At 40.0% G+C, this 72,089-nt stretch overlaps 2 protein-coding genes across 5 annotated transcripts in view; both read right to left on the minus strand.

Moving 5' to 3' along the window:
• Positions 1-1,400: 1,400 nt before the first annotated feature.
• Positions 1,401-43,736, minus strand: LOC147235661 (uncharacterized). 2 transcript variants are annotated; one of them, XM_086143804.1, is made up of 30 exons: positions 43,630-43,736; positions 43,281-43,340; positions 38,279-38,434; positions 32,365-32,502; positions 31,913-32,026; positions 31,189-31,344; positions 30,874-31,053; positions 30,578-30,700; positions 30,217-30,330; positions 29,343-29,646; positions 29,043-29,158; positions 28,681-28,798; positions 28,451-28,542; positions 28,199-28,349; positions 23,763-23,869; positions 22,531-22,654; positions 20,757-20,890; positions 20,028-20,137; positions 19,279-19,447; positions 19,077-19,181; positions 11,821-18,510; positions 7,048-11,757; positions 6,730-6,800; positions 6,387-6,417; positions 6,119-6,265; positions 3,902-4,024; positions 3,483-3,583; positions 3,262-3,354; positions 3,067-3,181; positions 1,408-2,862 (listed from the first exon to the last, which is right to left on the minus strand). In XM_086143804.1, the coding sequence occupies exons 2-30, from the start codon at positions 43,323-43,325 to the stop codon at positions 2,704-2,706; spliced, it is 14,796 nt and encodes a 4,931-aa protein (XP_085999930.1). In that variant the 5' UTR covers positions 43,326-43,340; positions 43,630-43,736; the 3' UTR covers positions 1,408-2,703. The 2 variants fall into 2 exon arrangements, with proteins under 2 accessions (XP_085999929.1, XP_085999930.1); XM_086143803.1 differs by lacking the exon at positions 7,048-11,757 and having other exon boundaries at positions 1,401-2,862; positions 14,002-18,510; positions 22,564-22,654.
• A 7,524-nt stretch (positions 43,737-51,260) lies between these two features.
• The window catches only part of adamtsl3 (ADAMTS-like 3), a 141,255-nt gene continuing 120,426 nt past the window's right edge, over positions 51,261-72,089 (minus strand). Inside the window, exons 15-27 of one of the 3 annotated variants that reach the window (XM_086143806.1) lie at positions 71,887-72,089; positions 71,663-71,792; positions 69,730-69,940; positions 69,470-69,649; positions 68,835-68,988; positions 61,047-61,766; positions 60,406-60,646; positions 59,149-59,276; positions 58,377-58,514; positions 57,577-57,756; positions 56,610-56,793; positions 55,582-55,811; positions 51,261-54,791 (exon numbers count right to left, since the gene is read on the minus strand). The exon at positions 71,887-72,089 is cut by the window's right edge and continues 93 nt beyond it. In XM_086143806.1, the coding sequence (XP_085999932.1) occupies positions 54,682-54,791; positions 55,582-55,811; positions 56,610-56,793; positions 57,577-57,756; positions 58,377-58,514; positions 59,149-59,276; positions 60,406-60,646; positions 61,047-61,766; positions 68,835-68,988; positions 69,470-69,649; positions 69,730-69,940; positions 71,663-71,792; positions 71,887-72,089 (2,809 nt within the window). In that variant the 3' untranslated portion in view covers positions 51,261-54,681. Of the gene's footprint in view, positions 54,792-55,581; positions 55,812-56,609; positions 56,794-57,576; positions 57,757-58,376; positions 58,515-59,148; positions 59,280-60,405; positions 60,647-61,046; positions 61,767-68,834; positions 68,989-69,469; positions 69,650-69,729; positions 69,941-71,662; positions 71,793-71,886 lie in introns of all 3 variants that reach the window. The other 2 variants (XM_086143807.1, XM_086143805.1) reach the window with 2 other exon arrangements.

Raw genomic sequence — 72,089 nt, forward strand, 5'->3', positions numbered from 1 at the left:
TTTCCAGTGTTAAATGAGTCAATATTGTCATCTAGTGGTTTCATGTAAATACTACATATATGGCTTGGTCTGATGGTGGAAACACAAGCTTAAAAAAAAAAAAAAAAGAAACACAAGTTATTGGTTTGGATTGAAAAAAAAACAAAAAAAACAGTGCCGAGTCATTCCCTAAAACTGTAATCTTGCTTCTCTAGCTACTATTCTTTTATGTTCTGGTTTTGTTCTGGTGTGGGGGGGTCATATGCTACTTGTCATCTCAAACGTAGATTGCAGGGCTATTCCAGGATTTATATTGCTGGACTTTCTAAAGGCAATTACCCTACACTGCATGAGGAGGAAATGCAGCAGTAATTTTGTTACTTGAAATTATTTTTAGTGGCTGAAGACACCTTCTCTTCTTTTCTGAGTAAAAATCAGCAAGAAGAGGGGCATTTCTGCATGTTTCCCCATATAGCTCCACAGACAGCTTCAGACATCTTTTTTTCCGAGTCCATGATCAATACCTTGAAAGTGATATGATTCAATAAGTAAGACGTTATCTTTAGAAATTATATGAAACATGATGATTTCGGAGTTTTAATTTATATACTGCTCGAGTTGAACAACAAATACTGGATAATTATCAAGATCAAAGCAGTTGTCATTAGAAGAAAAAAATACTTCATTCAACCTCAAGATTAGAAGAAAAAAAAACATATATTTCAAAGGTAATCTTTCAAGACTTGGTGATGAACATATCCAAAATGCGTAAATGAGATTCATAAAAAGCAAAAAATTCACTTTCAGTGTAACTGATTGGATACAACTGCTTATGTAATTAAGCTCATAAATCAATTTTATTGTTATTTATGCTAAAACAAGATAAGATGGTTATTTATCACTATAAATAACCATCTTAGCTTTACTACAATTAAGTATATTTATTTCTATTAAGTTAACTATAAATCAACCATCTTAAAACTAGATAAGATGGTTATTTATAACTATGAATAGCCATCTTATCTAGTTTTAGTATGTTGAATATAAGTAAATTTCAAAATAATTATTTCTAATTTACAAATTTCTGGTTATCATTTCGTCTTTTTTTTTTTTTTTCAAATTCAATTACGATTGTATTTAGGACAAACCACAACTCATTCATCAATCCAGCGCAAAGGAAAAAAAAAAACCACAAAGCAATAGTACATTTAAAAAAGTAGAAATCTTGCCTTGTCATGGTTTTAAAGAAATTGGCACAAAATTGAATGATACCTTTTCGGTCCTCTGATGCCACTTTGCTCTTTTATTCAACCAAGAATCTCTACTTTTAGGGTCAACATTTTAACATCAGACTTTAGACTAAAAGTTTAGTGAAAGCGTAGTGCGACGTCAAATGGGCAGAATGACAAATACAAGCAACGATCGATATATCTGCACGCTTTATTAGACATCTGTGGAGATGGTCAAGGGGGATCCACAACAAGGTACTACACCAAAGCCTTGTGTCACCGAAGGGTCAACAGCACAGCTCAGGGGTAAAAATAGAGGCAGTAAAGAAAATATGCCTTATTTCTCTCAGTCCTTAACCGTTTCCATAAATAGAATCACCCCTTCTTTTTCCCCTAAGTCACACCTTTATGTGCAGGACATTTGCACAATGTACCGCACACTTATCAGCAGCCGGTGATTTCAACAAAACTGGATTGACTTTCAATAGAAAGTTTTTTTTTCCTCTCTCGTTTTTGACATTCAAAGAATTGCACATCAAATTTCTGACTCTTTCACCGACCCTATTTTGTTAAAAATGGAGCCGTCACTCACACGATCAAACTCCAGACAGTCAAATATACAATCAGTAAAGATAAAGCAGAGGAAATAGATTCCATATGTACATACATACAGATAATGTACAGTGTGATCTCTGCGGACACATAAACAGAAAACCCGCCATAAATACAATGTGTACTTCCACATGCTTAGCTTTTTGCAGTTTATCATTAATGCCACACACCGCAGTTTCAATGAATATTCAAAATATAGTAATTTTTATCTGGCATGAGAGCACTTTTTGAAACCGCCAAGGCAAAAGCAAAAGATAGACATCTTTGAAAGGGGGTGGGTGGTGATATCCAGTGCTTCAGAGATGATCTTACACATATAGAGTTTCAGTGCATAGGTTTAACTCGGGATCAGAATCAGCTATGAAACCGAGCAAGAAGGGAAAGCAGCAGCTAGTTCAAGCAGTTTCTGAAGGGTGGATGTTCTGAGGTTTTCAGTGTTCAGAGTTTTACTGTGGTGCTAAGTCAGAATGGATATGGCTTTCATTCACCTTCTTAGGCTTTTTGTGTGAAGTTTACATCAAGACTCTTATTTTTCTCTCCTTGGCTTTTACATAAATTTGACCACAACAATAATCTAACAATCCATGTGCAATCTTTTAAGAAAAACAAATGACAAAGAGATCGTAAGGTTTTAAGGCTAGATTTGAACAACTACATTTACAGGGAAAAAAATCATGAGTTGTGATTTAAGCCAAAGCAGCCCTCAAAAAATAAAAATAAAAATAAAAATAAAAAAATGAAATCAGAAACTGTCCACACTAGCTGAGCTGAGTATGGAGTTAATATGCCAGTGTTAGTGTTTTCACAAGTTTAATAACTAAATAAATTAAAAAAAATACAGACTTTACATGTGAACCTGCCTAGGTGATGTGTGTCACTTTTTCTAGAGTGCACCAAAGAGGCACATCAGAAAAAGCATGTGCAGTGTGAGCAGGTACGCCATGAAGAAGTAACGAGAACGAGCCCGGCCCGTCAGCAGCCTGGAGAAGTAGAGGCTCCGTCCCCTCAGCCACCGCCTGCAGGCCACCATCCCTCCTTTCACCTTGAGAACACGGAAAAATGATGTTATCGAGCTCAGAGTTTGACACATTCACTACATTTGACAGCCCTGATGTCTGTGGAAAGTTAAAGAGATTGGAGGAAAAGTAATCTTTAAGAAATATTAATGTCCAAAATAGAACTTTAATGGGCCGACAACCTTGAGAGAAATGTGAAAAGTCTGGAGAGTTTAGCTGGGTGCTGCTACCTTGCGGGTGATTAAAGGCTGATTTGGGTTGAGAGTGAGAGCCTCCCACTCTTCATCAGTTTCCATCTCAATACTGAAATCCCTCTGTTTGTCTCTGGACAGACTGGAACCAATGCTGTGCAGTCAGAAAAATCACCATTATAAGCTCTGGCTTGTTTGTTTATGCTTTAATGTCAGGGTGAGTGTGTGTCTCACCTCTTGACTCTATCTTCAGCAAGTCGCAGAGCCTCCTCAACGGTCTCCCTCCGAGCTCTTTCATCTGATAGACATAGTTCCATCTCCAGCAGCCTGAACACACACAGCCATATGCACACAAACACACGTCAACAACTACTATATATAAGTACTCGATTGAGATCTGTGAAGCAAAGCTTTGAGAGAAGGAAACGAAAAAGAAAACTGAGGTCTGGTCTCACCTTTCCCTGAGCTGACTGGCTTCGGCTGTTTCTGCAATAATTGACTGGTTGCTTCTCTCCTGAGGGGCTCCTGGTGCAACTTCAACATTTATGGACCCTTGCTGTTAGGAAAACCACATAAAAAGTCAACCTAGATGTCAGCTTTCAGTGTTACATCAAATACTAAAGCATGTCTAAAGTTTGTTCATGTAGAACAAATATACTTGACCACAGCTCAAGAATGTCAAATGATCGCTCTTATTCGGGATAAAAATGTTGGGCAACATACTTTACAATTGTTATCCTATGTTGACAGGTGCTGAACTGTTAGTGTGATTGTGTTTCTGAAGTGAAATTAAAAAAGCGCAGATTCTAATTAGCTTTGGAATCAGTTTATCGGGTGATGCAGGTACCGCATACACAAGTTGAGGATAACTCGCCTGTGTCTGAACATGAAACTGGCTTTCCAGCCAGTGGCAGCGGTCCTGCATGTCCCTCAGAGTTTGAGAAACGGCCTTAAACTGGGCTGCAACTGCCGCCTTCTCCTCTGTTGTCTGCTGAAGCTGTGGAGTGAAGCCGTAAAGTGAGAACAAGGACATATTGCATTTATTTTAGAGAACAATTAAAAATCTTTAAATGCTTTCATAAAACCATTATATATACAAATACATACATACATGCATATATACACACATATATACATATTTACATATATATACACACACATACATACATACATACATATATATACAGACACATACATCTAGACACAAACAGTGGGGCAAAAAAGTATTTAGGCAGCCACCAATTGGGCAAGTTCTCCCACTTAAAAAGATGATAGAGGCCTTTAATTTTCATCATAGGTAAACTTCAGCTATGTATGAGAGACAGAATCCAGAAAATTACATTATCTGATTTTTAAAGAATTTATTTGCAAATTATGGTGAAAAATAAGTATCTGGTCACCTGCTAACAATCAAGATGTCTGGCTCTCACAGACCTGTAACTTCTTTTGTAAAAGGCGCCTTAGTCCTCAACATGTTACCTGTATTAACGGCACCTGCTTGAACTAGTTATCAGAATAAAAGTCACTCGTCCACAACCTCAAACAGTCATTCTCCAAACTCCTCTATGGCCAAGACCAAAGAGCTGTCAAAGGACACCAGAAACAAAACTGTAGACCTGCACCAGGCTGGGAAGACTGAATCTGCAAAAGGTTAGCAGCTTGGTGTGAAGAAATCAACTTTGGAAGCAATTATTAGAAAATGGAAGACATACAAGATCACTGATAATCTCCCTCGATCTGGGGCTCCACGTAAGATCTCACCCCGTAAGGTCAAAATGATCACAAGAATGGTGAGCAAAAATCCCAGAAGCACACAGGGGGACCTAGTGAATGACCTGTAGAGAGCTGGGACCAAAGTAACCAGCAGTAACACACAACACTGCCAGGTACTCAAATGCTGCAGTGTCAAACGTGTCCCCCTGCTGAAGCCAGTGCATGTTCAGCCCCGTCTGAGGTTTGCTAGAGAGCATTTGGATGATCCAGAAGAGGATTGCGAGAATGTCCCATGGTCAGATCAAACCAAAATAGAGCTTTTTGGTAAAAACTCAACCTGTCGTGTTTGGAGAAAGAATGCTGAGTTGCATCTGAAAAACACCATACCTACTGTGAAGCATGGGGGCAGAAACATCATGCTTTGGGGTTGTTTTTCTGCAGAGGAACCAGGACGACTGAACCGTGTAAAGGGAAGAATGAACGGGGCCATGTATTGTGAGATTTTGAGTGAAAACCTTCTTCCCTCAGCAAGGGCAGTGAAGATGAATCATGGCTGGGTCGTTCAGCGTGACGATGATCCCAAACACACCGCCCGGACAACAAAGGAGTGGCTTCGTAAGAAGTATTTCAAGGTCCTGGAGTGGCCTAGCCAGTATCCAGATCACAAACCCGTAGAAAATCTTTGGAGGGAATTGAAAATCCGTGTTACCCAGCGACAGCCCCAAAAAATCACTGCTCTCGAGGAGATCTGCATGGAGGAATGGGCCTAAATACCACCAACAGTGTGTGAAAACTTTATGAAGACTTACAGAAAATGTCTTCTGGACCTCTGCCATTGGGTATATAACAAAGTGTTGAGATGAACTTTTGTTCTTGACCAAATACTAATTTTCCACCATAAGATGCAAATAATTTTTTTTAAAAATCAGACAATATGCTTTTCTGGATTTTTATTTTCACATTCTGTCTCTCATAGCTGAAGTGTACCTATGATGAAAATTACAGGCCTCGCTCATCTTTTTAAGTGGGAGAATTTGCACAATTGGTAGCTGACGAAATGCTTTCCCCCCCACTGTACATACATATATATAACACATAGATAGGTAGGTACATACACACACACACACACACACACACACACACACACACACACACACACACACACACACACATGAAGAAAGTAGGAGAGTGTGTTTGTGCACCAACAGCAGCTTATGATAAGTACAGCATATATTTTCATTTCATATATTTCATATCACAAGGAAAATGCTGAGCCATAGTATTTTCCCTTGGCAGCTGTGAAACTAGCTGTAAATCCAGCTGTTTTTGTTGTAATCTAACAGTTTGCAGGAGTGGTGTATAAGATGTATTTTCACACCTTGAGATTGAGTTGCTGGATGTACTGGTCTCTCTGCTGGATCTCGTACATGCAGCGCTGCAGTTCTTTGTGAAGCTGAATCCTCTCCGACTCCAACTGACTCACTGCCTCCTTCAATATACTCTGTCCAGCTGGAGCAGCGGTTTCCTGTTGCAGCACGAAGACCGACGGGGAGAATATTAGACGTTGGAAGCCAAGGCCTGCATTGAAGTCACTGAAAATGTCATTTATGTTATATATCAGAGATCTTTCTGTCTTTTAAACGTACTTTGACTAGTGGTGTTTCCTTCTTTTCAGACCTGCAGAAACATAACAGAGAACTGTCAGCACTGAAATCCACTGCAACCTTTTGTCATTGCAATGGATATATCCTGTAACAACATAATTTTCTTTATAAAAAAACAAAACAAAACATACTCTTATCAGTGGATATAAAATATGCCATGATTTACAGCTTCCTATAGATTTTAGTAGCAATCTGGTAAATAATATCCGCTGTGTATGTTTTTTAAAAAATATATTGCAGGTGCCATAACAGGTCAGTGATTGTAATTCCAAGGTTAGTGCAACTGACAAAATAATTTCTCATTTAATGTTCACTTTGGTTTTACCTTAGGTTCGATGTTTCTGCCCGGCTGCTGTTAGAATATATCTCATGTACTGTTTGCTGGAGTTCACTCGTCTACAAAAAGCAGAAAGAAGCTGTCAGAAACAAAGGTGAAAGAAATTCTCTACATAATTTGTCATCAAAAGGAAATAAAAATCTGACTGTATATACAATTCATAATCAAGCGTGCAAGTCAAAGCCACAGAAAAATGAATTACAGAAACTGACTTGACCCTACATGCTGTCTGTAAATCACAACACCGGAGAGAAAGCAAGTGCAAGCAACAGCCAAACCCAAATCAGAGCTGATAACTTGACTTACCAGCCAGTTTCTGTCACTCTGGAAAACACTGACGGCACTTCCTTTTGACTTTTCCGCACTAGTGGATGCCGACGGGCTTGACCATTGCCTAGCTTCGACCACAGGCGTAGCCCCAGCCAACTCATCAACCAACCTGTCGCGATCGTTTTGGAGACTGGCCATGGACTTGGAGAATGCGGACAACTGCCTGCTGTATGTGTCATTTTCCAAGACAGCCTGCTTTAATTGCTTTTCCTTTTCCGTCAAAGACTTTGACATGTCATCCAACAATTTATTTAACTCTATGTTTGAGTCCTTGCTCTCGAGAGCTTTTACTTTATGAATAAGGACGTCCCTCTCTTTGGCTAACATCGCCAAATCTGACACAGCTTCCTGAAGGCTGCGTTCCGCCTTATTATAGGATGCCTGAGTCTCTCGGAGCTCTTCATCATATCTGTTTCGTAGGATCTTGAAGTCTTCAATAAGCTGGTCACGGTCATTCTGCAAAGCAATCATTGCTTTGCGCAGGGACTCATTTTTAGACCCCATGTTGGCGTTTTGTGTTTTTGCTTCTGATAGCTGTTGCTCTGTTTCCACAAGGTCTTCTGCAAGCTGTGCCACCCTCTGATCAGCTGTCTCTTGCATTTTCCTCATCAGCTCCACCTCATGCTCGAAAGTGTTCACCTCACTGTTGTATTTAACTTCTGCATCAGCTAGCTTCTTATCAGTTTCCTTTTCCAACAGTTGCATTTTCTCCTTGAGTTCATCAGTTAAAGTTTTCTGAGAAACTAATTTTTGTTGTAGGTCATTACATTCAGCAGCCTTAGTTACCACAGCCTGCTGGAGGTCAGTGATCACTTTGCCCTCGTTTGTTGTTTTCTGAGTCAGTATTTCACCTTCTAATATTGAGACTTGAGTTTTGAATTTGGAGATTTCGACATTTAAAGCATTTCTGGTCTCTGCTTCTTTTTGTAATTCCAGTTGGGATTCCCTGTGCTGCTTTTCAGTGGTGGCTTTTTGGTTTTCTAGGTTCTTGATCACATCCTGTTGCTTCTTCAGGAGCACTTTCAGCTGGTTATCCTTCAGAGATAAAACTTGATTCAGATCCTCTCTGTAACGAACCAGTTGCGCCCTTAGCATAGCATTCTCTGAATTAAGGTCATCCATCTGATGTAACAATTTCCTTATTTCATGTTTTAGTCCTTTGGTTGCGCCAGCTTCGCCATCAGGTGAGCCCTCTTTACCCTTTAACCCTTTAAGTTGGCTCTTTGCTTCAAGAATTCGGTATTCTGACATCAATCGCTCCTTTTCACTCTGCAAAGAAACCACTGAATTCTTGAAAGACTCTGTCTTAGCTGCCATCTGCTCTTTCTCCTGGATTGACCTGTTCATATTAATTTGTAGATTTCTGATTTTGGCTTCAAGCCCCCTCAACTCTTTGTCAGTCTTTTCCTTATGGATGTGCAAGGACGCTAGCCTGTCCTCATAGACTGCTACTTGGGCGCGATGATTAGCCTGGAGTTGCTCAAGATATCCAGACATGTGCCCATCTCTTGATGAGAGCAGAGAGGAAATTTCACTGTCTTTGCTCTGGAGAAGTGTTTTCAGCTGGAGAGTAATTCCTTCCTGCTTTTCAAGGTCCACCTGGAGTTTGTCATTTCTTGACTGCAAGAAAAGCAGCTGAGCATCGGTGTCTGCATTTGTTTTCTGTATTTGTTGGAGATTAAGTCTGACTTGGGAAATCTCGTCTTCTTTGTCGGCGAGCCGTCTGTTGAGCATGCTTCTATCTTGTTCTGTGCTTTCAACCTGAGCGCTGAGTCCCTTTACCTGCGCCGTCATAAGATCAACAGTTTCAGCAAGTTCAGCATTGCTGGCGCTCATTACAAACAACTGTCTCTGCTGTGCCGCTGAAGCCACGGAATATTCATTTAACGTTCTTTCTAATCTTGACTTGGTGACTCGTAGTTCATTCACCTCCTTTTCCTTCACTCTCATGTCATCCAGGAACCTTTTAATCACAAAACCTTGTTCGAGGAGCTGGCTGTCCTTCTCGTGCAAGGTATTCTGGTATAAATCATTCCAAAGTTTAGTAGCCTCTGATCCTTGAGGAGTGGAGGATAAAGCAGAAAGCTTTGCTTCATTGGTCTCAAAAGCTCTCTTGAGCGTCATCATCTGGAGTTCTTGAGAATCTATGTGCTTTTTTAATTCATTAGCCCTTTGGGTTTCTCTATCCTTTACATCTTTCAGATCATCTATTTGTTGCTGCAGCCAGACTTGATTTTCCATAGAGGAGTTTATTTGTTTCTCCTCCTCATTTTGCTGGGATTTACTTTGATCCGAGAGCTGATCCTCGGATTTTTTACTCAGCTGTGACATTTCCAGAGCCAGGTGGTCTCTTTCAGACTGAACTCTATCAACCTTTTCTGTTGCTTCTTGGAGGAGAGTTTTGCAAGTGGCCAGTTCGGTTTCAACCTGTTTCACCTTGTCCTCTACAACAGATACTTGTAGAGAACTTTTCCTCTGTTCTTTTTCAAAGGATTCACATGCTGACTCGGATACCTTCAAAGAGCTCTCCAACTCTAGAATCACTTCCTGATATCTAATGCAGTTTTGCTGCAACTGATTTATCTCCTGGTGCTTTTCTTTAAGAAGCTCTTGCAGATCTTTGTTGATATTTTTGGACCCCTCCTTGCCTCTCTGGACTGCCTTCAGTTTTGCTTCAAACTCTCGAACCAGCTTCAGTTGCTCCCCTTCTTTTTCTTGGCGAACCTGGTCACTCATCTCTTTACTAGCTTCAAGCTGAGAAGAAAGCTTACTGTTTTGAGTTTGCAAGCCAGTGACAGACTCGGTCAGTTCGTCAATTCTTTCTGAATTTTTTAAGATCACCGTCTCCAGGTACTCATTTTCATTTTTCACTTTGTCTGAAATCTCCTGGACATTTTCAAGCTCCTCTTGAAGAAGAGACTTGTCATCCTCCAAGATTTTAACATTCTCTTTTAGGCTAATGGTTTCTTGGCTATGTTTGTTAATGATATCTTTCAGCTCCTTAATGGTATCATCTTTCACTTGTAACTGCAATTCGTGATCATTGCGTATTGTTTCAATCTTCTCCGAAAGATCTTGCTTCTCCATTTTTAGCAAACTGCTGGCCTCCATTTGAGCACCAAGTTCAGTTTTCTGGGCCTGGATCTGAGCTGTCAGTGAACTATTCAAACTCAAAGCTTCATCCAGCTTCAACTGCATGTTGGTGGTAAATGATTTTGACTCCAAATGTTTTTTTTCAGATGAACAAGTAGCTTCTTTGAGTTTTTCAGCCAGTTGGCTATTTTCAGCCAGCATTCCTTTCAGCTTCCCTTGAAGATGCTCTGATGACTCCTTAAGATGGCAAATCTCAGTCTCCAAGCCCTGATTTTTAGCCATCAGCTCACATATTGCCATTTTATGGCTCTCCTCAATGTCCTTAAGTTGTTTACTAATTTCCTGATTCTCTTCTTCAAGCTCCTCAATCTTCTGTTTCTTCTCTTTGGAAAATTTGTGCATCTTCTGTTTAATGCTTTGGTTTTCATCCTCCATCTCTCCAGCTTGCTTTTGTAGAATCTCCATCTCGGTTTTACTTTTGTGCAGTTTTTTGAGGGCTTCCTGTCGGTCTCTTTTGGCGCCCTCCAAAAGCTGTCTCATCTTATCCATTTCACTGCCAACATTTTCATACGCTTGTAAAAGGGACTCATAGTCCTGTTTAAGATCGGCGTGTTTTGACTTCCATTTAGTTAGATCTTCCGTATCAGAGTCTTTAAGAGATTCAAGCTGGCAGGAGAAGGCTTTCTTTTGCTGGGTGATGTTTTCTATGGTTTGTTTCAGACTTTCGCAGGCAGCAGACAGATTGCGATTGTCGTTAGTGATACGATGAACTTCAGCTCTGAGCTCGTCCTTATCCGTGTTGAGACAAATAACAGTACTTTCAAGGTCCTGATTCTGTTGTTTCAACTTCAAAACTGACGCTTTCACATCAGCGTATTCAGCCTCCTTAGTTTCATGTTTGGTTGACAGCTTTTCCATTTCTTCTTTAATATTTGCATTCTCCTTTAGGAGTTCTTTTCTGGAGACTAATGCTGCTTGAAGTTTTCTGGTTAGAAGACTAATTTTGCTTTGGTTATCCTGCTCATTTACTTTGATGGCGTCTTGTTGCTGATGCTCTTGAGCTTCCAATTTCATCAGAGCCTGGGCTCTTTCATGAATTTTAATTTGCTGCTCCAATTGCATTTGAAGGGCAGCAATTAATTCATTCTTTTGTAAAATCTCTGCCTGCAAAACAAACAAGGCATCATCATGGTGTAATTTTGCTTCACTGTCTTCACCATATTTGTATGTAGAAGGGACCTTGTCCTCATTTCCGTCTTCCGTCTTCCTGCTGTTCTTTTCGAGTGTGTCTTGACGAAGCTGCTCTTGCTTAAACAACTTCAATTGCTGACTCGTAGTGCTTATTTCAGCCCTTAGTTCGCTGATTATTCTTGAAGAGTTCTCCTTCTCGTGCTGCACAACTTCCAAATCCCTTTCTTTCTCTTTATATTGCAACTGTGCTTTTTCAAGCACCTCAATCAAATGAATTTCTTGCTCGCTGAGCCTCTGCTTTGTCTCTGTCAATTGTTTCTGGCTGGTGAACACTTGGTCTGAAAGAGTCTTATTTTCTTCCATCAAAGTCTGATACTTTTCTTCATTTGCACAAATGTACTCCTGAAGTGAAGATTCAGAGGTGTTAAGGCGGCCCTCCAAAGCCATTTTCTCATTAAATAAAGCTTCCTTTTCCTCTTGGAAAGTACGCTCCGCCGCCTCAGTTCTTTCCTTGTATGTCTTGACCTCTTGTGCCTTCGCTTTTATGACTGAATAAGCTTTTTCTAAGTCACTCTCCAGCATACACAACTTTGAGCTCAAGGTTTCTTCTCTTTCCTCCATGACTTTGAGAGCTTCATCTTTTCTTTCAATCTCAAGAGAGGTGCTCTCGATTTTGGATTTAACACTTTCCAGCTCTTTTTGCAAGTCTGGCAGAGAATGACACTGACTTTCTTTTTCTGCAAGAGACATTTTCAAATCTTGTACTGTTTTATCTCTCTCCTCAACAACTTGTTTTAACGTATCTAGGTCTTCTTGATATGACAAAGAGGTTTTACGGATGTCTTCTAACTCGCCAGCCTTCTCAGCAAAGTTCAGCTGTACATCATTCAGTTCATTAGTGAGCTGACAGTGTTGTTCCAACAGGGCCTTGTAGTCATCTTTCAGTTCAGTCAGTTCTTGAATTAATTTATTTTCATTTACTTGAGCTTTCTTCAAAGACTCTTTCCGTGCCAGCAGAGCAGCTTGGGCCTTTTTCTGAAGCATCACCTTTTCTTGCTTCACCTGAGTCAGTTCCTTTTCTAAATCAAGAACTGCAGAGGCTGACGGTGAGTTGTTCCTTGTCTCATCTTTTTGAAGATCAATTTGATGTGGAGTTTGACGTTCCTCTGCTTTCTGGGCCATACTGTTTCTGTATTGCTCAAATGCATCTTGTACCTCAGCCACACTCACTTGCAGTTGTTTGATTAGGATGTTTTTCTCAGTTAATGCAGATTGGAAATTTTGATTTTCTAACTTTAACTGCTCAAGAAGTCTTTCATTTTCTGCTTTGCAATCAAGAATCTCTCCCTCCTTCTTAAAACATTCACTTTTAAGAAGACACATTTTTTCATCATACAATTTTGCCGTGGCTTGAGCTTGATTCGTTGATTCCTGTAATCTCTCCTGTAAAAGTGAAATCTCAGTTTTGCATTTCAAACTCTCATTTTGGTTTTCATATTCTTCAACCTTTTTGAGCAGATCTTTTCGAAGAATTATAGCAGCTTGAAGCTTCTTCTTCATTGCATCTTTTTCTTTAGATACCCTAGAGAGCTCAACTTTTAGGCCATCATTTTCCTTTACCAGCTCAAGCCTCTCTGCATTCCTAGCTTCAAGTTCACGGCGCAAATGGGATTTTTCCTCTTCAACTTGCAGAGAAAGATCTTCTAGCTGCTTCATGGAGGATTGGTAAGCATGCTTCACATTTTCTAACTGTCCACTGAGAGATGATTTTTCCTGATCTAGTTTCACTCTTTCATTTGAGGCAGATTCTATGACTTTGGAGATAGATGCATCTTTGTCCTTCAACTGCTGACTAAGTCCAGAAAGAAATTCTTTTTGCTGACTTATTTGAATTTGCATACAGGCAATTTGATCATCCTTTGCATGGCATTCACTGTGCAAAGTAGTGTATTTGACAGTGGCCTCCTTAGCTGTCTGTGTTTCACAGTTAAGCTGAGTCTGTAAATGTTCTACTCGATCTTGTAGAACATCAATTTGTTGAAGTTTCTCCGACTGAATCCTCTCCTTCTGACCTAGTTTATCCTGGTACATTTGCAAGTCTGCTAAAGTCTTTTCCAGCTCAATCTTCAATGCATCTACTTCAGACTCATGACTTGCTTCTACTTGTTTAAACATGTGCATTAAATGGGCCTTTTCTTCATCTAAAGCACCTAATGTGTCAGATGTGAATGCCGATGAGACAGAGGAATCTTTTTCAGTTACATTTTGCTTTGCTGTAAGGTTTTGTAACTCTTGTTTCACTGCTAATAGGGCATTTTGTAAATGATTGTTTTCGTTCTCCTTTTCCTGGACAGACGCTAGTAACCTTTCAAGCTGAATACTGGACGCTGACGCCTCCAGTTGTTTTGCAGATGCCTCACCAAGTTTCCCCTGCAAACTATCCAATTCATGTTTCAAAGCATTGACTTTTAAATCTTTAGATTTCATTTCATTTTCAATTTTTTTCACTTGCGCCTCAAGTACGTTCTTATCCTGTTTCTCTTTGTCCAGAACTAACAGCCACTCTTTTTCTGCATCCTGCAGAATTTGCTCTAACTTTTGCACATTTTCTTTTAAGTGAGACATTTCTTCATCTTGAGCACTAACCTTTGCTTTGGAGCGCTCCTTCTCAGACACCAGTTCCTCCATGATTTGACTTATGTTGCTGGACTGCTGCTCCATCAGAACCTCCATCTCCCCCTGTGACTCCAAAACGTGATGGTGTCTTCTTTCCAGCTCTTCCTTCTCTGTAAGAAGTTTTCTAACACCCTCTTTTAATTGTGTATTTTCATGACTCACAGCAGTAAGAACCCTTTGGTGCTCTTCCTTTGCCCTACTAATCTCTTCCAACGACCTTTTATTTTGCACCTCTAGTTTCTGTATTTCTGAAACCAGTTGAGCTGTGTGTTTTGCTTGGGCCATGTACTGACTGTTAATGGCATGTAGAGCCATTTCTCTTTGCTCTAGGTTTTCTGTTAATGCGTTCATTTGGGTCACAACCTGATGATGCTGTGACTTCAGTCGTTCTATTTCAACAGTTAACAGTGATACACTTGCTTGATGAGAAGCGAAGGCTTCATCCTTCTCTTTTGAAAGACAGGAATTCAAGTCTTGCATTTCCACAAATTTCTGTTGGGTTGAAGACAACTCATTGCTTAGTGTTTCTATTTTAGCTCTTCCTGTCTGATGTTCATTGGTGGTGTCATCCAGCAATTTCTGAAGGCTTGACACTTTGTCAGTGCTTTGGGACAGTTGCTTTCTGACATCCTGCAGTTCTTCAAGGTTTGCCGCATATTTATCCTGCAGGTTGTTGAAGGCACTCTGTGTTTCTTCGGCCAACATTCTGTGGGTCTCAGTTTCAGTGGTCAGAACCTGGATTTGACCCTGTAGCTGTGACATCATCTCTGTGCTTTCCATGAACTGAGTTTTGAAGAGTAAGGCCTCATCTGCTCTCCTCTTAAAATCCTGGAGAGACTTTGAGAGTTCAGAAAGACCAGCCTCTTTTTCTTCCAGGACCTTTTTCAGGCTTTTTGCTTCAGATACATTTACTTGGAGGGTGCTACTTAACTTTGCAACAGATTCTTCAAGGTGTGAAATTCTCTCTTTCAAGCTCTGACACTCTTCCTCTTTCGCTTGTAGACTTGAAATCAGATTTGCAACAATCTCCGAAGAGCTGTTTTGATGCTCCAGATTTGGCAGCTCTGTTTTCTCCAAGATACTTTTGATGGTGGTTGTCTCTGAAGAAAAGCCTTCAACTTGAGCTCTCAGTTTACAGGCGGAATCTTCAAGCTCTGCTACTTGAGCAGTTAAACGGACATTGTCATCTGATTTCTCTTTCAGCAGCTCCACTTGCTCAGCCATGCTGCTCTTGAGTTGTTGGATCACATTCACCTGTTCCTTCAGGGAGTGATCTTTTTCTTCCATGGTCATATTAAGCTGCTCCCTCTCAAAACGCGCTGCTTTGAATTGACTTTCCCAATTATGGACTTCTGATTTTAGATGTGTGATTTCATTATGGGCTTCAGATAATTCACTCAAACTTTTCTGAAGTTCAGTCCCTAATTTTGCATTGCAATCATTGAGTACTTGCATGCCATCCTTCAAATCAACTACCTCTGCCTTCCGCAGGTCCTCTTCTTGTTTCAGCTGACACTTATCTGCGCTGAGTTTGTGCACAGCATCCTTTAGGTTGGTTGCTTCAGCTTCCATCTCTGCAAAATTTTTATTTACGGCACAAAGCTGACCAGTGAGAGAAACAACAGATTGGCTTTGTTTCTTTAGTTCATGTTTGCTGTTATCGAAGTCATTTGTAACTTCTTGCAAGATCTGTTCTTTTTGCTCGATCAACTGTTTCTTCTCTAAGCACTCCTTCTTAAGTGACTCAACTTCAACATGGATCTGGGATACCAGGTCTTTCTGCAGTGTGACCTCATTCTGCAAAATACTGCATTCTTCTGCTTTCATCTCAAACAACTTGTCCTTCTCCAAGAGTGCTGAATTGAGGACAGAACCCTGCTCCTGAAGCATAGAGATGGTGTCCTGGAACTGCAGCAGTTGGTTTTGTTGGGCTTCTAACTGTGAGGTCTTCTCAGACAACATTTGTTCTTTCTCATTCAAGACCATGTTGACTTGACAAACCTGCACTTTCAGGCAATCCATTTGCTCATATAAATTCTGAAGCTGTTCTGCTCTCTCTTTTAGTGTTCTTGACAAATTATCACATTCAGCTGTTTTTTCAAGCAAACGTGCAGAGTTAGTGATTTCAATTTCCTTAAGAACTTGCCTTAATTCGTTTACTTCAACAATAAGGAGCTCTTTTTCTTTTGACAAATCACCAGTTGTTTTCTGATTATCTGAAATTTGACCTTGGAGCCAAGAAATTTTTTCATTCAGTGACTTGGTTTCACTGTTCAGTTCAGAAACCGATATTAAGTTCTGTGATAACGCCGCTTCTAGTCTCTTATTATCTTCTGCCAAACTAGTAATTTTCAAAGATAAACTTGTGTTCTCTTCACAGGCCACTTTAAGTTGACGGTCAAGTTTAGATCCAATATCCAATTGGTGCGTCAGCTCAAGTTCTCTGGATTCACAAGCCGCATAAAGTTGTTGCTTTTCCTCTGTGAGTGTCTGAATTTGGCTCTTGAGGTTATTCAGCTCCGCTTCCTTCAGCTTAGCATCAGATTCAAGTTTTTTGGCGTTTTCCCCCATTACAGTGATTTGGTCGCTCGAGGACTTAACTTTCTTATTGGCATCATCCAATTCATCTTTGTAAAGTTGACCTTGTTTTGTAACATCTTTCAAGGTTTCTTCTTCAGCTACAAGTTGTTGCTTTAGATTTGTGTGGTCTAAATTAAGTGATTCAATGTCCATAAGGAGCTTGGATACAGCATCTTTCTGATTAGCAAATTCATTCTGAAGGCTCTTGTATTCTTCCTCTTTTTCATTCAGTAATGCATCTTTGTCCATTAGATGCGATTTAAGAGTACGTTCCTGTTCATGAGCCAGAGATAATGCCTCCTGAAGTTCCGCTTGATGACTTCTTTGGGCTTCTATTTGTGCTTCAAGATCAGAGACATTCCTTCTTTTTTCTTTCATATCATGCTGGAGTTTGTCAATCTTAGAAATAAAGCTTTGAACTTGCTCTTGCAGTTGTGTGACCACATGCTCCTTCTCCCTGACCAACTGGGTGAGATTATTACAGTCTTCTGTTTTTGTGAGTAGTATCTCAGAATTCGAGTGTGCGCTTTCCTCAAGGACTTTACTCAGCTCATTTGTTCGAGCATTTAAGTCGTTTTTATCTTTTTCTAAATTTTGCACCATTTTTTTACTTTCTGAATACTCTGTTTCCAGGATAGCTACTTTTGATTTCAAAGAGTCCCTCTCTGCAGTAACGTCTGACAGTATCCTGACTCTCTCGGTTGCTTCTTCAACAAGCCTCTCATTCTCCTTTCTGACAGAGTGCATTTCTTTCTCCAGAGTCCTATTTAGTTCATGAGCAGATGTAATATTTTCATTGAGCTCTGTCACACTTCCCTTCTGTACCTCAAGCTCCTTAGTCAGCCTACTAAGCTTTTCTTGCAGCTGTGCTTTCTCAGCTTTTGTGTTTTTAATGAGGTTCTTGAGTTTTAAAACATTTTCAGATTTACTCTGAATTTCTTTACTCAACTTCTGGTTTTCTGAGTCCCTGGCTTCCAACTCAGTATTGAATTTCTGCCTCTCATGTTCAGCCTGTTCATCAAAAGCCTTCAGTTGGCTTTCCAAAGATGACATGGTCTTCAGTTTTTTCTCCATCTCCTTTTTTATGCTCTCCTCAGCCTGTGTTTTTGCTTCTAATTGTTTAGACATCAACTCCACTTCGATATGATATTTTTCAACCTGCGCCAGAAGTTTGTTCTGTTCATCCTTGAGAAATTTCAGTTCACTTTCATATGCTTGCTCTTTATCTATGAGTTGTCTGTCATTGTTGTCATTTTTGTCCTTGTACTGCAAAATGACTGCTTCAGACTCCTGTACCTTTTGGGTTGACAGAGCCAGCTGGTCCTTAAGCGAGGCAATACATGTTTCACATTCAGCAAGGTGATTACTATAGCTCAAAATGTGTTTCTGAGTCTCTCCTCTTAGAGCTTGAATAGTTTTATTATCTTCCTCGCCCTGCTTTATTAGTTGTTCCACCTCAGCCCCCTTAGAAGTGCTTTCTTCTCTGGCTTTGACCAACTCCATCTCAATATCCTTGAGTTTTCCATCAAGCTCTGTTATCTTGCAGTTCAGGGTATGTTGATCTGAATTTTGTGACTCCTTAATAATCATAGCCTCTCTCTCAGCTTTACTCAGGGCATTTTCAACTTGAACAAGGCTCTCCTCTTTGAGTTTAAGCTCCCGCTTCAACATAGTGACTTGCTCTGCGTACTCTCTCATGGTACCAGAAAGGGCCAATATCTCTTTGTCCTTTTCAGACAAGATATCTTTCATACTATCAATTTCCCGCTCACAGCTTTGAAGGTCATGAATGAGTTGGGCTCGCTCTTCCAAATGGGCTGTGTTAAGTTTGTCCAGCTCCTCATTAGTCTGGTCTAGCTCTGTTTGTAATGTTTCCATTGTGACGTTCTGCTTTTGCATCTGGTGGTGAAAAAAAAATGACAAAGACGCACTGAGTTAGGTTGGAGAATTTTGATAGAATTAAAGATACATATTATTATGTTCTACCACATTGAGTTGTCAGACTATTGGCTATAATATAGAATGGATCTATGGCTGTGATTCATTGAAAATTAATTTTCGGTTTAGAATGCCTGTATGGAGGGACATATGTCTGAAGATAGCAAAATGTCTGTGGAGTTTCTCAGTCATCCAGGTCATGGTGAATTCTTGTCGAAATCTTTTTGTTGTGGCATTAGGGGTTTTGGGCTTGTCTTGATTATGGTGGCTTGTTGTGTAAATGGGTGTACTTATGGATAGCAAGGTCGGTGTAAAATGTAACTTACATTTTCACAAGCCACCATAACCTACACCCGCCCAAAACCCTGGTTCGTATATTTGGAAACTCCCAACATGTCATTAGAACAGAAGAAGTCTCTCAGATGAGGAGGTGAAACATGTTCAAGTGAAGAACTTCAAGTCCAGTTGCCACAACAAGAAGATTTCAACAGGATTGCAACATGTTTCCAAAATCCAATAAAACACACCTTATCCTTCAGCAGACTCAACTTCTGAGTAAGATCGATGACTTCGGTTTTCAACTCAGAGCATTTTTTCTCTGAGATGCTGCTTTTCTTGGAAATGGTCTCCAGCTGAGGCAAAGAAAAGCAGACAATATTGTCAGCCACTGTCGTGTTACTGAGGCGAGACAAATCCTTCCGCAGAAAGGAACACCCTGAAAATCCTTACAGTTTGTTCAGTTTGTAGGAGCTTCTCGGAGACCTCTTTGTACTGAATGTCTTTTTCAATGAGCGATTCTCGTAAGACACTGATGAGCTCAAGTTTCTCAGATGTCTGGGCCAAAGTGTTCTCCTTCTCAATAAGTGAGGTTTCCAAGCATTCTTGCGTGTCACTCAACCTGAAAATACAATTCAACTTGTTAAACAAAACAACTGACAGCCTGCATCAATACCAACATCATGTTGTACAAAGAATTTATCACACAAGTTTTTCCAAATACAGGTAGTATGATTGGATTGCTGAGGAAATACGGATTTCATGTCCTTGGCGAATGTTGTTCAAAGTAAGATGAATCAGTAAGATGACAGTTCATGACAGAATTGATATTATAATCCAAGTCAAAGTACCGGTAAATGCTAAGTCAACGACTGTTTCTATTATATACACTTTCATTTCAGAGTTCATGCTGTGCTCTTATTTGACTGACTAGGGGTGCTATCATATTAATGAATATTTATATATATAATACTCTACTTATCAAAATAATACCCCATCTGTTCTTTTACAACTTTGTAATTAGCTTGAATAAGTAGGATATACTTGAAAAGGAACTTAACAGACATTTACAGAAAGTAATGAAAGTCATGTTAAGTAATGCTATAATGTCTGAATTGGACATTTGGACATAAGTTGTAAAAACTCTGCTCATTGATCACAATAGGGTATGTTCTGATGATGGGTAAGGGAAATCCACTTACCCTTTCACCTGTTGATTGAGACTATTAACCAGTAGCTGATGCTTCTCTGCATCCCTGCTCTGCTGACTTCGGACACTGGCAAGTTGGGTCTGTAATTTCTCTGACTCATTCTGTAGAGGGAGAAAAAGAAAGATAAGCCGGCAAGTATTAAAATTTGGAAATCCCTGAAAAAAGAATCCTCACAGCACACAGATATAGAGGAAAAACAATGACCCAGTGGAGGTCTACCTAAAAAAAGACGTAAGCATTGCTATTGTGATGTTATTGGTCAGTATCAGAAGAATTGCTTTTTCTCTGTTTTACTTCGGCTGTCATTACTGATGATGAAGAATAATTCACCACACCCAGTGAGACTCCAGCACAATGTTGTAGTTGCTTCAAAAAAAAAAAAAAACACAATTTTTTTGGTGTTAAACAGGCACAACACGCATTAGCTGTCACCGCCAGAGGTGTTCTCTAGCGCACACCTATGAGGGATACCCAACACACCTGAGAGACCCAAATTGGCTGCTCATCTTCATCTACATCAAACGTCACCTGTGTTAGAAGGGTTTGTTACACACACCTTATCCTCAGAGGTGGGGACATGCAAATCACTGAGTGCTTATCAATCAGTAGGTAAATGATTACAATGTTAGTATAAGATAATGACAATTAATGGGAGGAAAACTGCTTTGAAGCTAACCCTGTTCGTATAGTGTGCAATGCAGCTAGATAGTATTCTGTTACCTGTAAGGCCTCAATGCGGGCCTGAAGTTGTAGCCGATCTTCCAAATCTTGACAACGCTCCTCTAGGTTCAGAATCTGCTCTTGCAGTTGGTTCCGTTCCAGCTCCAGTTCCTCCACAACAGACCGTAAACCATCTGTAATCAATAGTTAGAAGGATGAACATTCAGGAGTCATCCTACGTAATAAGCACGTGCTTGTGTGTTAGTACACAAACTAATGGAGCCAATGGCTGATTCATTTTAACTGGGGTTTTGAAGGCTGTTCTTCCTGATTACGTATGTTCTGAGAGTTGTTTAAGACTTTCTGTTACCTTTTTCTGGTTTAAGGGCAAGGGTTTTCTAAATGTTAGGCAGGAGGCAGTTTCCTCAGGCTGTCTGAACGGATTTAAAACTATATGAAATGAAGACAAGTTGTTTTTATATTATCTGAATCTCAGTTTTACTCTCTGTGTTTGATCTGAATTGTGAATGCTTTAGGGGAGACCTTATTTGTTGATTTTGTTATTATGTCTCCGCAATCAGATAACTTGTATCATCTGTGATAATATTTTTCACTTCCTGTGAGAGCTGTTTGCAAAATGCATGCTCGACTATTATTCATGAAGATTTCTGCTAAAATGATGCGCAGGAAATCAAGCTTTGTGTAGAACCATTTTAGATTCTTGTGGATAGAAACATTGTTGGGCATAAGTAACCAAACAAGGGCACACAATGAAATAATTTAGGCAATTTTACAAGTTATGTCAGACTGATAAAATTATTTTCAAACTAAGCTGTGCCTAAAACTCCAAAAAAAAATATTCCCCGGCATAGCATAGTAAGAAAAATTAGCAACATTTAAGGCTTATCTACAAACAAGGTGGGGTAGTGCGGTGCAGGAAGTAGAGCAATGGTCTTTGGAACTAAACATTCCTGGTTCAATTCCCGGCTCCTCCTAGTGTGTCAAAGTGTTGTTGAACAAGACACTAAACCCCTAACTGCTCCCCTGGAGCCTACTGCTCATGGTTAATCTATGATAGGTTAATTGCAGAGAACAAATGTTTCCACAAGGGATTAATGAAGGATAGATTAAGCAACCATAAAGGTTCAAAAAACATCAGATTTCCTACCTCAGCACTCCCAATCAAAATTTATGGATGGGCAAATTTTTGACTTGAAGTTTTTAAGAGATTGCAATTGTATCCTTGTAAAACAACACTTTACCAGAACACAAAAGAGGATGAAAGAATACAAAGAAAATTTTGAATAACAGGCAAAAAGGAAAACAAACAAACAAAAACTTACCACAGATGAGGGGTAACTTGCCACCTACATGTATATATGATCTCAAAAGAGTTCAAGAGTGAGCACAACAAATACTAGCCAGCTCAATCAGCATGCACATAACCAAAAAATATTGCAAAATGATAAAATGTCAACAAATGTATGATGATTAATTTTGGTGTTTGGATGAACAGTTGTGTTTACTTTTTTAGTTTTTTTTTTCTTGCTGATGACATGAGCAAATGCACCAGTAGAAATAATGGCAAGCCAAACCAAGCCCAACCCTTTGGCACACCAAACCTAGTATACCAATGAGGGACTTACATCATGATACTGGCAGGTTAGATGGTGAAAAAAATAGACAAAACCAACCAACAGCCAAAGTCCAACACTAAAAAACAAGTTTGAAGTGTTATGGTGGAACCAGAAATCAACCCAAAGGCAACTCAGGCTTCCCAAATATCCCGGTGACCATGTGCATGCCAGAGTCAACTGTCTAGCGGGTCTCACACCTGTGTCAGGAGTACTGTACTCAGGCCACCAACCTCCCATGTTCTCTCCCTCCATAGGAGTTGTGCTCTCAGAAGTGCTTCGGGGATCCTGGAATGGGGCCTGCCCATCAAATTCAAAGTCCTCCTACAAGACAAGCCATCTGAGTTCAAGCACAGTCCAAAAAAAAGCAAGAAAAATGCTATAATTCAAATGAACAGTTACATTTTGCAATAAAAAATAATAAAAAAATAAATAAAATTAAAACAGGCAATCACTTTCACATTTCTGTGTATTTGTATACAAGACAACTCCTGAGGTGTTGTTTGAGAAATGTATGGAAAGTCCCTCTAAGTTATTGGTTTTTTGTTTTTTTTTTCATTAATACTTTTACTCTTGTACGTTAACCAAATATGGTACATTTAACGTGAAAATTCCTATCAGTTTCATCTTGAATATAATTTCCAGAAGTGTAAGTTAAAATTGTAACTATCTGCACCCTTTCTCTCCTTTTATAATCTTATACTATTTCAAATTGCAATAATAGGCCATGTGGATGATGTGCTAATACGCCCACCCAGCAAATTTCACAAAACAGATTTGTGGATGCATCCACAGAACTGTAGAGCAAAAATGAAATGAACTGTTATGCAAAGTAGAGCAGCCGAGAAGAAAACTATGGTGGATGCAGTAAAATATAGCTTTTCAACTAAAATGCACTCAGAACAAATTAGACCAATTCACAAAACAAGTGGTTCACGAAAACTTAAAAATGCTTTTTTCTTCTGAGCAGTCAGAAATGAATAAGCTGAAATAAGAACCACTGCTCGACAGATGTGCTGAATGCAAGTATCTTATGTAGGTCTTACAAATCTAGATCAGTGCCAAAAAAGAAATAAAACAAAACAAGTAAAAAAGACTTTGTTATGTATATCTTTCCCCTAAATTAAGTATTATTTTAATTCCATATAGTGCTTTTAATGTGCTGATCATTTTGATTTTGGTCACCATTAACCTTTGCCCCAACTTGGCATGGAAAACACTGTGTTAATAAAATCAAGACTCACTTTATTTCTTCACAACTATTATTCTATTATAAATTCAATGGGCAAAAAGCACATATATTCAGCTTTTAGAGTAAAATGTAATTTAAGTTGCAAATCTGAAATACGTATAGATACTATATACGTATATAAATAGCACGTCCAGTAACCTATTTATGTAATCAAAACAAGCCACTATTGTGCTTGCCTACCTGTAAACTCCGTTCGGCTGGCATCGCCAGCTTCTTGGCTCTGTGCTGGCCAAGCCCCCGGGTTTGAGCCAGCTCCTCCTCCAACTCCTGCTGCCGGGTGGCCAGTGCTGGATCGGAGCAGCCAGGAAAGAACCAGTCATCCTCAATCAGTTTTGTGCCACAGGAAGAGGGGAAGTTTGGGTCGGATCATGGATGTACTTATGGATAGCAAGGTCAGTGTAAAATGGGATGACAGAGTGATAGAGTGAAAGAACGTCTGAAGACAGAATAACAGGAATAAAGAGTACAGAAGTAGTAAGATGGCACAGATGGCGTTTGGTGGCTTTGGTGATGGTGACGAAGAGACACGTTTAAACAGCACAAACAAAACGTCTTACAAAGCAAATGATTTTCAATTCCAAAGTGAATGCAGCAATAGGCAAAGTATGTAGACAGACTAGGTAGAATGAAAATAGATAAAGAAGAGTTACTCCTGATATGTATGCACTTTTAAATTCATCTGAAGTATGCAGACATTTACAAAAGCACATTCGGTTCAGAGCCATGCACATCTAATTTGCATTGCAAATGAAAAACAGACTGCATTCAAACGTGGGAGACAGAGAGTAAAAGTAGTTGTGGGAGGAAAGCGCAGGTTTTTATTCTCAGTCAAATTTTTTTGATCACTGTCCTTAACAGCGAGACCAGACAGCTATTTAGTAGAAGACCAGGTAGGTTCAGATGTGAATAGATTCTTTGGTGGCTTTCGGTTTGATCCAAATTATTAAGCAGGATAGGATGGAAACAGGAAAATGCCAAATTGATAAGGATGTATAAAATGTATTCCCATCTGTTTTGTGATAACAGGCTTATGTGTAGGGGAGGCAGGGATGGATAGCTGAAAGCAAGGGGTGGTGCAGAAAAAGAGGGAGAATGGAAAAACCAGTAAGTTAAGCAGTGGTGGTCAGTGTGGACTTAGTGTAAAAGCAAGGAAAAGCAGACACAGGCTCTATTTAGAAGACCTGTACATTGAATTTCTCATAAAAGCAGCAAAAGAAAGCATATGATGGTAGTTGGGAGTAAAAGTGCAGTCCAAATGTATTTAGATACTGTTTACAAGACCTTACAAGAATTAATCTGGACAACATTTGACTTAATAAGCAGGAAGCATGCAATCTGTACGTCACATTGGAGTACTCTCTGTATCACATAACCAGCTATCTTTTTTTTCTCTTATTTTAGAAGCACTTGAAATTGACATTAAAAAACATACTCAAGTAAGTGTATGTGACTACTGTACACCACATCAATTAAAACCCCCCAAAAGATGACAAGAGGAATTATACAGATGAAAGCTAAAGTGTAGGTCATTGGCAAAGCTTATAGATTTTGGAAACCACAGAGGGTAATAGATAGAGACACCTGGTCCAATAGACCTCTGGTGGCAAATTAACTTTAACAGATTTTTATAAAAAGTGACCATTTCCACAGTGGCTTTGAATTAGTGCTTTTGTTTTGTATTCAAATTGAGTTCAGTTGTAGCTGAATTTAATCAAAATCAACAGATATAACTAATGAAAAAGGCCATTAACCAAATGATTTGGAGAATAGTGTGGAAATTTTATATTGTATACATTAGAACATGTATTAAATAGGTAGATGATCAGAGGGGAGGATAGCAATTTGTTCAAGGATACAAGTAGCACATTATAGTAAGCTTTAATATAACTAAATAAGGAAGCTTTAATATAACATTTTATGATAAGATTATGTGTTGACTATTCATGTTTGTAATGACCAAGAGGCCCTGACTTGTTAACAGTAATATAGCATATTGGGTGGCCTAAAAAAAAAACAAAACAAAAAAAAAAAAAAAGCCTTTTGTGATTCACCATCACCCTCATCACCTCAGCCCACCATATAACAGGAACACCACTGTGAAGAGACCAATTTTCTAAGGTCAGTGGAGGATGACCCGCTTTTTCATTAAAGGAAAAATCAAGTGTCATAACCCCATGTATAAAAATAAGAAAGAAAACACTTTTCAAAGTGATGTCATGAATTGCATGGTATTAAAAATTTGACGACATATATTTTTCCCCCCTTTCTGATTCACAAAAAATCCTGTTATTGGTATTTGTATCTGAAGACAGCATTGTGTTTGTCTTCAGGTTTATTGCATAACACTCTCAGAATCTGAATGTTAAAGGAAAATATCAGCTTTATTGACTAACACTGTCAACACTGGCTCCCGGAAAATAAAGATCTTGGTCAATCCCCTTACCAATGCTTTGAAGACTTCAAATTGTGCAGTGAGTTAAGTGTGGTTTTCACCATTTCAATTACAGATCAATCATTCTGTAAAAAAATTGACTTATGTCCTTTTAGCACAGAATTAGACAGCAAATTGTGTATCCAAATTCCCTACACACACACACACACACACACACACACACACACACACACATATAAAAAGATATATATATATGTCTGACTAAATTCTGTATAAACAGCTACATTGCTTGGCATTTAATGACACCTGTCAAGCTGGGAGCTGGCACAAGCGTTAGTTCTCTCTCAAAGGTTAGTATACCATGATACAAGAAAATGGAAGTTTGAATAAATCTGGTGTTCTGTGATTTCAGTGTATTATTTCTAGATTCTTTTGTGGCCACAACAAAAATAGGAGGAGAAAAAAAGACTACGAGACAGGAAAACAGGAAGGTATGAAAAAAGGAAAGAAAGAAACAACACCAGAAAAGGGGTTGGGGAACAGCAGACTCAAATGTAGAGCCTGTCACTGTGCTGCCTGCAGCTCACCCAAATGAAAGGCAAGGCTCAGGGAAGCTACATGCAGTACAGTGAGCATGGGCTCCACTGGAAGGGTGGAGGAGCCTGCATGCACAAAACTGATGGGAAACTGTTCTGTTTGACTACTCCCATCCCTGGAGCAGGTGCTGGAAGGGGAGGCCCACGAGATGGGAGGCAGCACAGGTTGGAGCAAATGCTCCCCATGAAGAGGATTGGGGGGGGTAATGAAGAAGAAAAAATGTTCAGTCAGACAACAGAGGACACGTGGCAAACAGCAAAACAAAAAGGAAATCTCTTATACAAAACATGGTGGAGGTTGTTGCTGGGGGTGTTAGGGTGAAATTAAAGGTGATATTTACAGCTATTGGTGCATTGGGGTTTACTGAATTATATTTGGTTATACTCAGAGGTGTCAGAGGTGTATATCAAACTATAAAACAAGACAGACCAATTACAAACACCTCTCAATATACCATGGCATAATTCCCTAACAGCCCCCAAAATGATGAAATGAAAAGAGGTATAACATCATAGAATGGATGTGATTTCTGGCCAAGATGTTATTTGGAAATTAAATCATACATAAATTTGTCTGTAGTAACTTGAAGGGACCATTAGCATTGAAAATTGAACTGTGAATGCCTTGTTTACAATTGATTGCCTGCAGCATCTGTCTACTGCTGCAGTTTGGTCACATGAATCTTACTGGAATTAGCTCAAAATTGCAACGGCTAATTGTAAAGTGAGGGAAAAAATATAATCTAGCTACCATTGCCACTCCAATGGGATTGGTAAAGATAACTCAGCTGTTTTTCCAGAGCACTTATTTATCAATGTCAACCTGCAAAGTTCGATGTCACTTCAAAGCTGCCTGGCTTTATTTGCTCCTGGGGAAAAAAACATGTACCACATAGTATCTGGAATTGCCACCAGCAGAAGACTAACTGATGTACCTTGTCAGGAAAAAAAAGTTCATCCTGGAAAAAAAAAACAACAGAGATGGAATTTCATACCCCCTCCCTTGTCATGATATATCAGTATTAATGTGATGCTGTGACATCCTGCCTCACACTCAGACATGGGAGTCTGTTCTGGTCCCCCTTCATAATGGTCACAGGCCTGCTAACCCACCACAGAAATATCTATGGTACGATTATTTTAGGAGGAAAGAACCAAAGTATTAAAACCAAAAAACTAAAGAAAATAGGATTTATACCATTATAATTTGTTAAAATGCTGTACAGCTATTGTGATGATATGGTTTTTTAAGATGGTGTTTTATCTTTGGACTTCCCCTTATTTAGATCATAAGAAATACAGGTTAACTATCGCAGTTCTCAGCTTATTTGCTGAGAACTGATGTTGCCTCTTCCATTTTCTAAACATGGCAATGCCTTAACCAAACTATAGTGAGCTGGAAACAGACACCTCAGCTTGATATTTAGAAAGAAAGGAATTTCTACGTAATGTCATTGACCTATTCTTGGAGAGCTTGATGGATTTTCCAAGAAGATATGTGTACCAAAATGCAATGTTTTTTCCCACCATCTGAATAACTGAACCTTACGCTTAATGAGGTACAATCCAAGTGTTCAGTCAACAAGGCCTTCGAATGAAACTCTTTCATCCTCTTGCAAGGGCCTTACCCTCTCGTTCTTCCTCCATGTGGTTAATGCGTAAAGTCATGGCCGCCTTCTCTTCCCTGGCACGGTCCCTGGCACTGACTGCCTCAGCCACCATCTCCTGCCACTCCAAGACCTGGCTTTGAGTGTCATCTGCACTGCCCGACTCGCTTGCCTATCACCGGAGGGAAATGTAAGAATCAGGGAAAAATTAAGCGCCAAACATCTGGGGACAAAAGTCTGAGCCACTTTAGAAAGACATCCTGAATCTGTAACCTGAGAAGTAGCCCTTTTGGTAAACTGCTCCAGCTCAGCTTGTAATGTCCTCTGTTGTTCCTCGTACACCACCAGCTTAGCCTCCAGCATGTCTAGCGGGGATAGACGCAACTTTCAGAGGGAAACTTATTCATTTTATGACAAGAATTAATGTTTTTGTCTTATGTAATTCTAACATAAGAATGAATTAGAAAAAAATCCAACAAAAACCGAACAAAAAAAAAACTCACCGCTCTTTGCTTTGAGCTCATCGAAATGTTCAACCTTCCAAAGGTTTTCCTCTCTCTCCACCTCCAGAGCCGTGACACGACTCCTTAGGGTAGTCATGTCAGGTGGGGCAATTCCAGCCTTTAGTGGAAAAAGAAATCACTGTTCCAAGGAACTGTCTTTCATGTATAAGTTGTGTTTTAATAACTTAAACGTTGTATAAAACCTTGAGTGCAAGAGTTGCTTTTAACCCTAAATTTTTTAACGACTCTCATCAAAATCAGTTCATTTTTGTGTGAAGGTACAAATAACATCAGTTATGTTTCTTGCATTTTCAAAAACAAAGAACATAGGAATTGCTATAAATTATAGTAAGGCATCTCACTTGGCTTTTCTTTAATTCCTCCTCCAACTGTCTGATACGTGATTTTGACCAGGCTTTCATTTTCAGGAACTTGGCCTCTGATCTACTGGCCTCGTCTATCTTTTGTTTTGTCTGGGCTGCATACAAATAAAGATAGATAAATGGTTATGACATGTGGACAGAAAATTTTACAGACAAAAACCCAAAATACATAACTTGGGATGTAGATTAGAATCTGTTGAACTGGAAACAGCATGACATCAGAACTTATGTTTAGTTAGGTAATGAGCTCTTCTTCACTATGAAATTTCTTCCACTAACCTTCCAACTCAGTTATCCTTTGAATGGAGGCAGAATCAGCAGGCAGGTTTTCAGCACCTGAGGTTTCCTGACAGGCAGATGGAGCTGCTTCTGCAGCCCTTCTAAGTGCATCCAACTGCCCCTGGAGATTCTGCTGGGTGTCGGCCATCAGTGCTTGATGCTGCTCAGTTAATCGCTGCACCTCTGCCTGCTGCTTCTCCATCAGGTCACGAACCTGCGCTCGCATCACATGTTTCTCCGCCTCCATCTTCGATTCCAGGCTCTCTCGTTCAACTTGTTGCCTCCACAGTCGCTCCTTAAGCTCCTGTGGGTAGAGTGAAGACTGCAGCACTTAAAAAAGGTCACAGGGCTGATCTAGATAGAAAAAGGTGAAACACTAGGTATTAGATAATATGGGAAATTATTAAATAAACAGAAATGCATCTGGAAGACTGGAATATGTGGGGATGCAAGAAAACTTTGATTATCATATCAGATAAATAGACTGTGTAAGAGGCTGTCATCCTTTTAAAGAGGTACTCTTCACGGACTTGTCTAGTGTGTTCTCAGGATCCATCTAGCCCTCCAATACTGATATATTATTCTGTAAAAAAGCGCTGAGATGTGGCTCTTTTTTAGAGCGACAGCTACCCATTGTTTTTTTTGTGGCTGAACACACCTCTACTGTTGTAAACTTTTTTTCTTATATGACAGATTGATCGAACAAAGCAGGAAAAGACAAAAAATCTGATCAAACAACAAAAAAAATTTAAAAGGAAAGCTTTGAATACATTTATTTATCACCATGATAAATTCGCTAACACCCATAATTTAGCACCAGGAGCAATTAGAGAAGAAATTAGTATTTAAAAAAGTAGCAGAAATGTTTCCTGACCTTTATCTGCTGGTCCCTGCCATCCACCTCGCCTTGGAGAACATCAATGACCTGGGTTTTACCCAGCAGGACTTCCTCCTTTTCATGAAGCTTTTGTTTTAAAGCTTTTAAAAGCTTTGGGAGAAATCAGAGAAAAAAGACTAACTTCAGAAAGTCATGGTGATAAGATTATAAAAACCAGATCCCACTGCCACACGGTTGATTGAACTTCCAAAGCCAAATGCAAGAGCCAGAGTGAACTCTGCAGTAAAATTTCATCAGTTTCTGCTGAGCATAAATAACAAGTGACAAAATTTCACCATCAAAAAGAACAAACATGGGAAGTTGTACTAAATAACAGAGGTTTGGGGTTCTTCTTAACCTGCTCAAGGTCAGCACTGGCATCAGATTTTGCAGCTAGCTTGAAGAGCTCCTGTTCATGCATCTGGTTAATCTCTGTCAGCTGGTTATCCTTCTGGAGAATTATGTCTTTAAATGTCTGGATCTATAACAGAACACAAAGCATCATAGACACCAATGAAAAGGACCTGAACAACAATTTCAAAAAGTCCTTATAAGAGGTATGCCTGGCTAATATAATTACAATCCCTGTTTGTTTGGGTTTTTTTAAACAATGCGTTAGTGCTTTCCATGTCTATGGTATTAAAAAAAACTTACATTCTGCTTGTACATGCTCTCTTTCTGGATGTACTGCTCCTTCTCTGTAGCCAGGAGCTCTTTAAGGCTGTCTGTCTGCTCCTGGAGTAAACTGTAGCGCTCCTCTGACTCTCCTACCTTCTTGGTAAGGTTTTGCACAAGCAGCTGGAGCTCCTGCATTGCCCCGCCCTCTTCTGTCACCTGAGAAGGTAAAGAATGATTGAGTCCCAAAGATATACATGATCAGATCTCAGAAAACGGATATAATGGCTAAATACATTTTTATAAAAGCGGTGTGCAACAAAATTGACACAACATTATCTGAATGTCTTTGACCTTTTCATGTGATGCAGGGGGGAAGGGTTGAACTGCTGCCGTCGCTGTTTGCAAGTGGATGATGTAAGCCTCCTTATCTGCCAACTTCCTGCTCTTCTCAGTCAGCATCGCATCCATCTCCTCGCCTCGCTGTCGTTGAGACTCTACCTCTTTTTCCTGAAGAAAAAAAGGTGGACAAATGAGAAAAAAAAATACATAGAAACTAGCTTCAGAGGTGGTTTTAGTCTAATTACATTAATTACTGAAAATAGGACAACCAAATTACTCACAGGTACTTTTTTAGTTTTAAAATTGTAGAATAAGTTCTTTTTGTGATTAAAAAGACAGTCACATCATGGCTAGCAAATGTAGAAAAGACTGATTTGATTTTATTACTTGCCCGGGAAGACTTTGGAAACAAATCATACTAGAATAAAAAAAATTATGAAAATTTTAAACTACTTGCTTTAACACCCTTCAAGAGTCAAAAAATCATGTTTGCTTGAAAAAAGAATTATTTGTTGGATTTTACCCTTAAACTGCAATTTTGGTCATTGACAGTCATGACCTTTCAATGTACAGTACATATTGTTATGTTTAACTAGGAGTTGATGTGAAATCAATTTGTTATTACTTAAATTGATACTTGAATATATTTGATGATTTAAAACAATTTCCACCTATGTTTTGAGTGTAGTAAAATGGTTCCTGCTTCACTATCAATGTAATACTAGGACATTCTAACCTTCTTTTCCAGTTCCTTCTCTTTTTGAGCAAGATTTTGTTCCAGCTCTTCAACCTTCTTCTTAAGCAAGACAATCTTGCCCCGGTTGGCTTGGTCTCCTCCCTCAGATGCCCCCTGCAGGGACAGGACAGGGCAGAATGGTGATTTGTCCAATTAATACAAATGCTGGATGCATAAAACATTTCCTAACATAAAGAGGTTGACATTCACCACCCCTTAACTCAGTAAGCACATGGATTTCAAGAGTAGGCAATTTGCTTTGATGGCACAAAACAGAGCTTGGAAAAGGGTAAAATAAAGTTCTAAAATGTAAGTGAATGGATTTCCATTCAGTAAATATGCTTCCTGCATATTGACATCAAATAACAATGACTGATAAAATAAGATGAACCAAAAGCAATTTATCTACTGATGGTATTTAAATATTTATATTTAAAGATGGACTTGCTTACTCTCCTGCTGTGTTTTGGTGTATCTGGACTGCTGTGCTGCTTCTTTAACTCCTCCAGCTGTGTGGTAAGTGATGTCACCTTGGCCTTGTTCTGGAGACGCAGCTTTGACAGTTTTGCCTCACATGTCTCCTTCTCGACCTGAGTCACAGATAATATCTGCTAAGTCTTTACTCGACTCCTGGAGCCTTTTACCAAAACTCCATCTTGTGATTCAAACCATTTGGAGGTACACTCACTCCAATAACTGATAAAGCTGACCAGTCAGCCAATAGCAGAAAAAAGCTGGACCAAAAAGGTCAGGGCCACCAAGTTGAGATACTTAATGAAACATTCAAAATTTTTAAAACATAAACAGCCATACATTTAAGTCTGATGTTTGAGTTGTCTTCCCAAGGTGGGTGCTGTTCGAAGCACTTTTGCTCCCACAATAAAAATAAGTAATCTATCTAAATAGATAATGCAGCCTCAGGGCGGCACTGGCCGGTGTTTCCCCAAGCCAGCCTCGGAGGGGGGCACGGGCCAGTGTCTCCCTGAGCCAGTCCTAGAAGCTTAGGAGTAGGTTTCAAGTTGTACTATTATGGCACTGACAAGAAGAGAAATGGAGTGGGAGTAATCTTGAAGGAGTTTGTTAAAAATGTTCTGGAGGTAAAAAGAATGTCAGACAGACTTATGAATCTGAAACAAATTGAAGGTGTGATGCTCAATGTTGTTGGTGGCTATGCCTCATAGGAGGAATGTGAGTTAGAGGAGAAGTTGTTGAATGAGTAAAATGAAGTGATGCAGAATAATATACCCAGAGATGAGAGAGCGGTAATAGGTTCAGACTTTAATGGGCATATTGGTGCAGGCAATAGAGGTGATGAGGAAGTGATGGGCAGATTTAGTATACAGGATAGGAATGCAGAGGGCCAGATGTTGGTAGATTTCCCAAAAAAGATGGAAATGGTTGTAGTGAACACTTTTTTCCAGAAAAGATAGGAACATAGGGTAACTTATGAGCAGAGGTAGGAGCACGCTGGTAGACTACATGTTATGTAGACGAGGTAACCTGAAAGACATCAGTGACTGCAAAGTAGTTGTTGATGAGAGCATACCCAAACAGCACAGGATGGTGGCTTATAGGATGACTGGTGACAAGGAAGATCAAGAGGACAAAGGCAGAGCAGAGGACAAAGTGGTGGAAGCTGAAAAGAGAGGAGTGTTGTATGGTTGTTAGGGAGGAGTTGAGAAAGGCTCTGGGTGGTCACGCTCTCCCTGACCATCCAGAGTCTGTGATCACTCTGTGATCAGGAAGACAGATAGGAGAGTACTTGGTGTGTCATCTGGAAGGAAAGTAGATAAGGAGACTTGGTGGTGGAATGAGAAAGTGCAGGAGTATAAACAGAGAAAGCAGTTAGCAAAGAAGAAGTGAGATACTGAGAGGACTGAAGAGAACAGACAGGAGTACAGGGAGATATAATGTAAAGTAAAGATAGAGGTAGCGAAGGCAAAACAAAGAGCCTACGATGACTTGTATGCTCGGTTGGACAGTAGGGGGGAGAGAATGATCAATACAGGGTGGCGAAACAGAGAAATAACAATGGAAAAGATGTATAACAGATCCGGGTGATTAAGGATAGAGAGGGAAATGTATTGACAGATTCGAAGAGTAATGGGAAGATCGAAAGAGTACTCTGAAGAGCTGAGAAACATGGAAAATGAAAGAGAGGCAAGGGTGGTAGAGGTGACTATTGTAGACCAGAAAGTAGCAGAGATTAGTAAAAGTGAATTACGGAAGGCATTGAAGAGGACGAGGGGTGGAAAGGCTGTTGTTCCTCATGATATTCCTGTGGAGGTGTGGAAGTGTCTACGAGATGCAGTGGGACCCTTTCTGACTACTTTCTCCAACAAGATCTTAGAGAGTGAGAAGATGCCTGAGTAATGGAGATGAAGTGAGAAGATGCCTAAACTATGGAGAAGAAGTGTGATGGTGACCATTTTTAAGAATAAGGAACCACTTTTAAGAATAAGGAGAAAGGAACTCTCATATTGTATGAGGAAATCTGGAATGGCAGAGAAGTATGTTGGACTGGTGCAGGACATGTATGCTAGCTGTGAGACTGGTCTGGTAAGCTATAGGTGTAACAGAGAAGTTCAAGGCAAACCTGCAAAAATTACATTTGTGACCCACACACACACACACACATACACACATACACACACACACACACACACACACACACACACACACACACACACACACACACACACACACACACACACACACACACACACACAAACACATGCACACGCACACATGCACGCACACGCACACACACACACTAATAGCTCACCTGAATATAAGCTGCACTGGCTAAAAATAAATGAATAGATATATGTGTACATAAATAAGCATAAATTTGTACATATATATGTTCTACTAAATATACTCATCTATAAGCCGCAGGTATCCATGTTGTGACATGCGATATTTACACAGAAAAAAGTTAAACTTTTAATTAACATACAAATATGTATTGCAAATGCTATTTTCCAAACAGTGCTTGTAACACGGCTAATGAAAAAGATGATTAATAAATAACACTAGGAAAAGTCCATCCATCCATTTTCTATGTCCGCTTTGTCCTACTCAAGCTGATTGCTATCTTTGTCTTCCTTCTGCGCACTAAATCCATTAAAGTCGTCCTCTTCAGTGTCAGAATTGAACAGCCTCAGAATTTCACGGTAATTTCATTGGGCCGATGTGACGAGGCTAAATGTTTTGGCAGCATGAAGCTCGTTAGCCCCCCCAAAAAACCATAAATAATCGCGTCACTGTCTAAGCCGCAGTGTTCAAAGCATTTGTAACGGCTTGTAGTCCTGAAATTACCGTATATTAATGATTTCCTTTTTATGCTTTTACTGTTAAATAAATAAAAAAATATTTCTAATCAATGTCCACACCCCCAGCAACAAATAAATGAATACAGAATGTAAGCTCATGAGTACAGGAACTTAGGCGCTGTGTCCCGAGATGTGGCGTTACGCATCCTATCCATAATGGCTGACTCCGAATCCTGCTGTCTCTATTTCGGAATAGCAAACCTTGGGAGATTAATGGCTTAATGGATCCAGCAGAAAACAGCTTGGTGAATAACTATAAGGAGCCTTAAAGGCCAACAAAAAAGGATATAAAGAGGTTTAGTAGACTGGGTATTACACATCAAACTAGTCTAAAAATAAATTCAAACCATGAAAACAGCACTATGATGTTCCAAGAAACATCATATAGTATTTTTAAAAATACAGTGGACCAAGAATTGTAATAAATCAATAAATAAAGAACAGAAATTTACAGATCATAGGTGACAGAATTCGCATTACTCCAGACGCCACACTGAACCAGCTGTCGATCTCTCACTCCATCCTTCCCTCAATTGTGAACAAGACCCCATGATACTTAAAATCCTCCACTTGAGGCAGGACCTCTTCCCCGACCCAGAGTGGGCATTCCACCCATTTCCAGTTGAGCACCATGGTCTCATCCCAACCACTTCACTCGGCTGCAAACCACTCCAGTGAGAGCTGGAGTTCATAGCCTGACAAGGCCAACATAACCACATCATCTGCAACAAGCAGAGACTCGATCCTGCGGCAACCAAACCGGATCCCCTCAACACCCTGGCTGTACCTCAAAATTCTGTCTATAAAAGTTATGAACAGAATCGGTGACAAAGGGCAGTTCTGGCGGAGTCCAACCCTCACTGGAAACAGGTCCAACTAAATATAAGCAATGCGGACCAAGCTCCGACACGATCGTACAGGGACCGAACAGCCCTGTACGAACAGCCCTGTGCGGAGTTTGGTACCCCATACTCCCAAAGCACCCCTCACAGGATTGCCTGCGGGACATGGTCGAATGCCTTCTCCAGATCGAACCAACACATGCAGACTGGTGGGCAACCACCCATGCCTGCTCGAAGACCCTGCCAAGGGTATAGAGTTGGCCCACTGTTCCATGACCACAATGAAAACCACAGTGCTCCTCCTGGATATGAGGTTTAACAAGCCAGTGGACCCTCTTCTCCAGCCCTGCTGAGTAGACCTTTCTAGGGAGGCTGATCCCCCTGTAGTTAGAGCACACCCTGGTGGTTTGACCCGATCCCACCTTTTTAAAAAGGGGAATCCCCACCCTGGTCTGCCAGTCCAGCGGCACTGACCCCGACATCCACGCCATGCGACAGAGGCGTGTCAGCCAGGACAGCCCTACAGCATCCAGAGCCTGGAGGAACCCAGTGTGGACCTCATCCAGCCCCGTGGCACAGCTATTGAATAGTTTCTTGACTGCTTCAGCAACTTCAGCCCCAGAAATAGGTGTGTCTTCTCCAGAGTTCCCCTGCTCTGCTTCCTCATTGGAGGGCATTTCAACAGGGTTCAGGAGGTCTCAGAAGTACGCCTTGTTAAGTTTGACAGCATTCCTCAACACTGGGTTCCACCAGCAAGTTTGAGGGCTGCTGCCCTGACAGGCCCCGACCACCTTATGGCCGCAGCTCTGGTCTGTCCACACCAATTGATGCATGGAACATGGCCCTTTTGTACTCATTGTCCCCCGTCTCCCTGGGGACATGTTTGTAGCTCTCCTGCAGGTGGGAGTTGAAACTCCTTCTGACAGAGGACTCTGCCAGACATTCCCAGCAGACCCTCACGTTACATTTGGCTCTGCTAGGTCTGACCCGCATCCTTCCCAACATCGAAGCAGGCTCACCACCAGGTGGTGATCAGTTGACAGCCCCACCCCTCTCTTCACCTGATTGTCCAGGACATGCGGCTGCAAGTCCAATGACACAACCACCAGCTTGATCAAAGAACTGGGGCCTCAGGTGCATTGTTCCCAAATACACATAGGGACACCTTTATGCCTGATCATGGTGTTCATTATAGACAATCCCTTACAAGCTCAGAAGTCTGATAACAAAACACCACTCGGGTACAGATCAAGGGGGTTGTTCCTCCAAAGCACGTCATTCCAAGTTGCACTCTCTATGAGCGCTCTCTAGCAGCCCCTCTGGGGACCCAAAGAAGGGTGGGTAAACTGAACTGTTGTTGGGTACATAGCCACAAACAGTCGGAACCAGTCCCCCCCCCCCCCCCCCCCCCCCACCCGAAGGGAGGCGACCCTTTTGTTCACCGGGCTGAGCCCCAACGTACAGGCACTGAGAAGGGGGGAAATCAATATGGCCACCCTCTGCCCAATGCCTCTCACCATGGGCAACACCAGAGTAAAAAAGTATCCAGCCCCTCTTGAGAGGCCTGGTTCCAGACCCCACGCTGTGCGTCTAGATGCGTCCGACTATATCTAGGCGGAATCTCTCAGCCTTGCACACCAGCTCAGGCTCCCTCCCCGCCAGAGAGATTACATTCCATGTCCCAAGAGCCAGCTTCTGCAGCTGAGGATCGGACCGCCAATGTCCCCTGCTCCGGCCACTGCCCAGCTCACATTGCACCCAACCCCCCTTCCTGAGGGTGGTGAGACCAGGGGAAGAGGGACCCATGTCAATCCTTTGGGCTGTGCCCAGCTGAGCCCCATGGGTGAAGCCCCAGCCACCAGGTGCTCACCACTGAGTCCCGCCCCTGGGCCTGACTTCAGGACACAGGCCCCGGCTACCCACGTCCAGGCAGGGGAAAACTGTTAGGGACATTGTGGTTTACAATATTTTCAAAATACCAATGAAAAAAATGATACAATAACAAAAAAAAGTATAATTTCAGCATACAAAAGAAGTATTATTTCAGTGTAGAATTAGCAAAGATCATAGTATGAGCCATAAGTAATTAAATTAAGTGATGAATGTTGTGGGACCTCCACAACATTAATGCATTCATATAGGCATATACTTGAAATAAATAAACAAGAAAAATCATAGACGGATGGTACCTTGATTTGCTCATCTTTGGAAAGAAGAGCTGCATCCTTCTCCCGGATCATCTCTTTTAGCTGAGAGACTAGCTGCTCTGTTTGGGCCAGTCGTTCTAGCAGCTCTGCCATTGCAACCTCATCACCAGCTGCAGCTCCTGTGGGAGAGCCTGGGCCCTGCAGAGAGAAAGGAAGAGGATGGTGATCATCTTGTAAAAGATCGATAGATATGTGAAATGACAGCAAGTTTGTCCTAAAGATCTGAATACATTTAGTGATACTCTGTCATTGTGTGTCATATCATTGTAGATGTTGCAAATGAATTATTTTGTATTTAGGTGTATAGTTTATTGTGAAAATAGCCACCAAATTGTTGTTTTCATTGATAGCATATAAAGCTATCCTCAATTATTATAATTTCTTTCAATTCAACAGATGAAAAAAGAATATGCAGAGGAAAATGTTACCATCAGAGCTTAAATGTTGATTTGATGAATAAATAATTATTTGATAACTAGCAATTAGACAATGACTATATATATATATATATATATATATATATATATATATATGAACATAAAAAAAACATAAAACTGAATATCTCTACGGACATGTAATTATTACAGGGATTTTTTTTTCTCCTTTGATAATCAAAAAGCTTCATCCATTTCTTCATCCAGCAGAGGGTTGCTTCGGGAAAAACCAAACATGCAAATCAAACCTAATACCCAGATCATACTGGATCGGTTGAGGCCCAGGTTATAAACCCCAGCCATTGGTACCTATGACCTAAAGGGAACCAATGGAAACTGGGCTACTGTAGGTCAAGGTAGGAGACAAGGAAGGCATTATAGGAAGGAGAGAGGGAGGAGGAAAGGCAAGAGTCTTGGACTGAGAGTAGGGACTTTGAATATCAGGACTATGACAGGAAAAGGTAGCGAGGTGGTTGACATGATCCAGAGAAGGTGGATATACTGTGTGTCCAGGAGACTGGGTGGAAAGGTAGAAAGGTTAGAAGCTTAGGAGTTGGCTTTAATTTGTGCTATCATGGTACTGACAAGAAGAGAAATTGAGTGGGAGTTATCTTGAAGGAGGAGTTTGTTAGGAATGTTCTGAGGGTGAAAAGAATGTCAGATAGGCTAATGAGCCTGAAACAAGAAATTGAAGGTGTGATGCTCAATGTTGTTAGTGGCTATCCCGCGCAATTGGGATGTGAGTTTGAGGAGAAGGCGAAGTTCTAGAATGAGCTAGATGAAGTGATGCAGAATATCCCCAGAGATGACAGAATGATTACTGGTGCAGACCTCAATGGGCATGTTGGTGCAGGCAATAGAGGGGATGAAGAAGTGATGGGCAGGTCTGGTATACAGGATAGGAACACAGAGGGACAGATGGTGGTAGATTTTACAAAAAGGAAGGAAACGGCTGTAGTGAACACTTTTTTCCAGAAAAGATATGAGGGTAGCTTGTGAGCGGAGGTAGGAGTGCGCTGGTAGACTACATGTTCTGTAGGCAAGGTAACCTGAAAGACATCAGCGACTGCAAAGTAGTGGTAGATGAGAGCATAGCCAAACAGCATAGGATGGTGGCTTGTAGGATGACTCTGGTGACAAGGAAGATCAAGAGGACAAAGGCAGAGCAGAGGACAAAGTGGTGGAAGCTAAAAGGGAGGAGTGTTGTATTTTCAGGAAGGAGTTGGGAAAGGCTCTGGGTGGTCAGGGAGAGCTTCCAGCTGATAGGACAAAGACAGCTAGTGTTATCAGGGAGATCGGTAGGAGAGTACTTGGTGTGTCATCTGGAAGGAAAGTAGAGAAGGAGACTTGGTGGTGGAATGAGGAAGTGCAGGGGTATATACAGAGAAAGCAGTTAGCAAAGAAGAAGCGGGACACTGAGGGGACTGAAGAGAACAGACAGGAGTACAGGGGGATCAAACATAAGGTAAAGACAGAGGTAACAAAAGCAAAACAAAGGGTGTACAATGACTTGTATGCTCGGTTGGATAGTAAAGAGGGAGGGAATGATCCATACAGGTTGCCAAAACAGAGAGATAAAAATGGAAAGGATGTAAAAAAGGTCAGGGTGATAAATGATAGAGAGGGGAATGTATTGGCAAATGCTAGAAGAGTGATGGGAAGATGGAAAGAGTACCTCTGAAGAGCTGATGGATATGGAAAATTTGAGTGAGGCAAGAGTAGAAGAGGTGACTATTGTAGACCACAAAGCAGCAAAGACTGGTAAAAGTGAAGTGAGGATGGCATTGAAGAGGATGAAGAGTGGAAAGGCTGTTGGTCCTCATGATATACCCGTGGAGGTGTGGAAGTGTCTCGGAGAGGCATCGGTAGAATTTCTGACTAGTTTATTCGACAGGATCTTAGAGAGTGAGAACATGCCTGAATAATGGAGGTGAAGTGTGATGGTGACCCTTTTTAAGAATAAGGGGGATGTACAGAATTGCGGCAACTATCCAGCGATAAAGTTGATGAGCCATGCAATGAAGTTATGGGAAAGAGTAGTAGAAACTAGACTGAGAGCAGAAGTCAGCATTTGTGAACAGCAGTTTGGCTACATGCCAAGAAAGAGTACCATAGATGCAGTTTTTGCTTTGAGAACGCTAATATAAAAGTATAGAGAAGGCCAGAGGGAGCTGCATTGTGTTTTGTAGACCTAGAAAAAGCATATGACAGGTACAATACCAGAGGAAATCTGGAGTGGCAGAGAAGTATGTCAGACTGGTGCAGTACATGTATGCTAGCTATGAGACACTGGTGCAGTGGGCTGTAGGGGTGACCGAGAAGTTCAAGGTGGAGATGGGACTCCATCAGGGATCAGCTCTGAGCCCCATCTTGTTTGCAGTGGTGATGGACAGGCTGATAGATGAGGTTAGACAGGAATCTCCATGGACAATGATGTTTGCAGATGACGTTGTGATCTGTGGTGAGATCAGGGAACAGGTTGAGGAAAATCTAGAGAGGAAGAGGTCTGCGCTGGAAAAGAGAGGAATGGAGGTTAGTCGCAGAAAGACAGAGTATATGAATGAGAGGAACTCAGGCTGAACTCTGGTGGAACAATGAGGCAAGGAGTGGAGATCAAGAAATTGGAGGATTTCAGGTACTTGGGTTCAACAGTCCAGAGCAACGGTGAGTGTGGAAAAGAGGTGAAGAGACGAGTTCAGGCACCTTGTAATGGGTGGAGAAAAGTGTCAGGGACACTATGCAATAGAAGACGATCAGCCAGAACCAAAGGAAAGGTGTACAAGACAGTGGTGACACCAGTGATGCTATATGTCCTAGAAACAGTTACAATGAAGAAAAGACAGGTGGCAGAGCTGGAGGTCGCAGAGATAAGGATGCTATGGTTCTTTTTGGGGGGGACCAGGATGGACAAGATCAGGAATGAGTCTATCAGAGGTACAACACATGTGCGAGGTTTTGGAGAGAAGGTCAGAGAAGTCAGGCTGAGATGGCTACTTTTATGTACAGAGGAGGGATAGTGAATATATCAGTAGATGGATGCTGGAATTGGAGCTGCCAGGCAGGAGGTCTCGAGGGAGACCAAGGAGAAGATTTATGGACGTCGTGAGAGAAGATATGACGGTAGCTGGTGTGAGAGAGGAGGATACAGAGAATAGGGTTAGATGGAGAAGGTTGATTCGCTGTGGTGACCCCTGAAGGGAAAAGGCCAAACGAGAAGAAGAAGAAATGATCCGTCCATTATTACCAAAATAAACAGTAACTGGATGATAGTGCAACACTGGTCCACAGGACCAACCATTTGCAGGGAAAATGGTCCAATAAAGGTTTGTAGATGTGAGAAAAACAATGCATTTTATGTACACCCTCTGATTAGAAAACAGTTATTTGGACAATTTAGCAGCAATTGTGTATCCATGGAAAACTCATACTACAATAAGCATTTGGGCTTCCTAATTGAGGGTAAGATGGTGGAAGATTTAACAGTGATTCCCTCTCACACGAAGTCTGAGCTCTGATTATTTCTTCAAAGCCCTGTGCTCAGCAGTCTATCTCAACATAAATCAGCCGAGCAAGTTTTCTCTGGGTGTCCTGTGAGACAGTTTAACAGCTTGAATTAAGGAAGCACATAACAACCCAAAACCATCCATGAAGGCAACGTCTGAGAATACCAATGTGAGATACCAGTTTATTTTGAGAAATCAGTGTGGAAAAACTCTGAGTTATTGTTCTTTTCCAGTTAACATTTCATGACTGCGGAAGGAGGAGCACTTATCAAAGAAAATTTAGTCAGCAGCCTTTTCAATTTTAAAATATTCATGAGGTCAAGTTCAAGAGACATGCCAAACTGGATCTTGTTCCAAGCATTTCTTTTTAAGTTCGACCCCCCAGAAAATGGGAAATCGAGAAAAATCAATCTCTGATTATTGTCATAAAAAGATGAAGCTTGACATATTGCTTTATTTTATGCGGAGCTATGATACATGTATGAGTGTATTATCTACATATATATATCTATATATATATAGATATATATATATACTGCTCCAAAAAATAAAGGGAACACTTGAACAACACAATGTAACTCCAAGTCAATCACACTTCTGTGAAATCATAGTGTCCACTCAGGAAGCAACACAGATTCATTTTGACTTGTTTTAAGGACATTACATCAAAGTTGGATCAGCCTGGAGTGTGTTTTTACACACTAATTTTGAGTGTGATTCCTAATCCAGACCTCCATGGGTTAATACATTTGATTTCCATTGATCATTTTTGTGTGATTTTGTTGTCAGCACATTCAACTGTGTAAAGAGCAAAGTATTTCATAAGAATATTTCATTCATTTAGATCTAGGATGTGTTTTTTTAAGTGTTCCCTTTATTTTTTTTGAGCAGTGTATATATATATATATATATATATATATATATTTATATATATATATATATATATATATACACACCTCTATGTTTTGCAAGGAGGCAACAACCCGGTCAGCAGACACTTATCAGCCTGTGACAAATCATCTCAAGTAAAAGCCTACATATACTTACCCCAGACCCATGATCCCCCTCCTCACCAGAAAACCACTTCAACATGGTTTCACTTTAAGTCTAAAAACACACAGACAGATGCAAGAAATATGTCACCTATTCAAAGTCAATACATTGTTAATATTACTTTCTTTTTAAAGATTAATTTTTTTGACATTGAATATTGAAGTCCCAATTCTGTTATGATATTACCATAATCTTTATTCTGTTAAAATGATAAAGAATTTAAATCATGACTGTTCATGATTTAGTGTCAATTTGAATCAAATATTTTGGCTGCCTTTTATAGAAATGTTCATTTCATGTTTGTAATCTGCAAAACACACATAAGACAAACTGAGACAGATACCTGAACTTGAATTACGTCCTTGTGTTTTCCATTAGATGGATCCACCACTAAACTCAATGTCCAAGTTGAGAATACACTGGTGCAGATACTGGCAACATTAAGAGCTCTACCAAAATTCAAAATAAAGTCAAAATATTGAAATTATGATGGAAGGTATACAAAATAAATATTTGTGACACTGTGGCATTCATCACATCACAATATGTCGATTTTGCTGGGAGGATCAACTGTTAGTTGTTCCCTTACTGTTAGTAAGGAAAAGTTACTTACAGCAGAAAAATACTTCAAAATGTACATAGCAGTTCAATGATTATCAGCCAGAAACATTTAATCCTGATGAAATCGAACCAAAAGGAACTGCTGAAAATAACCTCCTTAATGCACATACAAATCATCAATTATAAATTTCTAGGCGATCCAAAGAGAGCTGCTGGTGTTTCCTCCTTAAAATATTGATGATCACTCTTGAATAGCTGATAAACTGAGTACATCCTTCATGTGATTTCATCAGAGAAATTGAGTGATGGCAAGCAAAGTCAGTCAGATCAAAATTGAAATGAAAGCCAAACAGAGTTAAATAATTATCAGGCATTTTTACTCTTGGTTCATTGGCTTATTCCTCAAGCAAAAGAGGTTGAAGGGCACTGAAATCAACACGATACTGGCCTGGTTCTTGGTCAGCATTATTGAGTGACAGCTGTCTTATACTGAACCAGCAACCTCGTTGAGACTGGTCTAACATTGAGAGCATTGTCTGGGACCAAATCCAACCCACGTGACTCAGGGGAAAAAAAAAATCAGGTCAGACTGGTTGTCTCTGCATTCCACAGTCACCTCCAGTTTATGTTGTGGGGGCTCTTTAAATTTCACTTTGCCACAACACAGCTCACTTCCACGTGACAGGTGGACTATGTACGGTCATCAGTACATAATAAGTTTAAACTATGTACATATTCCTGTCATATTTCGTTCACAAGCTCTGTTGTTTTTCTTACCTTCTAACAATATTGTGATGGTGGCTTGTGCAGATGATCACGAATTTCGACATTTACTTTTATTTTAAACTATCCGTCTGGGGAAAGTGAACAGCAAAATCAATGTACACACCCATGGGCTATGGCTTTAAGTATTCTAAGTCTTGGTTACAGGACTAAATGAAACATATGGAAAGACGTTACCAGATGACTCGCTTTATGAGGCTGCAGTTCATCATCAAGCCTACTAAATGTTTCCAGGAAGCTACAACCCAGCAACTCGAAAGCCCAATTTTAAATCACAATGCAAATCAGTCACGTCCGAGATATATGTCCAAAGGTATCCAAGGTGTTAGCTAGGTTGACGTACATAGCATAGCAAAAGCTACGGATTACTGACCTTATTGCTACCCTGAATGTTCCCCATCCACTAAGACCTCCTGTTTCCAACAAGAGGAGGGCACGGGTTGAAGAGGTGTGTGTCAGCAAGTTGTTAGGTACACAAAATACCACGCGTTAATCCCGCAAGCTAACTTTATCTTGGGAGCTACATGCTAGTTACGTTAGCGCTACACTCGACTGTCCTGTTAATGAACTAATGTTGCCACCCTAGCCGCAAATAGTAGATTATTTATTTTGAAAGAGTACTTGGTTCATGACTTCATGAAGAATCCTCCAAAGAACCACGCCAGGTCGCTAAATCCAAAGAAATTACGTGTTATCCCACTTAACGATGTTACTGCGAATGGGATAAGGTATGCATTGGGAACATTTGTCAACAGTCAACTGGAGGAGACTGGCGCATGCGCAGGACGGCAACATTGACAGGTCCAAGAGGAAACCTGTTTCCGTATTTGTTCAGTTAATATCTGTTAAAATATAAAATAGTGTGCGCCAAAGTTGGGTAGAGCATTAGAATCGTGCATTAACGGAGGCTTCTTCTCGCTGTTTGGAATATCTAGGAGTAGAATTGCATATTGGTCAAAACTTACCAAGACCACCAAGATAAGACCCTGCTTGATAAATCCGTTTTCAAGATTCAAAGTGTTTACTGTCATGTGTACAGTCTGAAAACGTGTTTCCTTGTACAATGAAATTCTTATTTGTCGTCCGCAGTGGACCCAGATGAGTATTTATAAATGAAAATGAGTATATTGTTGGAACTCGATGTAGTAGTGCAGGGAAATGCAAGCAGTGCAGAGAATGTAAACAAACACAGAAATGTAAACAGTATTGGCAAGATGTGTAAGTTGATGTTGAGTGCAGCTTAAAGTGTGCAACTCACGAAGTACAGGCGCAGGTTGTGTGCAGGTAGTTTAAATAGACAGTTAAGCGACATGAAGTGCAGCACTGGCTGTACTGAATGTAAAGTGCAGAATTGTAGATTTGTCCCGAGGTAGTACATGGTTGTTGACTCCTGTCAGTTGTTCAGGAGTATGATGGCAGTTGAGTAGAACAAGATCTTAGGTCATGTCATCCTACATTTCACACTCCTGTACCTCTGGCTGGAGGGTGCAAGTGTGAACAGTCTGTGTTGGAGGTGGACCTGGGCCTTGGCAATGGAGGCAGAGAAGGTGATGAAGCCCAGGTGATCTGCTCTGCAGTTTTTACCACTCGTTGCAGGTGTTTGCAGTCCAGAGCAATGGCGCTGCCGTACCACTCCATAATGCAGTCGGTTATGATGCTCTCAACAAATGCGGCTGTAGAAGATAAAATAAACTTTATTGATCCCCATAGGGGAATTCCTTTGTCACGCCAGCGTAACTGTTATTATGTCCAAAAATAAATAAATAAATAAATAAATAAATATAAATATAAAGAGAAAGGTAGAAGACAGAAGATAGAAAGACAAAAAAAAAATCCATGAAAAAATAAACAGAAGACAATAACAGCAACATCAGAGATGACAATGGGCAGCATCAAGGAACAGTGAGGATGAAAAATACACAACTAGAACTAAACAATATAAACAATGACAAAAATAAATAGCAATGAATTATATAAACATAAAAAGGCAGGATGGGTGCGTGCTGGGACAAACAAGGATAAGAAAGTAGAGTTAGGTCACAACGTGAATGGGTGAGGTAGTGAATGGGGTGGGATATTGAGATTGTGAGTGAGGTAGTGAATGGGGAAGTTGCTACTAGGATCTTAGGCAATATGCCAAACCTCCTCAGAAAGTACAGCCGCTGTTGTGCCCTGTTAACCATCTGCATGATGCTGAGTGAGCAGGTGAGGTCCTCACTGATGTGGTATCCGAGGTGTTTGAAACTACAAACCCTGTCAACTTCAAGACTTCAAATCAATAGTGGCTGATGAGGTGTCCTCTCCTTCCTCATGTCCACTATCATCTCCATCTTGTTGGTTTTTGGGTGAGGTTGTTGTCCCCACACCATGACACCAGACTGGCTACCTGCATCCTTTAAGCCATTTGATTCCCACCAGTGATTTGTCCTTTCACTGCAGTGTTGTCTGCAAAGTTGAGGATGACGTTTTCCTCGTGGGAGGTGACACAATCATGGGTTAACAGGGTGCAGAGGCTGCGGCTGAGGACACATCCCTGAGGAGTGCCTGAGTTTGTGATGATGCTGGCTGAAGTGCAGACTGAGGCCTGTCAGTCAGGAAGTCGAGGAGCCGATCACAGATGCAAGAGTACAGGCCAAGGGTGGATATTTTGTTGGTGAGTTTAGGGGAGGATGACCGTGTTGAAAGCGGAGCTGTAATCCACAAAGAGCATCCTGATGTAGGAGTCTTTGTTTTGGTGGGAGAGGAAGTAATGGAGGGTGACAGCTCTGGCATCTGAGGTGGACCTGTATGTAAATCGCAGGGGGTCCAGGTCATCCGGAATGCTGCTCTGAATGTTGGCCAGTACCACTCTCTCAAAACACTTCATAATGATTGGAGTGAGCGCTTCTGGCCTATATGAATTCAAGCAGTTGGGTGGGCTGTTCTTGGGAAGGGGGGACAATGGCTTTGTTCTTGAAGGATGGTGCTCTGCATAAGGGAGAGGTTGAAAATTGTCACCCTCTTAAAATAATCACCTAAGTCAATTTTTCAGATTTTTCAGGAAACACAAAAAACTGAACCATTTGACACACTCTTGACATAGGCAATTTCTACTAAAGGGGTAGAATGGCTCAATCTGTTTAACTGAGGATGTCTGCAATTTTGCCAGAGGTGGTCAGCATCAGGAGGAGATGATTTAGGGAAAAAAAAAAAAAAAAATTGTAAAAAAAATGACTTGGGCGATTATTTTAAGAGGGTGACGATATGGAGGTAAGAATATCAGCCAGCATCCCAGGGACGTTGTCAGAATGATTTTAATCCAATTCAGGCATGGATATTGTATTACTATAATCTCATATAAAGTTTTGACAATTTTCAGATCAATGTTAAATGTTTAAAATTATACCCACAGTTTTTTGACTCTTATAATAAGTCATGGAACATTTTCTTATATAAGTATGATTTTGTGCTTCATTTTCTGTTTGATAATTCTTTGTTTATTAAAGGAAAAAACTGATGGTTTGGGAACATTTACAAAATTTTTTTTTTTTTTTTAAATATCCAATTAATAAATGTCTTTGTTCTTGCATGAATGTGTAGGTTTGTGTGTTTGCATGTCAGACCAGTATTGCTGAGTAGGATAAGTGGTAGACAATGGATGGACAGATGGATTTTTGTCATGAGAAGCCTTTCACTTGACAGTAAAAAAAAAAAAATCAAAATTTAAACTGCAATAAACTGTTGCAAGTCTTACTGCTTTACTGCAGATCACAAATTGCCTTCACTGTTTCTGAAATGTCCCACCTGATTTTATTGACTTTTTTTTTTTGTTTCAAACCAATTTGTTTACAATGTTGAAAAAAACAATGACACACAACGACCACTTGGGGACAGCACAGTCATCTGAATACGCGACATTAATCGTTTAATTTCGTCACTTTTTACCCCGACGGAGGATCAGGGCCCTGCCCGGCCAATTGCCGCAAACATTGGGTAAGAGATAGGGTTTAACTTTGAAATGTTAACTGGTCAATTATAGGGATTAATATTATAGGGATTAATTATAGAACAGATAACTAACTGAATTTATCAGTTGCTTGGTGTCAGGCGTTATAAACACAGTGCACTGACAAACAGTGATACCAGATTAAGCTTCCTATGAACAGTATAGCATGAAACATCAGATATCAGGTAGCAGTTCCTCACACTGGTTGGAAGGAAGGCACGGAGAGATAAATTAAAAGACAACAGGCAGAATTTCAATAAGATTGAATTTTTAAAAAGATTTTTGGACTGTTTGTATGCATGGGCCTGCTGTTGTTTGAAATCTCAAGCTGATTTTGATTTTTACTTTGAAGTGTTTACTGTTGCTTTTTCTGTCCCTTTCTTGTGTCCTCTTTATTTTGTGCAGTCCTATTCCCTTTATGTTTCTTTGTGTTGTGGCTTCTTGCTAAACTTTGATAGATTCTAGTGTTTTTAATAATTCTGATCTTTCCACCTATGAAGCCCGTTTTGTCATTGATCACCAGAATATTGTCAATCACTCATTACCTGTCAATATCCCTTGTAGCACATTTAATTGAATTTCTATTTTTACTGTTGCACTTTGTCAGGTCCTCTGTGTTGTGCTCGCTGTTTTGTTGATCTTTTCTGTCAGGAAATGATCTAGAAATAGTAGTTCTCCGGGTTTGTTTTATTCATAGTTTTGAGCATTTTTGAGGCAGCTCTCACATGTTTTCTGTATCTTTCATAAATAGAATCATAATCCTTCAGTTCCAACCTGCTGTGCCTGCTGCATCATGGGTGTTGTACTGTGTTTCAAAATAAATCTGTATAAAATACTCTAATTGTAATCACTACAAGAGCACAGTCATTGTAAGGATGCAACATCACTGTGTTTTATGTCTATCAACTTCAAGATAAGCCAAGATAAACACATGCACCTTAATACTCTATTTTTCTGTTTGTCAGCTTAGATATCAAACAGAATGTCTGTGCAAGATTCCTCTTTTGGGAACCATTTTTTTCATCCAAGGAGAAATTATATATTGGAATCATGAGCATTGGTCTGAAAACATAACAATTTTTTTCTCTAAAAAGGGCTGTGTGACAGCTTATTGTTCAAAACTTCAACATTCTGAGTGACTGTTCTGAACCTAAGTCTTTTTTTTTTAATCAAATTTGAGAGTCCTTTTTAAAATTTGCACCTAGAAATAGCATAAAGTTTGCTTTGAATAAAGTTAGAGTACGTCTCACCAGAATCAAGTGTATAAATGAAGAACCAATGGTGGTTGATCGCAGTCTGAAACAGGATATTACTGCATTTTTCTCTTTTTTGTCAGGATTGCTCTCTTTCTTGTTTTCACAGAAAGGTTTAGATGTACAACAAAGGTCAGAAATATAGGCTTGAGTGTGAAGAGTTCCCTTCAGCATCATTTAAGCTTACCTAAACTGTACTTCTCTAAGAAGATAACACAAAGAGATTACAGCACTCAGGAGTTAGAATAAAATAGAATATAATACAATGTGCTTTCAATCGTCCCACAGTGGAGAGATTTCAATACCATTACAAGTACAAATTACAAGTAAACGATAACTGTAATACTTCATACACCATTTGTGGACAGGTTTATGAAATATTATAGTTATTTATACATGTAGCACAGACAGAACATTTGCCTAAGGTATAAGATATAAGATGAGAAAAGCCTTTCCCGGACAAGCCGAAATGGGATGTTTGGGGGCACCATCAGCAGATGAAGCAGAAACAATCTTAGCAAATACAGTAATATACCCTGTTCAAAACAGAAAAAGCCAGACGGGTTAACTTGCTGTACATGACCTTTGACCTCCATTACCTGATGGTCATTTTTAGTAAAGCCTCTTGATTATAAAGAGAACAGCACTGATCCTTTTTTTTTCGCTGCCACTCCACACATCTTTCTTAGCCCTCCATCTTTATTTGGAGAGGGAAGCCTTTCCATCTCAATAGATAGATAGATGAATAGAAGCTGACAATTTCAAAGTGCTTTACCCAAGATAGTATTAATCCTTTCAAAACCACACCCACGCCGACAGCTCAATTAAACCACACACCTTCCGATTGACGGTACCCATGCTCAACCAACTGAGCCACACCTGCCCCAATGGAAAAGGGCTTTAAGCTCTGGGAATCCCCTCAAAAATCTACTCTTTATTCTCGTGCCTTAAGGTGGAAGCTTGGAACCCGTGTCTGAAGTAGCCCTCTTATGAAGGAATGTGACTGAAAGGAAATAAACCCAAAGCAGCCGGAGAGCAAGGTAAAGTCGTGGATCTAGATTTGAATATGACCCCCAGTGACAAGGCGGGTGTTCGTGTGATTCCATGATTTGGGATACTGATTAATTTCCCATTGAGAGAATAATGATGACATGAATGTCTTTCTTCATTTTAAGCACATGACAATGTTTACTCATATGACACATTAGACCACATTTCTCATCTTTTTTTTAAGGTTAATATAAGGGAACATTTCAAACTGGCCGCAGCTTAAACTGACCAAAGGAACTGTCATGACAAAAGTTACGTTCTTGGCTGCTATGTCCAATAAAGAAAGATCCCTATCAAAATAGGAGGTGACAAGATTATATAGGAATTACATAGACAAATGTATTTGTTTTTAATATATTTTCATTATTTAATACAACAATATCTGCATTTTTGTACATTAAAGGCCATTCCCCTCATAGGACAATGTCACAAATGACAAGAGAATAGCAATATAGTCTTCATCTCTCAAACAATACAGTTAAGTAATGGTGGCCCAACTTTATTGTAAAGACATCCATTATGTAGTAAAATTGCCATTATTCCTTTCTCTATAAAGATTATCTTTTCTTTTGAGTTGTATGTCCACAATCATTGTAATGCCGCTATATCAATAACACAGAAGAATTTAGTTTCACAACAGAATAGTGAAACAAAAACACACAGATAAAACTAGCTTAGTTGTTATAAATAAACCACCTTTTGCATTTTAAAGCTCCCAAAAAGGATTTAAAAAGATGCTGTGAAAAATCAAAGAGAGGTCACACGAAATACATGTACTCACTATTCAAAATTGCACTTAAACACAATATTTACATTTTACAATTTATCTCATTGGTATGATAACACAAATTTATGAGTCTAGTCATGAAAATCTTCTCAGCTGTACCTGTATGACAGAGTTTGTGGTATGTTTGTGATGGTACTATTGTACTACTTGGTACTTTTGTCAATATCAACTATATACCGTACACAGTTGATATTGAGATCAAACATACCAGCAGTAATCCCAAAAGTCAATGCAAAATCTGATTTTGTGCACATGTATTGCCTGAAATTGTTTCTGTGAATAGTACAAGACATTCGCTGGTGGATTCGGGGAATAGAAGGGTTTTCACCTGTCCAATAGCCAGAGGGAGTATGTTCATATTTGGTTATTCGAGAGGAGAACAGAGCGGGCATGATTTATGAGCTCAATCTTTCAATGAAAAAAGTTAGAGATCAGGAAATTCAGGGAAACCATCCCTCTATTTCTGTTACAAATTAAAGTCAACGGCAAGCATTTACTCAAGTTATTGTAATCTAAATTGCCCAATCTATTTCCCCAATCTGAAAGTAGTATTTGGTTGTTTTAGACCTCTATATAACTCTCTCCAACTGTTACATTCATTCATTTGGATCTTTTCCAGGGTATTTAAGCAGAATACGTGAAATTACAGAATGCCTTCATATCTCTTCTAATAATATATTCTAGAGAAATAGCTTTTTTTTTCACAGGAAAACAGGGAAGAACATTTACTGAAGACCGCATTCAAATGCTGGCAAAAAGTAAATATAAGCTTTTCCAACCACACTGTGTGAACAGTCACAGCGCGGATGCTACTGTTTGTGCTTTTGCTTCAAGAGTTGCACAAAAGAAATCTTCTTACCCTTGTCTGTTGAACACATTCCATATACATACAGACATAACATCCCATTAGGGGTAATTCACTGCCAACATCATTTTGTGAATATACTGTTAATATATGCACTCTGACTGTGGCCCCTTTGTAGAGCAACGATATGGCCATGACAGAAAGTAGCAGGTTGCTGGAACACTTGATATACTTTGAATTTATAAGATCAAGGCTATGATCCACTTTAGGCAAGATAGTCCCATAATAGCAAGGCGGCAGACAAGCAACAATCGAATCTATCTACAGAGCTGAGACTGTTGATCAAATATGAGGCAATATGTTTATGATGCACAGAAGACCTCTGGCATAATTTTCAAAAATGGTAGTTCATGATCCTCCTGTTATATAATTTTAGAGAAGACAATGTGGATCAGGCAATGTAGGCACAGGAACAACCAAAGATTATCCACAGACGTTAAAAGAAGTGGGCGGTTTTGTTAAGCATCAATTGTCAATGATTATCAACACAATTTATGAAATGCATTGCCTATGCATTTGTAGGTCTAATGTAGATTCATACAATGATTTAGACATGCTTTAAGTGATACAAATTAAATAACGCTTCTGGGGGAAATGCAGCAGTTTAAGAGGACTACTTGAAGTGTTCATTGAATGAATCAGAATCAGCTTTGTTGGCCAAATATGCTCATATTTGCAAGGACTTTGCCTGAGATTTAATTTACACCTTGTATTGATGTGAAGGTAAACAAAGACTGGACAAACGAATGTTACACACAATCAATACTTGTAAATGTCGTATTTTTACCCTGACTTAAACCAGCGTGATGTACCATCATTGGGTCATTTCTTTCCTTCAAATAAGTTTTTGGTTATAGCTGTAAATAATTTACCAAAAATAGTACACTTTCTCTACTATCTAAATTGTAGTTATAAATTACAGTATTAAAATTTACTTTGATGTACTTTTTATTTCACCGTCACTCACTATGAGAGCATGCCTATATCATTATATGGATAAACATAGAAACTGTTTGTTAATTATTAACCTTCACCCCCTCAAACACTAGTGAACCACTGATAGCTGCTGGTTTGTAAATGATGCCATACTTATATTACTGCCATTTAGGTCTCCTGAGGACATTTACAAGAATTTCAATTGTTGTGTCAGTTAATGACTTAAGTCTTAATTGAAGTAATGCATCTGACGTATAAATGTGTGTAATCTCAGTCGCTGTTGTTACAAACTGACAGTGTGAGAATTCATTTTCTAGTTAATCATATCTAATTGTCTTCCTGAAGATATGTCCTTCGGCTCACCAGTTCTCAAAAGCAAGGAGCGAAAAACTGATCTATGGACTGCATGGCAAAGGCAATGATAGACAAAGAGAGGGATTTAAATTTATGCGATTGTTCCTTAAGGTTTTATCAGTAACATTTGTGATTTGTGTAAATTGAATGGCTAGAGCCTCAGGTTGTTTACAGCCTTTGCAATCATCAGACTGCTTGCCTTTCTTGATTTGACAAACTTCAACTGATTGTGTTTGTTTCCCAACTGCAGCAATCAGTTTCGCACAAGAAATGATGGTCACTGACATAGAAAAGTGGACCCGAGTAACAAAAACATTTTATTGAGCAACCTCACAAAAAGACTTGGAGAGTGTTTAAAATTCTGGATGTTTCTGTCTTATTTTTCCCTTTCCCAATTTCTTTGACACTGCAGATGATGTTGTGATGAGCCCAATATCTCAGCTACGAATGCCATCAACCACTAAGGTTAACAACGTCAGTCCAGTCAACTAAAGCAACATATCTTTTAAGGTTACAAGAGAGCCCTGGTATGTGTTCTGAAATAAATATCATTAGGCTTATTTCTTTTCTCCCACACCTTCATTAATTGTCTCTCGGAGTATGTGTTAACTGCTGGAATGTCGGAAAACTCCAATATATCCAAAGTATGAATGTTAATCTTCGTCTTAGTAGGTTGGGTCCAAATCAGAAAGAAAATCCCCATAATTTTTCCAGCCTTTTCCAGTTGCAGGACTTGAGGCGTTAGTTTGATGATGTCTTTGCTCAGCCATTCATCTAATTTACTCAACATGATATAGAGTTAATATAGCTGCTGCCTCCCACTAGGAGTCCTGTGAACACGACCTGCAACATCTGTGTTTGTACATGTCTACATAGCAAAGCTTCAGTGTCTTCGCCATGCTGCAGAGCTGTGCTGTGTCCTCACATTCACCTGCATAGGAACAGACCCCAACAAAGCAAAGTCCGTAAGAGACAAACGCCATTTGTGTCCTTGAAAGACAACCATGTAGATTATATTTGTGTAATTCGAGCAGCTTTTTGGGATTAGAGTAATTTCAAATGTCTGGAAAAATATCTCATTGAACTTTGAATGCAACACAAAGTTACCAGCAACCAGATGACCAAAAACAGGAGAATTTTATTCTGGGAATGTGAATGGGACCAGGAGCAGATAAAATATTCTGTTTATTTATTTCCCTAAATCTGCAAAGACCACAAAATGGCCATGAAAAATCTTGTGAAACATAAATTAAGTCTGTCAGAATATAAATACATATAAAGAAGATATAACGTGTGTGTGCATATATATATGTATATATATATATATATACATATATATATATTAAATACAATAAAAACGTAAAAAATCTATTACAGTTTGCATATTTGGGCTGTTTCACCATTTTATAGGTTTTGGACCCACTGACCAGTAGCACAAAAGCATTTTGTGTATAAGCACATGTCACTCACAGGCATGTTGACTACTGTGAAAGAATCCTAACTAAATTTATAACAAGAGCCACTTGCTACTGAAATAAATAGTTTTAAAAGATTATTCTGTTTTATGTCTGTCTGTCTTTCACTTTAAAAAATCACCAGATGAATGGCAGAGAATAGCATATGAAATAGTTTTTTTTTTTTTTTTTTTTTACAAATGTATCTAGAGACATAACACGTCAAAATGTTTGGGGCATGGCTGTATAGAGACCTTCGCTACTTACTGACATTGACAGTCTTCCTGCAGGGGCTGGTGTTGCAGTGTTGCCAGGTAGGGGGCCGCTCTAGCCAATCACAGTGCTGATCAGCCAGTGTCTTGCCAGTCTTGTGGTGAACGCAGTAAACCTTGCGGGACTGAAAACCACTGCCACACTCTACTGTGCATGCACGCCACATGGCAGGACGCCACTGGACTTCGCAAGTGTCCAAGGAGCAGTTGTGTGCTGATGCAGGTCTGAAAGAGAAATGGTTTTTTTTTTTTTTTTTTGCCACACACTCACAACACCAAAATCCTCTACAAATATCACAAGGTTAGAATGTTCACATTTAATATAGGACTCAAACTGGGAGTGTGCAGTATTTTAGATGGGGTTTAATTTCAGATTATCAAGCAAAGGTCTGTAAGTTAAACAAGATAATGTTGTGCAACTAGGCTTTTATCAGACATCAAGATATGGTCCACTTAACTTTGGTATCTTCCTGTTCTTCAAGGTAATACAAATGATGAAGCAACTGTCAACTGGGGATATAGAGGAGTAACCTTATCTAGAACAAACTTACAGAATTCATAGACGCATTTTAGAATGTAAGTCGCTTCTTCTGAATGCACCAACTTTTTTGTAAGAAAATTATCTTCTTTTCATACCAAACTGTAAATCTGGCTCTATTGTGTAATCACACTGATGATTAGTTTCATATACAGAACATTAATTTAAATTGGATTGCAGTTTTTACAAATTCTGCCATAGATGTTTGAATTCTAACTTCACCATTAAAAAAGGGCAAAAGCTCTTCAACAAAACACTGGATAGAGCTTCCTGATGGAGAGGGTCAAACCCAAAGATCCTAAATACATATCGATGCCAGGAAGTTGAGTGACGTTAAGAGGTTTTTCAAGGATAGGCAACCCACCATTTCCGCATGGTGGGTTGGAATGGTTTGGAACAGATATCAGTCAAAAAAAACAAAATCATCTTGCATTGAATAGTTACTGACAACATGAGCAGTAAATATGTCAGATTTGAAATCTTACTTGAGAGGGCATGGTTGTCTGTTACATGGAACTGGGGAGGTGATGGGCTTAGCAATGTGCTCGCACATGGTGGACTCAACCTCTCTCCCGTCCAGAGTGATACAATGGATTCTCCGCAGCCATGTACCTCTATTACCACAGGATGTGCTGCATTTAGTCCACTCTCCATAACGCCAAGCAAACTCTGCAAAAGTACAAAAGAAAAAAAAAAACCACCTTCTGACGAGATAAGGTTGCACACATTAAAACGGAAAAAAGAACAACCCAAACAGCTTCTGATATTCAAACAATTTAACTCTAAAACTAAGCAGACTTTACTCCTGAATCTCTACATCCACTGCAGAGACAGGAAAATGTCTTATGTGAAGCCAAGGCAGCTGGCAGGTCCTCTATAATGCATTAAAGAACACCTGATTATATGCCGTGGAGAAAGGTTTAACATTATAGAAGCCATGTTATAATCATCCATTTATCAGCTCTTGCCAACCATAAACCAAGAAAAAAAAAAATCTTAAAAGTTATTTTACTACATGGACTATATGGATCCATTGAAAAAAATATCAGTATTGATATAAAACCTTCCGGTGCACTTTCCATCAAAGAGTTGTTCAAAAACGGAGCATAATGAAGCTGCATTGGTTGTTGTAGTGACTGGGAAGCCTGTGCAGAAAGCCAAAATCACAAACTGTCAAAGTGCCATGTAATTAATATCTGAGCAGGATCAGGTTCGAGACACATTGAAGATAAAATTAGATGCATGTCTACCTATAAGGAAAGCTTTTCCAGGCCTGACAAAGATACTCATTCCGTAACTAGTCACCATGACAAACCTTTCCTGCTCAGCTCTTGGGAGACAGGAAAGGCCCTGCCTCCTCACACACACATGCACACACACAAACTATGTTTATGAGTAAAGTACAACAGAATGCAGTTCGGGTGATTGATGACAGGTTTTATTTACACTTACGTTGAACCTGCAGAGCAGTAGAGGCAGTGGACTTTCCTAGGAAGTTAATTGCTGTACATGAGTAGGTGCCTTGGTGGTGCAGAGTCACATTCCTTATCCACAAGGTTCCAGAGGGCAGGGAGACAACCTCATTATCTGACGGCAGAGTTGTGTGCCATGACACTGTGGGTTGAGGAATACCTAACAGAAAATACAGAGGATGGAGTGAGACACCTGATAAACTTTGTGGATTTCAAACAAGGGTGAAAACACCAGTAATGGGCTGAAACTCCTCTCCTGAAAGAAGTCTGCAGGTTGAAATTTAAAGAATGTCACGTATTCAGCACAAGGTATGACAGGTATTGCTGCTATCAAAATGAGCAGAGGACCCATTTTGGATGTCATAATAACATTTTCAGCAGTATCACAGGGTGTGTTTTTTTTCTCCTCAAAGTAAGCTGACTGCTGTTTGAATATTTATTAATTATGTAGGTTTCAGGCTATAGCCTCACTAGGTTACACATGTTAAATATATTTGACTTTGCCTTTCTGCTTTTCCCTTCAGGGGTCGCCACAGCAAATCAACCCTCTCCATCTAACCCTATTTTCTGTATCCTCCTCTCTCACACCAGCTACCTTCATATCCTCTCTCATTACATCCATAAATCTTCTGCATGTTAAATATATTTTTCTGAAAGTACATAAACAGAATGACCATTTTGCGCAAGCTTCTAAGACACTTTTTTGATTCCCTGAGGATTTCTGCACCGACTCAGTGTTTAAAAGTACTATATCAATGAACAAACAGTGTTGCGACTTACCAGTTACTGGGCAGTGCAGTGTGAGGTTGGCACCAGCCTGAACGCAAACTCTTCCTCCAACTATCGCTCTCACACAATGGCCAAACACTGCTCCGTTGTTTGATAAGTTCCTCCATGACACTGCAATGGCTGGAGGCTCTGATGATTCACACATGAACAAATTTGGTTCAGGGAAAAATACAGCTACAAGATTATATACAGTAGATTTATTATTCGATGTTAACCCTAGCCCAAAGTGCTATAAACAGTCCTAATGTTTAAGCAAAACCTTTTCTTTAAACAGGCTTAATTTCTATCATTCTATCATTTCTATCTCGATTCATATCTTGATTGTGTTTGACAGGAAAACTTTATAGTGGTTATTTAACAGAGACTTTGTATGCATTACATTATTTGAAAGGGAGAAAAGCAATTTTTGATTCTAGGTAACAGAAGCAGATTCCTTTCAGTACCTCAGGAAAGGAGATAACCATCAGAAATGAATAAAAATACTGCTTACAGGGCAATTATAAGAACTGTACACAAGTTGCCTGTTGCTCTCTTTACACATGTAACTTGTAAAGCCTTAAAAAAGAAAATTGGCATTGATAAATTGCTACATTGTCACGACAGTGCACTTGTTATGTGCATACCAATGTTTCAATTATAGTTGACCAATTATAGTTGTGTTAAAGGTTATTATTTTGGATATGGTTACGGCAACATTTAAATAAAACCAAAGGATGCATACTCATGAGACTCAAACATAATATATTACAAGTAAAAGATGCACCTGCCAGCAGTAGCTTAGATATTGCAGTGTCAGAGCCATACGTGTTAGCAGCTGTGCACTTATACTGGCCCCGGTCAGAGGCTTTGGGATGAAGGATTTGCAGACTTCCCGAAATATCCCATGAGACTCTGCTAAGAGAAAGACAACATGTTTCAAATCACTTCTGTTTTAAGTGTAATTGCTGATTGTTCTATGTCTATTGTATAGCATATGTAGGGCAGTGGGGGTTTGGAGCCTTGGGTTGAACTTACAATTAGGTTAAGAATTTATTCTATTTCCTAGATAAAGATTCCAACACGCAGTGCCATGAGAGCTTTGTATGGTAGAGGTGGTGTCTAGAAATCTGATGCCATGTCATCATTGATGTATTAAGTTGAATCAATTTATTAATAAAGCTGGCATTTTTTGAAACTCCTCTGCCGACAGTGTTTGTGAGAATGGACGAATCTAACAGTAGTGTATGGGATCACTTGTCACTAGACTGAAAAAGCACAATTTAACCCTTGTGAGATCTTAACATTGTGTTTACTCCCCTCGTCCTACGGGTCAAAAATGACCCATAAGACAATCTTTGTACCCTGGGTGTACAGCCCACATGGGAACATAAACAAAAAAGAAGTATCACTTTTTCTAATTATGGGGTCTCTTGAGGAAAAAAATCATAAAATTTCAAGTTGGAAAAAAATAGGTTAAGGTGTTTTTTCTACAGCTAAACATGGTAGTGGGTCACTTTTGACTCACAAGACAACACAAGGGTTAAATAAAGTCAATCTAAAATTTGTTCTGGAGGACCACTTCCAAATTATAGGTGCTTCAAAACTAGGGGTAGAGCCAAGGAAAGAGTATCAGGCCTGGACCTTTATTTCCCATACAAAACATCTATTCAATGTGGGCCATTTCTCATACTTGCACTATTATGTGTGCTTGTACTGTCAGTTAGAGTGAATATCAGATGGACCTGTCCACCGCAGTACTCCCGATAATCAAGTAGCCCAGCAGCACCTCCCCCTGGCCCTTTGAGTAGGCCTGCCCATGTCAGACAGTTTGTCAGAACCAATCAATTTCTGTCTCATTGATATGGCCTAGGTATGACTTTAGATTGGTGATGAGATTGGAAAGATTGGTGTCTAGAACAGACTCCTTGTACGATTAAATATCAGGAGGAGGGGCACCCAAATTAGCACGGCAGTACTGTTGACATCATTATTGGATGCCTACAAATTAAATATCAAATGTATATCAGCCCTATTGTGTTACCTGTCTGTGTGTTGTAGCACAGCTCTGTCTTTGCTCCATTGTATTTCAGGAAAAGGGAAACCCTCTACGGGACACAATATGGTCACTGACTGGGTGGTGTTAGTGAAGAAGGTGTTGTGCCCAATACTAATGCTGATTTTCTTTTTTGCAGTGTCTGGAAAGATGTACTGCTGTCTGATGATCACAGGTTTGCTGCCAACTGTCTGCAACGAAGAACGCTCGGACCAGTTGGCTAGCGCTCCTGTGGGACAAACACATTATAACACAATATTAAACACATTTTCAATTCAGTGTGCTTAACCTCCCCTGAGGAGGCAAACATTAACAGCAGATTATAATTCATTATTGAAGTAGTAATCGTTAATTTTGTTATTAGCTTTAAATGACACAAAGCACTGACGATACCTTCAGTGCGATCATTTGTATAATGACATTAATCATTTGTGTGTTCTTGTAAAAGATGCATTTCTTCTTTGACAACATGCAAGCTAATAAAGACCAAAAGAGAAAGTATTCATATTGTACAAGCTGAGGATCGATAGCTCAGTAACGAGCACAAATAAAAGAAACTCAAACATTCTATTCTAAAGAAAGTAAAAAGCCCCTATGTTGGAAAAAATAAAAACATGCTTTTTAATTACCTTGAGCTTGATGCCTCCCCTCTTTAGGCCTGGCCCAGACCTGTGAGGCTGATAGATGTGTAAGCAGAGACGCAATTAGCTTGGAAGCCTGATGCTGTTGGATCTGCCCTCTGTCACCCTGTAAGGTGATATTTATAATTCTATCCTTTATTCTGGACTGCAGAGAGATCTCCTGTGCACCAGGGGGCAGAAGTGATATTCTGACGTCAGATGATAATACATCCCGGTTTGAGTAATGGCTGTGGCAACTGGGCATTATTTCATCCAAGGCGTCAGTGAGGACAGATGCTCTACTAGCTGACCTAATGTTACTACCAATCAGCTGGAGAGTAAAAATGTCAGAAGAAGGCCCTGCTACACACTTGTACACCCCGGCGTCATCAACCTCGAGGAAGTGGATTTTCAGTGAGCCGGATTTTGTCACAGTCTGCCGTTTGGATCCAGACAGGGGGCTTCCATCCTTCAGCCAGTGGATGTAGGCTTTGGGGAATCTTCGAACTGGGCATTTGACAACCAGGGAGGTGTTGGGGAGGAGGTAGGCATGGCTGCCTACAGTTAGCTGAAGACGCCTCTCCGGTTGTGTCTGGATGTAGATGTTGTGCTCACCAGAGAGCATGGGACACTGTCTTATCCCTTCCAGATAGCCTCTGGCTTTGGTTGGATGGTCCATTTTAACTGGAACCTTCTGTGAAACTATAGGTCTCGTTGTCTTTTTGTTCTCTGTTAGTGAAAGGCAGAAAAGAGACAAATGTTTGAGTCTTAAGGAAAGTTGCCTTGCCATACAGTTTGTTACTTTTACTGTTATATTCAATGACATGAACAAGATTTACAACAATGGAAAACAAGGGAAGACAGGGACCACTTCATCTTGCACTCTGTGGAATGGAAACATCAGTAAAAGCAAGTTTTTAGTGCAATACAGGTCAGCAGAGGAACAAAGTGAACCGAAGGTCTTTTGGTGGTGGAAAAAGATATCGAACCACAGGGAACAGAGCCCCTGGGTCAACCGCCCAGCAATATGATGTCATATCTCGCAAACACTCTTAAACAGCCACAACGAATTCTAAGTACATTCCTGCAACTAGAACCAAGTAAAATCTGTAAAATGCCAGAAACAGAACTGGGGAAGAATACACGACTGAGACAAACCAAAAACAGGGAAAAACACTGATGCCTCTAAGTAGGCTACATCAGGTAATTCCAGTTCAGGACTTAATACACATTTTGCAGAATCCCATTCATTTTGGAATTTATCTAGCCAAAAAACATGCATGCCAGGCCAAAGTAAGCAGCCTTGAGCAATTTGATAAAAAATGAAAATATCATTTGGTATTATCACTCTCTATTCCCAGAGCGAGAGAGAGCAAAGAGAGAGCGAGAGAGAGAGAATGGGGGGTTAATACACTGTCCTCCTTTTCCTTTTCCTTTTTCTGCATGCAGCCAAACCTATCCTGTTTTTGAAACCATTCTTATTTCATTCATTCTATTTTCATTTTTTAAAGAACGTGTGATTACATTTTTGCCTTAAAAGTTGAAGTAATTATAGCTCTGCAACCTGTTTACTAATGATAACTGCACTCAGATATTACAAGAGGTGGCCCTATTGAACTGCTCTGCAAGCAAATGGAAACTTAGGACAGTCAAACTGCAAGACCAGTTGTCTAGTAGTCGTGTTTACTGACACATACATGCAATTTACACTGAATCTTTTAATAATTACATTGTTCTTATATACTATATGTGGCTTATCACAAGCTTTTCAAGGCCTGCTGGGCTTCTTGCTGCACAACTGGTATTACTCAAACTTGGACTTTCTTTGTGAATCCCATTTTGATGTTGTTTCCAATTTATTCATGGTATTATTAGTTTATAATCATGAAGTGATGCAGAATAATATACCCAGAGATGAGACAGTGGTAATTGGTTCAGACTTTAATGCGCATGTTGGTGCAGGCAATAGAGGTGATGAAGAAGTGATGGGCAGATTTGGCGTACAGGATAGGAGTGCTGAGGGACAGATGTTGGTAGATTTCGCAAAAAGGAAGGAAATGGCTGTAGGGAACGCTTTTTTCCAGAAAAGACAGGAACACAGGGTAACTTATAAGTGTGGAAGAAGGAGCATGTAGTAGACCTCATATAGACGAGGTAAACTGAAAGAGATCAGTGACTGCAAAGTGGTGGTAGGTGAGAGTGTAGCCAGACAGCATAGGATGGTAGTTTGTAGGGTGACTCTGGTGACAAGGATGATCCAGAGGACAAAGGCAGAGCAGAGAACAATGTGGTGGAAGCTGATAAGAGAGGAGTGTTGAATGGGTGGTCAGGGAGAGCCTGACCACCCAGAGTGTGTGATCACTCTGTGATCAGGGATCACAGAGTGGGCAACGACACAGCTGTAGTTGCCCACTCTGTGATCAGGGAGACAGGTAGGAGACTACATGGTGTATTGTCTCGAAGGAAAGTAGATAAGGAGACTCGGCGGTGGAATGAGGAAGGGCAGTATATATAGAGAAATGGTGAGCAAAGAAGAAGTGGGATACTGACGGGACTGAAGAAAAGTATAGGGGGATACTATGTAAGATAAAGATAGAGGTAGCAATGACAAAACAAAGGGCATATAATGACTTGTATGCTCGATTGGACAGTAAGGAGGAAGAGAATGATTTATACAGGTTGGTAAAACAGACAGAGATGGAAAGGATGTACAGCAGGTCGGTTGATCAAGTATGGAGAAGGATATGCATTGACAGATGCTGGAAGAGTGATGGAAAGATGGAAAGAGTACTTTGAAGAGCGGATGAATGAGGAAAATTAAAGAGGATAAAGGTTAGGAGACCGCATTAGTCGCAGCACCAACTATTGCAGGCGACAAAGTAGTAGAGATTAATAAAAGTGAAGTGAGGAGGGCATTGAATTGGATGAAGAGTGGAAAGGCTGTTGGTCCTGATGATATACCCATCAAGATGTAGAAGTGTCTGGAGGCAACGGCAGAATTTTTGACTAGATTATTCAACAGGTTCTTAGAGAGCTTCTAGAAGATGCCTGAGGAATGGAGATGAAGTGTGATGGTGCCCATTTTTAAGAATAAACGGGATGCGCAGAATTGTGGCAACTATAGAGGCATAAAGTTGATGAGCCATACAATGAAGTTATGGGAGAGAGCAGTAGAAACTAGAATGAGAGCAGAAGTCAGCATTTGTGAACAGCAGTATGGCTTCATGCCTAGAAAGAGTATTACAGATGCAGTATTTGCTTTGAGAATACTAATAGAGAAGTACAGAAAGGCCAGAGGGAGCTGCATGGTGTTTTTGTAGAAAAAGCATATGACAGGGTGCCAAGAGAGGAACTCTGACATCTATGCTAGCTGTGAGACAGTGGTCTAGTGTGCTCTAGGGGTAACAGAGAAGTTCAAGGTGGAGGTGGGACTCCATCAGGGATCAGCTCTGAGCCTCTTCTCGTTTGCAATGGTGATGGACATGCTGTCATATGAGGTTAGACAGGAATCTCCATAGACCAGGTGTGGGCAATTATTTTGGCTGGCGGGCCAAATTTCTTATCTAATTTTTATGAATGGGACAACTACTTACCATGTAAATTGAACAAAATGAAAATAATATTTAAAAAATTTGGCTTTTTATTCCAACTTTAAAATCATTAACGATCATATAAATGTACCTATATTATTTTGTATGTAATCATCCATACAAAATTAAACAAAAGGAAAAAGTAAGGAGTTTTTAAGAAAATACTTCCTAAAGTATTCAAAGAAAATAGTTGGACCAGCCAGATAAAAAAGCAATAAGGGCAATAAGGGCAATAAGGGCAGGTCTGCCATGGACCATGATGTTTGCAGATGACATTGTGATTGGTAGTGAGAGCAGAGAACAAGTTGAGGAAAATCTAGAGAGGTGGAAGTATGCGCTGGAAGGAGAGGGATGAAAGTTAGTCGCAGCAAGATATGTGTGTGAATGAGAGGAACTCAAGTGGAGCGGTGAGGCTACAGGCAGTGGAGATCAGGAAATTGGAGGATTTCAGGTACTTGGGGTCAACAGTCCAGAGCAACGGAGAGTGAGGAAAAGAGGTGAAGAGACGGGTTCAAGCAGATTGGGATGGGTGGGGTAAAAGTGTCAGGGGTACTATGTGATCAGCCAGAATGAAAGGAAAGGTGTACAAGACAGTGGTGAGACCAGCAATGCTGTATGGACAAGAAACAGTTACAATGACCAAAAGACAGGAGGCAAAGTTAGAGGTCGCACAGATGAAGATGTTGAGGTTCTCTTTGTGAGTGACCAGGATGGATAGGATCAGCAGTGAGTCTATCAGAGGAACAGCAGATGTTAGATGTTTTGGAGAGAAGGTCAGAGAAGCCAGACTGAGACGGTTCAGTCATGTACAAAGGACGGTTAGTGGATATATTGGTAGACGAATGCTGGAATTGGAGCTGCGGTCTTGTGGAAGAACAAAGAGAGAATCACCAATCTATCAAATTAAAATCCAGAGACTCTGAGACCAGAGCCCATTATAGAGTTGAATCTCAATAACAAACATACTCATAACAAGTGCACTGTCGTGACAATGTAGCAATTTATCAATGCCAATTTTCTTTTTCTATGGCTTTACAAGTTACATGTGTCAAGAGTGCAACAGGGAAGAACCCCACATGATAAATTAAACATATATAGTCTTTTCTTCTTTTTTGTGTACAATTCTTGTAATTGCCCAATAAGCAGTATTTTTATTCATTTCTGATGGTTATCTTCTGTCCTGAGGTACTGAAAGGAATCTGCTTCTGTTACCTAGAATCAAAAATTGCTTTTTCTCCCTTTCAAATAATGTAATGCATACAAAGTCTCTGTCAAATAACCACTATAAAGTTTTCCAGTCAAACACAATCAAGATATAAATCAAGATATAAATCGAGAAAGGCCCTTCAATGATAGAAATTAAGCTTGTTTAAAGAAAAGGCTTTGCTGAAACATTGGGACGTTTTAAAGCACTTTGGGCTAGGGTTAACATCGAATGATAAATCTACTGTATATAATCTTGTAGCTGTATTTTTTCTTGAACAAAATTTGTTCATGTGTGAATCATCAGAGCCTCCAGCCATTGCAGTGTCATGGAGGAACATATCAAACACCGGAGCAGTGTTTGGCCATTGTGTGAGAGCTATAGTTGGAGGAAGAGTTTGCGTTCAGGTTGGTGCCAACCTCAGTCAGTTCAGATATCCTCAGGGAATCAAAAAAGTGTCTTAGAAGGTTGGGCAAAATGGTCATTCTGTTTATGTACTTTCTGAAAAATAGATTAACATATAGAAGGATTATGGAGGTAGTGAGAGAGGATATGAAGGTAGTTGGCGTGAGAGAGAAGGATACAGAGAATAGGGCTAGATGGAGAAAGTTCCCTCTGAAGTTTCCCTCTGAAGGGAAAAGCCGAAAGGAAAAGAAGAAGATTGATTTATGTATTATATTTGTTGATCTCTGCTCTGATCATCACTTCTTGTCAAGTTTCCCTCTTGACAATGTGATCACTCATTCCCCACACGAATGGGCTTCCCTTGCTCAGTTATTTTCACTTTCTTGAGTGCTGAAGCTCCATCGTTTCCATCCCTCTTTGCCAAAGCAGCATTGTCATCATGTGTGAGGTCCACCGTCTCCCCCCTTCTGTTCCCCATTTGATCATGGCTCGCCCTTTGCCTTGTCATCTCTTGATTGACGCTACATCTGTGGGTTCACTCGCCAGTGCGTACTTGATACTAATGAGTTCATTTTTTTTCTGTTTTAGAGGAAGAAAAACGGGGCCCGCTGTTGAACTTTGGTTAATTGACGAAACAGAAACTCTGCATTTAAAAAGAATTCCATTCCTCACTTTAAAAAAAAGCACATCCATGATAAATGAGACTATATCCTAAAAAGCTGAGATAATGCAGGACAAGCTGCAACACACATGTAACTCACAGATAGCCTGGGTTTTGTTGTTTATTAGTACTGAATAATTTTGGGAATGTTTTTCTAAACAGCTGGTGGTCATTGCTTGTCTGTGAAGAGAATATCCTTATCTGGATGCAAATTAAGATGCTATTTTAATTCCTCATTGCCTGTAAAAAAATGAGCAACTCTTGACATTTTACATTGCATTACATTGCATTTGGCAGACACTTTTATCCAAAGCGACTTACAATAGAGGACATAGGAACTGCAAATACACCTTCAAATACACGATGCACAGGAAATGCACATTTCCTGTGCATCGTGATGCACATTTAAGATTTCAGTTGGTCCCCTGTCATTTCCCCAGTAATTTCAGAAGTCAGCACTCTTAGTAACTGCAGTGAATTTATCAGCGAAATTACAAACAACAGCATTACTTGATACTTGCAGATGTTTTTTCAGTTATCCTCCTATCAAACAACAAAGCAACAATCCCAGTCCAGTGACGAAGGCATCTCTAAAGCTAACACTTCTCCTTTTCCCTATTATTCCAAAGTTTCATTCAGACATAGACTTTTTGTTGTGTATTACAGTTATATAATCAAATGGTAAATATAAAAAAAGTGATTAATTAAGAAATCTATTCATTAATCTATTATTTTTAATCATTTTAAGAAACAAATTAAAACTGTTATTCACAGCCCCACCACCAAGATTGGTTTCTCCGCTCAATATTGTGTAATACAGTCTCTGTGCAACAACAACAACAACAACAACAACAACAACAACAACAACAACAACAACAACAACAACAACAACAACAACAACAACAACAACAACAACATGTCTACAGCAACTGTAGGAAATATGGTAATAGAGAAGGAACATTGCCTCCGATCCATTAGAGCCAAAGAAATTATAATTTAACCATAATCAGGCGTATCCTTGTACTGCAACTGATAACTGAAATTTAGAACGGCTTAACAACTGGCTGCATCAATGTGAATGACAGTCTCAGGTGCAGAGTAACCCTGGGTTTAAGGCAACCCTGGGTCATTTAAAGCCTCCAAATATAATTCTATGATGGGTCAGTTCTGTAGGAAAAGCAAACAGCAAACTTGACTCAGACTTCAAAATACAAATTCTTATAACAAATTTAATTGATTAGATACACACTAAGCGATTAGATCTCTGAAGTAGAACACTTTTTTCCTTCGGTTCTAAAGATGAGTTTAATGTTGGTATATAACAAGAATAACAGTGCCCCACCAGTGTGCTACTGATACATTTGTATAGATTTATTAAAAAAACAGTCTGACATTTCAAAAAGTGTTGAAAGTTTTGTTCAAATCCATCTCATCTTATTAATTGCAGTAATGGCCTAAGGCAAGTTGACTTTGAATATCACAATTCTTAGTTTTTTGAATGACTGAAGTGGGTGTTAATGGACAGAGCAAGACCGGTGGTCTCCTCTGCTGATACTGACTGAAACCAGACTGGGGTCAAAAGGCATCTGTGTCTGGAGAATATCCTCCATGGGCTGGATTGTGGATAAAGGTTCTCTTGTGAAACTCTGCTATCACCGTGTGTGAGAGGAAATGTAATCGTCCTATCATGAGAATGTCTAGTGAATAAATATCAGACCAGCCGCTGCAGGTCTGGCGGTTTCCTCACCTAGACCAGCAACAGATAGAAGGCTGCATCAACCAAGAAGTTTTAGGCAGGATTAAATCAAGGTGTTTTGATGTAAAAAGTTCGAAACATTTGATTATGGAGGACATTCTACTACTATGTGATCTGTGTGGACAATAGATTGTCTGTGTGCTGCCCACCACACCCATTCTGTTCAAGAGTCTGTTCTTACTGGGACAGGCCATCATCCTGCAGGTCCGCACGAGTGGTGAGGAGGGCAGCCCAGAGCAGATCTCCCTGGCCATTGTTACCAGACGGCCGTTAGACGTCAACTTGCGACATAGTAACTCCCTGCGCTGGATCCCCAGACCGCAAGAAACTGAGCACTACAAAATTCAACAATGAGAAGGAAAGAATTAATAGTGATACAGAAGTATTTCCCAAAAAGTTTGTTAGTGTCTTAAAACTCCAGGGTTGTTTTTTTTTTTTTTTTTTTTTTTTGACATTGATATAATGTTGGAAGAAGACATGATGCTCCCTTACCCCTCTTCAAACCTTTTAACCTTTTCCATTGACTTATCTTGAAAAGCCTTTCTAGTCTGATATCAAATTCCCACAAGAGAGGGTCGAATTGTCCAGTCTCTTGATTTAAGATAATGCCATATTGATAGTACATGAATATGGGAAAACCTGTATTTCTTTTCCAGCAAGTATTGTGTTGAGGATGATGAATATATATATGTACACTTTTTTTATTGGTATTTTAAGAAATAATATGTGGACGACAGATGGCATTGACAAATGGGGGGTATCCCGAAGAGCCAGGAGACAAAAACACACATGCATCAATGATACACCGATGCTCACCTTGCCCCACTCTCCCCCTGCCAGGTAGGGCAAACAGTCAATGCTGTTGCAGACTCTACTAAAGGCAGGTTTGAGCCCTGAGCAGTCCCCGTCTCCCAGTCTGCTGTAGGCCCCTGTGGACAGGAGCTGCCGACAGTACACTTTGCGCACCTGCGAGCCACTGCCGCAGGACTGAGAGCACTAGAGTGACAGAGATGAGAAGGGTCAAAGGTCAGAGGCTACATACACAACATAATAAATTCACTCACAGAGTAACCTACCGGCTGCCAGGGTTCAGTTTCCCATGTTGGAGGACAATCCACCTGATTGCAGGTTTGAAGGATGGCCGGTTTGAATTCCTTGCATTGGTCGTCCGAAACAGTCAGGATATCTTGCTGATCGGCCAACAGCAGACGCATGCAAAACACACTCCTGGTCTGTATGCCTACACCACAAGATGAAGAGCAGCGGGTCCATGATGTCAGCTCCCATCTGGACAGGGGAATTAACGGAACATGTCAGATGGAAAGTAACATTTCAATGCAAATTGTAATCGGGGCTCTGGAAAGTTATCCTGTCTATACTGTCCATACTGTTTTGTGGATCTGGATACTGTCTATACTATCACCAGACTATTGAATCTATTCTAATCAGGCAATTTCTTTTTTACGTTTCGTTCGACTAATTTCAGAAAGCAATTTCAGGACCTTTGCCTCAATGAAAATGGCACAATTGCATGCAAAAGTGGAGAGACTTTAAGTAAGTCTCCTCGGCACCATACCAGAATTATTAAGGAAAAAGACTAAAAGTGATTTCATGAAATGTGAAACAGTATGGAATAAACGTATGGAAATTGTTTTACAAGTGTTATCATTATTCGAAAAACATAGACAGATGCCAAACTGCACACATGGTTACACATTTAATAACTTATACAATCAATTGTTATAGTTATTGCTATTCTGCCTCTGGTCATCTTCCATCAACTGTAGCTCATTTCACCAGTAGCATTGACTTTCTGGCTGAAAACACTTTTAATTTTTTTATCTAGTACTCGGGGTATTTCTGTTCTCTATTACGTTCCCCATGGGTAGAACAAGTAAAACATTTAAATGTTGCCGTCTCCTCCAGGTTTGCTCCTGCCAGCATTTCTTCTAGTATTCTTAGCCGCTAACTAACGAAACCATCTCCATCCAAAGATGCAAAGTGGTTTTCCTATTTGGGGTCCTAGCAATCAGGCCTCTTCGGTGTATAGTTTTCCCAAAAGCCTGTCAAGAAAATGAGTGGACTTTCCGTGGCCAAGGAGATGCAGTCTTTCAAGCTTGATCTTCAGGTTTCATGGGTGTAGTTCGGATGCAAGAGCTTCATCATGCATTCTCTGTAAGTAATTTTTTAAACCGTATCATATTTGGCTCAAAGAGCAAGACATACGGAAAGTGACGTCTAATCAGTGTGAGCTGAGATAAGGGCATGTAAAGGCACCGCTCTAAGTTGTTTTGCTGAAATTGTATTAAAGTTGAGTGATAGTTCTTTGGTCAGAGGCCGGAACACACAACATGGACAAATGATGACGCATAGCAGATTTACTGGCGATATCTCATCCCCCTGATATCTAAAACACTGATTCAGTTCTGAAGTTTAGTGGAGAGCGTCTTGCAAAAGCACAAAGTATTCCATGGTGAATGAAGGCGTCTTATAAGTTTATCATTGTGGTTCACAGTTTTAGACAATTCTATAGTCATCGTTATAGATTTGTCAAATATTAGATCGAATAAGACCAATGTGCCAGATTTTCCTAGTGAGAAATTCAATTACTTCAGCACTGGAAGAAGCTCAATGTTACAAAAGTCAGGACAGAAAAACAAGACGAAACAAATCAATAAAAAACTATTATAAAAGTCAGAGAAGTGAAGCCTATGATGAAGCTTAAGATGTATATCCTGCAAGAAATTCTTAGAGACTACTCAAATAATAGAGGATTTTATTCTAGTTGATATCAAATTATGTTTCCTTTGGATTTCTGAGTTTCTTCAAATTACATGCATTATTATGATTATTATTATTATCATTATTATTATTGTTGTTGTTGTTGTTGTTTTTGTTGTTGTTGCTGCTGTTGTTGTTGCTGTTGCTGTTGCTGTTGTTGTTATCGTTGCTGTTGTCTCTTATTAGGCAAATCTCCAATTAGACTTAGTCTCGGTGGGGGGGTCTCACCTTGGGGGGCATGCCTCTGGGTTACAGATACGCATCGTGTCCGGCAGCCTCCTGGATGAATGACACAGAGAGTCGTCCACCTCTATACCTCTTATTTTGTTAAGACACCTCACTAGTGCTCTCTGCTTTCCTGGGATGAGAACGAACAACACAACCAATTGGAACTTTAAAGAATGAGAGGCAGGACCAAACAGAGCTAGGATAGAATATTTCAGAATTCTCACCAGCGGCACACGTGGCTGAGCAGGCAGTGAAACCCCTGTACTCCCACTGAAACACTTCCTCTGGCTGATAGTGAGGACCGCCTCCTTCCTGAAGATCTGGGGTGACACTGTTGACACCGGTGCACGTCCCTTGCTTGCATGATCTCTCCAGCAGAGGTCTCTCCTCAGTGCACTCTTCCTCTGGAAGCTCAATCTCCTTCTTC

This window comes from Fistularia commersonii, chromosome 3 (genome assembly GCF_037954325.1).
Source record: "Fistularia commersonii isolate RoL2024-O1a breed Wild chromosome 3, RoL_Fcom_v1.0, whole genome shotgun sequence".
Classification (NCBI taxonomy): Eukaryota; Metazoa; Chordata; class Actinopteri; order Syngnathiformes; family Fistulariidae; genus Fistularia; species Fistularia commersonii.

Excerpts from the sequence above, each read along its gene's own strand:
- LOC147235661 (XM_086143804.1), bottom strand. The coding sequence starts at position 43,325 with ATGTTGAAGTGGTTTTCTGGTGAGGAGGGGGATCATGGGTCTGGG. Across the intron at positions 28,350-28,450 it reads CCAAAAGGGCTACTTCTCAG|GCAAGCGAGTCGGGCAGTGC; the intron begins GTTACAGATTCA and ends CTCCGGTGATAG. Across the intron at positions 22,655-23,762 it reads CAGCCGAACGGAGTTTACAG|GAGGACTTTGAATTTGATGG; the intron begins GTAGGCAAGCAC and ends CTTGTCTTGTAG.